The 51,927-nt window shown below is 46.1% G+C and overlaps 3 protein-coding genes across 3 annotated transcripts; 1 reads left to right on the plus strand and 2 right to left on the minus strand.

The window, feature by feature from the left end:
- The first annotated feature begins 15,875 nt into the window (after positions 1-15,875).
- LOC123098234 (cysteine synthase 2) lies at positions 15,876-19,870 on the plus strand. Its single transcript, XM_044520167.1, has 6 exons — positions 15,876-16,186; positions 16,282-16,356; positions 17,107-17,250; positions 17,674-18,102; positions 18,190-18,425; positions 19,323-19,870. The coding sequence occupies exons 1-6, from the start codon at positions 15,965-15,967 to the stop codon at positions 19,540-19,542; spliced, it is 1,326 nt and encodes a 441-aa protein (XP_044376102.1). The 5' UTR covers positions 15,876-15,964; the 3' UTR covers positions 19,543-19,870.
- Positions 19,871-19,977: 107 nt separating this feature from the next.
- On the minus strand, positions 19,978-22,288 carry LOC123098233 (pentatricopeptide repeat-containing protein ATP4 homolog, chloroplastic). Its single transcript, XM_044520166.1, has one exon. The coding sequence runs from the start codon at positions 22,210-22,212 to the stop codon at positions 20,146-20,148; it is 2,067 nt and encodes a 688-aa protein (XP_044376101.1). The 5' UTR covers positions 22,213-22,288; the 3' UTR covers positions 19,978-20,145.
- A 21,436-nt stretch (positions 22,289-43,724) lies between these two features.
- Positions 43,725-45,349, minus strand: LOC123100143 (zinc finger protein 8-like). Its single transcript, XM_044522117.1, has one exon. It carries the CDS (start codon positions 44,871-44,873, stop codon positions 44,025-44,027), a length of 849 nt encoding a protein of 282 aa, XP_044378052.1. The 5' UTR covers positions 44,874-45,349; the 3' UTR covers positions 43,725-44,024.
- Between the last annotated feature and the right edge of the window lie 6,578 nt (positions 45,350-51,927).

Genomic DNA, 51,927 nt, shown 5'->3' on the forward strand with positions numbered 1-51,927 from the left:
GACTTCAGTTAGCAACAGTAGCAAAGGAATCGCTCGATCGGGTTCAGTTAACAGCCATCGATCGATCGCTCGGGTTCCATAACGTGTAGCCTGCAGTGCAATCGCTCGGGTTCAGTTAGAGCCCAACGCCTCGCTCGGGTTCAGTTAGAGCCCAACGCCTCGCACACACGCGCGTACGCACGAGAGAAACGCGCATCGCTCGGCCCCCGACCACCCACCATAACCGGGCACTCCCCGATATTTTCCGCGCCCTCGCTTCTACCACGGTTTTTTCCGTCATGGATGGCCCAAAGAATGTCATGCAGCTGCGTCTCCGGTCCGCCCAGGACAAATAGCCCATTTTCTGTCATGATTTTTTGTCATAGAAGTAGGACCCCACCACATCTATGATGATACCGGGTTTTGTCACAATTATCGTCAAAGAAGTGTCATAAGTATGACAGGAAAAAATTTCGTTCGACCCAAAATGTCACGGATGTGTCTTTTTTTTGTAGTGTAACTTGATCTGAAGTTACATGATCATCATCATTAGCTTCCTCACTAATTGGTGTAGGAATAACAGGAACTGATTTCTGTGATGAACTACTTTCCAATAAGGGAGCAGGTACAGTTACCTCATCAAGTTCTACTTTCCTCCCACTCACTTATTTTGAGAGAAACTCCTTCTCTAGAAAGGATCCATTCTTAGCAACGAATATCTTGCCTTGGGATCTGTGATAGAAGGTGTACCCAACCGTCTCTTTTGGGTATCCTATGAAGACACATTTTTTTGACTATGTACTGTGAAGCAAAAGCTCCACAGTCTTTTATTTAATATTAAAAGAATAGAGGTCCACCTATATACAAACTAGAAAGGCAGAAAAGAAACTTACCTACTTACCTATGCTACAAAATACAACAATCTAAGGAAGATTATTAACCCAAGCTAAGAAAGCAGGTTTAACACTCTCCCTCACTCTATGGTACAACAAGTTGATATTTCTCCGATTTGGGTTCGAGCTTATCAGGTTGAAGCTTTTTCACATAAGCATCGTAGCCCCAAACTTTAAGAAACGACAACTTGGGTTTCTTGCCAAACCACAATTCATAAGGTGTCGTCTCAATGGATTTAGATGGTGCCCTATTTAACGTGAATGCAGCTGTCTCTAAAGCATAACCCCAAAATGATAGCGGTAAATCAGTAAGAGACATCATAGATCGCACCATATCTAATAAAGTGCGGTTACGACGTTCGGACACACCATCACGCTGTGGTGTTCCGGGTGGCGTGAGTTGTGAAACTATTCCACATTGTTTCAAATGAAGAACAAACTCGTAACTCAAATATTCTCCTCCACGATCAAATCGCAGAAACTTTATTTTCTTGTTATGATGATTTTCCACTTCACTCTGAAATTCTTTGAACTTTTCAAATGTTTCAAACTTATGTTTCATCAAGTAGATATACCCATATCTGCTCAAATCATCTGTGAAGGTCAGAAAATAACGATACTCGCCGCGAGCCTCAACAGTCATCGGACCGCATACATCAGTATGTATTATTTCCAATAAATCTATTGCTCGCTCCATTGTTCCGGAGAACGGAGTTTTAGTCATCTTGCCCATGAGGCATATGGTTCGCAAGTACCAAGTGATTCATAATCAAGTGATTCCAAAAGTCCATCAGTATGGAGTTTCTTCATGCGCTTCACACCAATATGACCCAAATGGCAGTGCCACAAATAAGTTGCACTATCATTATCAACTCTGCATCTTTTGGCTTCAATATTATGAATATGTGTATCACTACTATTGAGATTCCACAAAAATAGACCACTCTGCAAGGGTGCATGACCATAAAAGATATTACACATATAAATAGCACAACCATTATTCTCAAATTTAAATGAATAACCGTCTCGCATCAAACAAGATCCAGATATAATGTTCATGCTTAATGTTGGCACCAAATAACAATTATTCAGGTCTAAAACTAATCCCGAAGGTAGATGTAGAGGTAGCGTGCCGACGGCGATCACATCGACTTTGGAACCATTTCCCACGCGCATCGTCACCTCGTCCTTAGCCAATCTTCGCTTAATCCGTAGCCCCTGTTACGAGTTACAAATATGAGCAACAGAACCAGTATCAAATACCCAGGCGCTACTGCGAGCATTAGTTAAGTACACATCAATAACATGTATATCAAATATACCTTTCACTTTTCCATCCTTCTTATCCGCCAAATATTTGGCGCAGTTCCGCTTCCAGTGACTAGCCCCTTTGCAGTAGAAGCACTCAGTCTCAGGTTTAGGTCTAGACTTGGGCTTCTTCACTTGAGCAGCAACTTGTTTGCCGTTCTTCTTGAAGTTCCCCTTCTTCCCTTTACCCTTTTTCTTGAAACTGGTGGTCTTGTTGACCATCAACACTTGATGCCCCTTCCTGATTTCTACCTCTGCAACCTTTAGCATCACGAAGAGCTCGGGAATTGTCTTATCCATCCCTTGCATGTTATAGTTCATCATGAAGCTTTTGTAGCTTGGTGGCAGTGATTGAAGAACTCTGTCAATGACACTATCAACCGGAAGATTAACTCCCAGCTGAGTCAAGTGATTATGATACCCAGACATTTTGAGTATATGTTCACTAACAGAACTATTCTCCTCCATTTTACAGTTGTAGAACTTATTGGAGACTTCATATCTCTCAATCTGGGCATTTGCTTGAAATAACTTCAACTCCTGGAACATCTCATATGCTCCATGATGTTCAAAACGTCATTGAAGTCCCGGTTCTAAGCCGTAAAGCATGGCACACTGAACTATCGAGTAGTCATCAGCTTTTCTCTGCCAGGCGTTCACAACTTCCGGCGTTGCTCCTGCAGCGGGTCTTGCACCTAGCGGTGCTTCCAGGACGTAATTCTTCTGCGCAGCAATGAGGATAATCCTCAAGTTACGGACCCAGTCCGTGTAGTTGCTACCATCATCTTTCAACTTAGCTTTCTCTAGGAACGCATTAAAATTCAAAGGAACAGTAGCACGGGCCATTGATCTACAACAACATAGACATGCAAAATACTATCAGGTACTAAGTTCATGATAAATTAAAGTTCAGTTAATCATATTACTTAAGAACTCCCACTTAGATAGACATCCCTCTAATCATCTAAGTGATCACGTGATCCAAATCAACTAAACCATGTCCGATCATCACGTGAGATGGAGTAGTTTTCAATGGTGAACATCACTATGTTGATCATATCTACTATATGATTCACTCTCGACCTTCAGTGTTCCGAGGCCATATCTGCATATGCTAGGCTCGTCAAGTTTAACCCGAGTATTCTGCGTGTGCAAAACTGGCTTGCACCTATTGTATGTGAACGTAGAGGTTATCACACCCGATCATCATGTGGTGTCTCGGCACGACGAACTGTCACAACAGTGCATACTCAGGGAGAACACTTGTACCTTGAAATTTAGTGAGAGATCATCTTACAATGCTACCGCTGAACTAAGAAAAATAAGATGCATAAAGGATTAACATCACATGCAATCAATATAAGTGATATGATATGGCCATCATCATCTCGTGCCTTTGATCTCCATCTACAAAGCACCGTCATGATCACCATCGTCACCGGCTTGATACCTTGATCTCCATCGAAGCATCGTTGTCGTCTCACCAACTATTGCTATCAAGACTATCGCTACCGCTTAGTGATAAAGTAAAGCAATTACATGGAGATTGCATTGCATACAATAAAGCGACAACCATATGGCTCATGCCAGTTGCCGATAACTCTGTTACAAAACATGATCATCTCATACAACAATTTTATATCATCACGTCTTGACCATATCACATCACAACATGCCCTGCAAAAACAAGTTAGACGTCCTCTACTTTGTTGTTGCAAGTTTTACATGGCTGCTACGGGCTTAGCAAGAACCGTTCTTACCTACGCATCAAACCACAACGATTTTTCGTCAAGTGTGTTGTTTTAACCTTCAACAAGGACCGGGCGTAGTCACACTCGATTCAACTAAAGTTGGAGAAACAGACACCCACTAGCCACCTGTGTGTGAAGCATGTCGGTAGAACCAGTCTCGCGTAAGCGTACGCGTAATGTCGGTCTCAGCCGCTTCATCCAACAATACCGCCGGATCAAAGTATGGCATGCTTGTTGGGGAACGTAGTAATTTCAAAAAAATTCCTACGCACACGCAAGATCATGGTGATGCATAGCAACGAGAGGGGAGAGTGTCGTCCACGTACCCTCGTAGACTGTAAGCGAAAGCGTTATGACAACGCGGTTGATGTAGTCGTACGTCTTCACGATCGACCGATCCTAGTACCGAACGTACGGCACCTCCGCGATTTGCACACGTTCAGCTCGGTGACGTCCCGCGAACTCACAATCCAGTAGAGCTTCGAAGGAGAGTTCCGTCAGCACGATGGCGTGATGACGGTGATGATGATGCTACCGACGCAGGGCTTCGCGTAAGCAACGCTACGATATAACCGAGGTGGATTATGGTGGAGGGGGGCACCGCACACGGCTAAAAGAACAATGATCAACTTGTGTGTCTATGGGGTGCCCCCTACCCCATATATAAAGGAGTGGAGGAGTGGGAGGGGGCCGGCCTCCTAGGCGCGCCCCAAGGGGAGTCCTACTCCCACCGGGAGTAGGATTCCACCCCTTCCAAGAGTAGGAGTAGGAGGGAAGGAAGGAGGAGAGAGGGGAAGGAAAAAGGGGGGCACCCCCCCCCCTTCCTTGTCCAATTTGGACTAGAGGGGGAGGGGGCGCGTGGCCTCCCCTGGCCGCCCCTCCTCTTCTCCACTAAGGCCCATGAGGTCCATTACACTCCCCGGGGGGTTCGGGTAACCCCCCGGTACTCCGGTATTTGTCCGAACTTATCCGGAACCCTTCCGAAGTCCAAACATAGTCATCCAATATATCGATCTTTATGTCTTGACCATTTCGAGACTCCTCGTCATGCCCGTGATCATATCCGGGACTCCGAACTACCTTCAGTACATCAAAACACATAAACTCATAATACTGATCGTCACCGAACGTTAAGCGTGCGGACCCTACGGGTTCGAGAACTATGTAGACATGACTGAGACTCATCTCCGGTCAATAGCCAATAGCAAAACCTGGATGCTCATATTGGTTCCTACATATTCTACGAAGATCTTTATCGGTCAAACCGCATAACAACATACGTTGTTCCCTTTGTCATCGGTATGTTACTTGTCCGAGATTCGATTGTCGGTATCTCAATACCTAGTTCAATCTCATTACCGGCAAGTCTCTTTACTCGTTTCGTAATACATCATCCCGCAACTAACTCATTAGTTACATTGCTTGCAAGGCTTATAGTGATGTGCATTACCGAGAGGGCCCGGAGATACCTCTTCGATACCCGGAGTGACAAATCCTAATCTCGATCTATGCCAACCCAACAAAAACCTTCGGAGACACCTATAGAGCATCTTTATGATCACCTAGTTACGTTGTGACGTTTGATAGCACACAAGGTGTTCCTCCGGTATTCGGGAGTTGCAACTCATAGTCATAGGAACATGTATAAGTCATGAAGAAAGCAATAGCAACATACTAAACGATCAAGTGCTAAGCTAACGGAATGGGTCAAGTCAATCACATCATTCTCTAATGATGTCATCCCATTAATCAAATGACAACTCATGTCTATGGCTAGGAAACTTAACCATCTTTGATTCAACGAGCTAGTCAAGTAGAGGCATGCTAGTGACACTCTGTTTGTCTATGTATTCACACATGTACTAAGTTTCCAGTTAATACAATTCTAGCATGAATAATAAACATTTATCATGACATAAGGAAATATAAATAACAACTTTATTATTGGCTCTAGGGCATATTTCCTTCAGTCTCCCACTTGCACTAGAGTCAATAATCTAGTTCACATCGCCATGTGAGTTAACACCAATAGTTCACATCACCATGTGATTAATATCCATAGTTCACATCGCCATGTGGCTAACACTCAAAGGGTTTACTAGAGTCAGTAATCTATTTCACATCGCCATGTGATTAACACCCAAAGAGTACTAAGGTGTGTTCATGTTTTGTTTGTGAGAGAAGTTTAGTCAAGGGGTCTGCCAAATTCAGATTCGTATGTATTTTGCAAATTTTTATGTCTACAATGCTCTGCACAGAGCTACTTTAGCTAATTGCTCCTACTTTCAATATGTATCCAGATTGAGACTTAGAGTCATCTGGATCAGTGTCAAAACTTGCGTCGACGTAACCCTTTACGACGAACCTTTTCTCACCTCCATAATCAAGAAACATATCCTTATTCCACTAAGGATAATTTTGACCGCTGTTTAGTGATCTACTCCTAGATCACTATTGTACTCCCTTGCCAAATTCAGTGTAGGGTATACAATAGATCTGGTACACAGCATGGCATACTTTATAGAACCTATGGCTGAGGCATAGGGAAAGACTTTCATTCTCTTTCTATCTTCTGCCGTGGTCGGGCTTTGAGTCTTACTCAATTTCACACCTTGTAACACAGGCAAGAACTCTTTCTTTGACTGTTCCATTTTGAACTACTTCAAAAACTTGTCAAGGTATGTACTCATTGAAAAAACTTTATCAAGCGTCTTGATCTATCTCTATAGATTTTGATGCTCAATATGTAAGCAGCTTCACCAAGGTCTTTCTTTGAAAAAATCCTTTAAAATACTCCTTTATGCTTTCCAGAAAATTCTACATTATTTCCGATCAACAATATGTCATTCACATATACTTATCAGAAATGTTGTAGTGCTCCCACTCACTTTCTTGTAAATACAGGCTTCACCGCAAGTCTGTATAAAACTATATGCTTTGATCAACTCATAAAAGCGTATATTCCAACTCCGAGATGCTTGCACCAGTCCATAGATGGATCGCTGGAGCTTGCACATTTTGTTAGCACCTTTAGGATCGACAAAACCTTCTGGTTGCATCATATACAACTCTTCTTTAAGAAATCCATTAAGGAATGTAGTTTTGACATCCATTTGCCAGATTTCATAAAATGTGGCAATTTGCTAACATGATTCGGACAGACTTAAGCATCTCTACGAGTGAGAACATCTCATCGTAGTCAACACCTTGAACTTTGTCAAAAACCTTTTTCGACAAGTCTAGCTTTGTAGATAGTAACACTACTATCAGCGTCCGTCTTCCTCTTGAAGATTCATTTATTTTCTATGGCTTGCCGATCATTGGGCAAGTCAACCAAAGTCCACACTTTGTTCTCATACATGGATCCCATCTCAGATTTCATGGCCTCAAGCCATTTCGCGGAATCTGGGCTTATCATCGCTTCCTCATAGTTCATAGGTTTGTCATGGTCAAGTAACTTGACCTCCAGAACAGCATTACCGTACCACTCTGGTGCGGATCTCACTCTGGTTGACCTACGAGGTACGGTAGTAACTTGATCTGAAGTTACATGATCATCATCATTAGCTTCCTCACTAATTGGTGTAGGAGTCACAGGAACAGATTTCTGTGATGAACTACTTTCCAATAAGGGAGCAGGTATAGTTACCTCATCAAGTTCTACTTTCCTCCCACTCACTTCTTCGAGAGAAACTCCTTCTCTAGAAAGGATCCATTCTTACCAACGAATGTCTTGCCTTTGGATCTGTGATAGAGGGTGTACCCAACTGTCTTCTTTGGATATCCTATGAAGACACATTTATCCGATTTGGGTTTGAGCTTATCAGGATGAAAATTTTTCACATAAGCATCGCAACCCCAAAATTTAAGAAACGAAACTTTGGTTTCTTGCCAAACCACAGTTCATATGGTGTCGTCTCAACGGATTTAGATGGTGCCCTATTTAACGTGAATGCAGCTGTCTCTAATGCATAACCCCAAAACGATAGTGGTAAATCGGTAAGAGACATCATAGATTGCACCATATCTAATAAAGTACTGTTACGATGTTCAGACACACCATTATGCTATGGTGTTCCAGGTGGCGTGAGTTGCGAAACTATTCCACATTGTTCCAAATGAAGACCAAACTCGTAACTCGAATATTCTCCTCCACGATCAGATCGTAGAAACTTTATTTTCTTGTTACGATGTTTTTCCACTTCACTCTGAAATTATTTGAACTTTTCAAATGTTCCAGATTTATGTTTCATCAAGTAGATATACCCATATCTGCTCAAATCATCTGTGAAGGTCAGAAAATAACGATACCTTCCGCGCGCCTCAACACTCATTGGACTGCATACATCAGTATGTATTATTTCCAACAAGTTTGTTGCTCGCTCCATTGTTCCGGAGAACGGAGTCTTAGTCATCTTGCCCATGAGGCATGGTTCGCAAGCATCAACTGATTCATAATCAAGTGATTCCAAAAGCCCATCAGCATGGGTTTTCTTCATGCGCTTTACACCAATATGACCTAAACGGCGGTGCCACAAATAAGTTGCACTATCATTATTAACTTTGCATCTTTTGGATTCAATATTATGAATATGTGTATCACTACGATCGAGATTCAATAAACCATTCACCTTGGGTGTATGACCATTGAAGGTTTTATTCATGTAAACAGAACAACAATTATTCTCTGACTTTAAATGAATAACCGTATTGCAACAAACATGATCAAATCATATTCATGCTTAACGCAAACACCAAATAACATTTATTTAGGTTCAACACTAATCCCGAAAGTATAGGGAGTGTGCGATGATGATCATATCAATCTTGGAACCACTTCCAACACACATCGTCACTTCACCCTTAACTAGTTTCTGTTCATTCTGCAACTCCCATTTCGAGATACTACTCTTAGCAACTGAACCAGTATCAAATGCCGAGGGGTTGCTATAAACATTAGGAAAGTACACATCAATAACATGTATATCCAATATACCTTTGTTCACTTTGCCATCCTTCTTATCCGCCAAGTATCTAAGGCAGTTCCACTTCCAGTGACCATTTCCTTTGCAGTAGAAGCACTCAGTTTCAGGCTTGGGTCTAGCTTTGGGCTTCTTCACAGGAACAGCAACTTGCTTGCCATTCTTTTTGAAGTTCCCTTTCTTCCCTTTGCCCTTTTCTTGAAACTAGTGGTCTTGCCAACCATCAACACTTGATGCTTTTCTTGATTTCTACCTTCGTCGATTTCAGCATCACGAAGAGCATGGGAATCGTTTCCGTTATCCCTTGCATATTATAGTTTATCACGAAGTTCTAGTAACTTGGTGATAGTGACTAGAGAACTCTGTTAATCACTATCTTATCTGGAAGATTAACTCCCACTTGATTCAAGTGATTTTAGTACTCAGACATTCTCAGCACATGCTCACTAGCTGAGCTATTCTCCTCCATCTTGTAGGCAAAGTACTTGTCAAAGGTCTCATACCTTTCGACATGGGCATGAGTCTGAAATACTAATTTCAACTCTTGGAACATCTCATATGCTCCGTGGCGTTTCAAAAACGTCTTTGAAGCCCCGATTCTAAGCCGTAGAGCATGGTGCACTAAACTATCAAGTAGTCATCATATCGAGCTTGCCAAACGTTCATAACGTCTGCATTTGCTCCTGCAATCGGTTTTTCACCTAGCGGTGCATCAAGGACATAATTTTTCTGTGCAGCAATGAGGATAATCCTCAGATTACGGATCCAATCCGCATCATTGCTACTAACATCTTTCAACTTAGTTTTCTCTAGAAACATATCAAAAATAAAACAGGGGAGCTAAACGCGAGCTATTGATCTACAACATGGATATGCTAATACTACCAGAACTAAGTTCATGATAAATTAAAGTTCAATTAATCATATTACTTAAGAACTCCCACTTAGATAGACATCCCTCTAATCATCTAAGTGATCACGTGATCCATATCAACTAAACCATGTCCGATCATCACGTGAGATGGAGTAGTTTTCAATGGTGAACATCACTATGTTGATCATATCTACTATATGATTCACGCTCGACCTTTCGGTCTCAGTGTTCCGAGGCCATATCTACATATGCTAGGCTTGTCAAGTTTAACCCGAGTATTCTGTGTGTGCAAAACTGGCTTGCACCCGTTGTATGTGAACGTAGAGCTTATCACACCCGATCGTCACGTGGTGTCTTGGCGCGACGAACTTTCGCAACGGTGCATACTCAGGGAGAACACTTGTACCTTGAAATTTAGTGAGAGATCATCTTATAATGCTACCGCCGAACTAAGCAAAATAAGATGCATAAAAGATAAACATCACATGCAATCAATATAAGTGATATGATATGGTCATCATCATCTTGTGCCTTTGATCTCCATCTCCAAAGCACCGTCATGATCACCATCGTCACCGGCGCGACACTTTGATCTCCATCATAGCATCGTTGTCGTCTCGCCAACTATTGCTTCTACGACTATCGCAACCGCTTAGTGATAAAGTAAAGCAATTACATGGCGATTGCATTTCATACAATAAAGCGACAACCATATGGCTCCTGCCAGTTGCCGATAACTCTGTTACAAAACATGATCATCTCATACAATAAAATTTAGCATCATGTCTTGACCATATCACGTCACAACATTCCGTGCAAAAACAAGTTAGGCGTCCTCTAATTTGTTGTTGCATGTTTTACGTGGCTACTACGGGCTGAGCAAGAACCATTCTTACCTACGCATCAAAAACCACAACGACATTTCGTCAAGTATGTGATGTTTTAACCTTCACAAGGACCGGGTGTAGCCACACTGGATTCAACTAAAGTTGGAGAAACTGACACCCGCCAGCCACCTGTGTGCGAAGCACGCCGGTAGAACCAGTCTCGCGTAAGCGTACACGTAATGTCGGTCCGGGCCGCTTCATCCAACAATACCGCCGAATCAAAGTATGACATGCTGGTAAGCAGTATGACTAGTATCGCCCACAACTCACTTGTGTTCTACTCGTGCATATAACATCTACGCATAAACCTGGCTCGGATGCCACTGTTGGGGAACGTAGTAATTTCAAAAAAAAGTCCTACGCACACGCAAGATCATGGTGATGCATAGCAACGAGAGGGGTGAGTGTCGTCCACGTACCCTCGTAGACCGTAAGCGGAAGCATTATGACAACGCGGTTGATGTAGTCGTACGTCTTCACGATCGACCGATCCTAGTACCAAATGTACGGCACCTCCGCGATCTGCACACGTTCAGCTCGGTGACGTCCCGCGAACTCACGATCCAGTAGAGCTTCGAAGGAGAGTTCCGTCATCACGACAGCGTGATGATGGTGATGATGATGCTACCGACGCAGGGCTTCGCCTAAGCACCACTACGATATAACCGAGGTGGATTATGGTGGAGGGGGCGCCGCACACAGCTAAAAGAACAATGATCAACTTGTGTGTCTATGGGGTGCCCCCCTCCCCCGTATATAAAGGAGTGGAGGAGGGGGAGGGGGTCGGCCTCCTAGGCGCGCCCCAAGGGGAGTCCTACTCCCACCGGGAGTAGGATTCCACCCCTTCCAAGAGTAGGAGTAGGAGGGAAGGAAGGAGGAGAGAGTGGGAAGGAAAAAGGGGGGGCGCCCCCCCCCCTTCCTTGTCCAATTCGGACTAGAGGGGGAGGGGCACGCGGCCTGCCCTGGCCGCCCCTCCTCTTCTCCACTAAGGCCCATGAGGCCCATTACACTCCCCGGGGGGTTCCGGTAACCCCCCGGTACTCCGGTATTTGTCCGAACTTATCCGGAACCCTTATGAAGTCCAAACATAGTCATCCAATATATCGATCTTTATGTCTCGACAATTTTGAGACTCCTCGTCATGTCCGTGATCATATCCAGGACTCCGAACTACCTTCGGTACATCAAAACGTATAAACTCATAATACCGATTGAGGGAGTCCTGGATTAGGGGGTCCTCGGACAGCCGGACTATATACTTCTGCCGGACTGTTGGACTATGAAGATACAAGACTCAAGACTTCGTCCCGTGTCCGGATGGGACTCTCTTTTGCGTGGAAGGCAAGCTTGGCAATACGGATATGTAGATCTCCTCCCTTGTAACCGACTCTGTGTAACCCTAGCCCCCTCCGGTGTCTATATAAACCGGAGGGTTTAGTCCGTAGGACAACAACAATCATAATCATAGGCTAGCTTCTAGGGTTTAGCCTCTACGATCTCGTGGTAGATCAACTCTTGTAATACTCATATCATCCAGATCAATCAAGAAGGAAGTAGGGTATTACCTCCATCGAGAGGGCCCGAACCTGGATAAACATTGTGTCCCCCGCCTCCTGTTACCATCCGCCTTAGACGCACAGTTCGGGAGCCCCTACCCGAGATCCGCCGGTTTTGACACCGACACCGATCGTCACCAAACGTTAAGCGTACGGACCCTATGGGATGGAGAACTATGTAGACATGACTCAGACTCATCTCCGGTCAATAACCAATAGCGGAACTTGGATGCTCATATTGGTTCCTACATATTCTACGAAGATCTTTATCGATCAAACCGCATAACAACATACGTTGTTCCCTTTGTCATCGGTATGTTACTTGTCCGAGATTCGATCGTCGGTATCTCAATACCTAGTTCAATCTCGTTACTGGCAAGTCTCTTTACTCCTTCTGTAATACATCATCTCGCAACTAACTCATTAGTTACATTGCTTGCAAGGCTTATAGTGATGTGCATTACCGAGAGGGCCCAGAGATACCTCTCCGATACCCGGAGTGACAAATCCTAATCTCGATCTATGCCAACCCAACAAACACCTTCGGAGACACCTGTAGAGCATCTTTATGATCACCCAGTTGCGTTGTGACGTTTGATAGCACACAAGGTGTTCCTCCGGTATTCGGGAGTTGCACAATCTCATAGTCATAGGAACATGTATAAGTCATGAAGAAAGCAATAGCAACATACTAAACGATCAAGTGCTAAGCTAACGGAATGGGTCAAGTCAATCACATCATTCTCTAATGATGTGATCCCTTTCATTGAATGACAACTCATGTCTATGGTTAGGAAACTTAACCATCTTTGATTAACGAGCTAGTCAAGTAGAGGCATACTAGTGCCACTCAGTTTGTCTATGTATTCACACATGTACTAAGTTTCCGGTTAATACAATTCTAGCATGAATAATAAACATTTATCATGATATAAGGAAATATAAATAACAACTTTATTATTGCCTCTAGGGCATATTTCCTTCAATGCTGGTAAGCAGTATGACTATTATCGCCCACAACTCTTTGTGTTCTACTCGTGCATATAACATCTACGCATAGACCTGGCTCTGATACCACTGTTGGGGAATGTGGTATTTCAAAAAATTTACCTACGATCACGCAAGATCTATCCATGTGATGCATAGCAACGAGCGGGAGTGTGTCCACGTACCCTCGTAGACCGAAAGCGGAAGCGTTAAGTAACGCGGTTGATGTAGTCGAACGTCTTCGCGATCCAACCGATCAAGTACCGAACACACGGCACCTCCGCGATCTGCACACGTTCAGGTCAGCGACGTCCCTCAAACTCTTGATCCAGCTGAGTGCCGAGGGAGAGTTTTGTCAGCACGACGGCGTGATGATGGTGATGATGAAGTTACCGACACAGGGCTTTGCCTAAGCACTACAACGATATGACCGAGGTGGAAATCTGTGGAGGGGGGCATCGCACACGGCTAAAACAACTGTTGACTTGTGTGTTCTAGGGTGCCCCCTGCCCCCGTATATAAAGGAGCAAGGGGGAGCCCGGCCGGCCCTCCTGGGGCGCGCCCAAGTAGGATTCCTACTAGGAATCCTATTCCTAGTAGGTTTCCAACAAGGGAAGAGGGGGGGAAGGAAGGAGAGGGAGAAGGAAAGGGGGGGCGCCCCCACTTCCCTTGTCCTATTCAGACTCCAAGGGGGGCGCGGCCTGCCCTGGCGGCCCTCCTCTCTCTCCACTAAGGCCCATGTTGGCCCATTAGTTCCGCGGGGGTTCCGGTAACCCCCCAGCACTCCGATATTTATCCGGTGACCCCAGAACTCATCCGGTGCCCGAATAACATCGTCCAATATATCAATCTTTATGTCTCGACCATTTCGAGACTCCTTGTAATGTCCGCGATCACATCCGGGACTTCGAACAACCTTCGGTACATCAAAACACATAAACTCATAATACCGATCGTCATCGAACGTTAAGCATGTGGACCCTACGGGTTCGAGAACTATGTAGACATGACCGAGACTCATCTCCAGTCAATAACCAATAGCGGAACCTGGATGCTCATATTGGCTCCCACATATTCTACGAAGATCTTTATCGGTCAAACCGCATAACAACATACGTTGTTCCCTTTGTCATCGGTATGTTACTTGCCCGAGATTCGATCGTCGGTATCTCAATACCTAGTTCAATCTCGTTATCGGCAAGTCTCTTTACTCGTTCCGTAATGCATCATCCCGTAACTAACTCATTAGTCACATTGCTTGCAAGGCTTATAGTGATGTGCATTACCGAGAGGGCCCAGAGATACCTCTCCGACAATCGAAGTGACAAATCCTAATCTCGATCTATGCCAACTCAACAAACACCATCGGAGACACCTGTAGAGCATCTTTATAATCACCCAGTTACGTTGTGACGTTTGATAGCACACTAAGTGTTCCTCCGGTATTCGGGAGTTGCACAATCTCATAGTCATAGGAACATGTATAAGTCATGAAGAAAGCAATAGCAACAAACCAAACGATCATCGTGCTAAGCTAACTGATGGGTCTTGTCAATCACATCATTCTCTAATGATGTGTTCTCATTCATCAAATGACAACTCATGTCCATGGTTAGGAAACTTAACCATCTTTGATTAACGAGCTAGTCAAGTAGAGGCATACTAGTGCCACTCAGTTTGTCTATGTATTCACACATGTACTAAGTTTCCGGTTAATACAATTCTAGCATGAATAATAAACATTTATCATGATATAAGGAAATATAAATAACAACTTTATTATTGCCTCTAGGGCATATTTCCTTCAGCAGGGCGCTGGGGCGCATCCGTGCTCCGCGCGCGCCTCGGCTGGAGCGCCAAGGAGCGGCAAACACTCGTCATCCGGAGCCACACGATGGCGGCGGTCACGAGAAGAATCTTCTCTTCAACGCGGCGCGGACGTACCTGTCGTCCTGGCTTGACTCGCGCACCATGCGCCGCTCAAGCTCAGGCTGTGCACGACCAGAGACGATGGCGGCCTCAAAAGCTGGATGAAGCGCCTCTTCATTGAGCCCGGGGACGCCACCGAGGAGACGGGATCCAGCTTCCGGCCACCTGCGCGGAAGACGGGATCCAGCGGGAACCGGCGGGGGAGACGGTCGCCTGCGGGAGAGAGAGGGGTCGGCTGAGAGAGGGAAACGATGGAGGGGTCGGGTGAGACAGGTTCGGCAGTGCGGCGGCGAGGTTCGACAGTGTGGCGATAGAGACCTGCGGTAGAGAGCCAACGAATATATAAAATAAAAAGGAGAGAGGTGGGCGGGTGACAAGTGGGCCAGTCCCAGACACAGACGGATGAGATGGACACAGAAAAAGTCCGCTTTGTGTCCGCCTCCGACCCAAATGTGACCCAAGTTTGAAAAGGAAATGGGTTAGGACGAACACAAAACAGACATAAAATGAGAATGGGTAGCAAACGGACGCAAGCAGATTGCTGCGATTGGAGTTGCTCTTAGGTCTGACTAATACGAGTTAAATATTGTGTGTGCAGACATCTTCCAACAAATTTACACCATGATTCTTTTCGAAAAATTCGAATAAGAAAGTTACTTTTTCTTTCTATTTTTTTCAACTCTTTATTTAAGGACTCCCGGGTCAAAAAAAGGACTCCCGGGTTGAACCAAGTTGGTTCGCCCTCCCTCTCAACCTCCACAGCCCAACTGAACTTCTGAACCCAAGGGTTCGCTACCCGGCCCCCTCCCACCCTCGCGATGGCGGCTGCGACGGCGACGGCGGCAGGAGCAGCCGCTGCGGCCGCCTCCATATCCTTGTTTGCATACTACTTCCTCTTCGGCAGGAGCGGCTCCAAGTTCCCATGGGCCCGCACCACCGGCGCGGACGACCGGAGGACGCGGCGGAAGGGCCTCGTGGAGGCCGTCGGCAACACGCCTCTCATCCGCATCAACAGCCTCTCTGACGCCACCGGGTGTGAGGTATATTCTTTGGGTGTCTCCTTGTGTGCAGCTCCGCTTTCCTGCTTCGGTTTAAGGTACTGAGGTACTGGATTTGTTATTCGAATGTGCTGCAGATTCTGGGGAAGGCCGAATTTCTGAACCCGGGAGGCAGCGTGAAGGACCGTGTGGCGGTTAAGATTATCGAGGAGGTAATTTGTGCAGTTCGGTGTAAATTGTAAGATTAATTCGGTTAGTTTTTAGAAGCCAGAAGGGAGAAGTGTGAAGTACTTCCTCCGTTCCTAAATATAAGTATTTTTAGAGATTCAGTAAGAACTACATACGGATGTATATAGACATATTTTAGAGTGTAAATTCACTCATTTTGCTCCGTATGTAGTCCGCATTGGAATCTCTAAAAAGACTTATATTTAGGAACGGAGATAGTAGATAGGGTTCATGGTGAGAAGTTGTCTGACCGATTCATGCAATGTTGGCAAGGGTTACATGTTTTTTAGTCATTTGGTGAGGTCAAGTTCATGTAGCGAGTTCGTCCTTAATGAAGGATATGCTATTAGTGAATAGTAAGTGTAGTTCTAGCATATGTATTTTTCTTTCATTTGTTATGATTATAAGTATGTAAAATTACGGTTCTAAAGGAACAACCGTAGTTATTCTGGAACAAAGCATTCATGGAAAGCACCATTCAGTTATGGGTTTCGAGTATTAAAGAAAAGGGGTTTTGAATTTTGCTTCTTTTGCATGAAATGCAAAAAAGTAGGTGATAATATCGAATTACTTCCTTGCATACTTGGATCTAGCTAAATTATTTACATTTCAATGGATGAGGCATGAGATACTTCGTCGATATATTCAGTTTTATGCTATAGTATATATTGATCCTACAGAAATTTATTTTCTCTTTTGACTTAACATGACACTGGCATTTTTATTGCAATTAGGCTCTGAAATCTGGGGATCTTGTCTGTGGTGGTGTAGTAACAGAAGGGAGTGCCGGAAGCACGGCTATTAGCTTGGCCACTGTTGCTCCTGCTTATGGCTGTAGGTGCCATGTTGTTATTCCTGATGATGCTGCCGTTGAGAAGGTATGGAGGTTATGCTCTGTTCGAGAATTCTTGGTGTACTAAATCGGACATCTGCTGCTGTAGCATCCAGAATTTGTACTTGAATTGTCTTGTTATGTAATAAGATGAACTAATTTAGATCAGACCAGGTAGACCAGGTCTGAAATCAGGCTCTCATTGGGCCCAAGACCTATCAGAAATAATAAATCAAGATAACACCATAGCATTGTATTTCCAAGTATCAATATTCTGGGGTTCAGGCCTGAGCTTCCGGGACTGGTCTAGACTTGAGCCTGCCCTTTCAAGGGCGTGGGGCTTTTCAGGCCTGGTTGGATATTTTAGATGCTCCGGTGGGAATCTCTCCTAACAATGAATCACAGTACTTCAATCCTGTTTGTTGCTTATATTCCTGCTATGTAGTTTTACTTAAAGATTGCTTTCCAGTCTCAAATAATTGAAGCGCTTGGAGCTACTGTGGAACGAGTGCGTCCTGTTTCAATCACTCACAGAGACCATTTTGTCAATATTGCAAGAAGAAGGGCATTGGAAGCCAATATAGCATCAGCACAAAGGGAACCTAATCACATACAAACTAATGGTTCAGCCTATGTTGATACTAAAACGCTGAACTCCAAACAAACTAACGGTTCAGCACATGCCAGTTCTGAAGTGCCTGACAATGGCAAATGTTACCCTAATTCTGATTCAAAGGGAGGTTTCTTTGCTGACCAGTTTGAGAATATGGCAAACTATCGAGCGCATTACGAATGGACTGGTCCTGAGATATGGAAGCAAACTAAAGGGACTGTTCATGCCTTTGTTGCTGCCGCTGGTACTGGCGGTACAATTGCTGGAGTTTCACGATATCTTAAGGTTTGTATGCTTATTATTGTCTTTCTTCTATATATGTTTTCTTCTTGGGTCAACTAATTTTTTATTGCTATGATATTATTTACTTAGGAAATGAACAGAAATGTCCGATGCTTTTTAATGGATCCACCTGGATCTGGTCTGTTTAATAAGGTAACCAGAGGGGTTATGTATACAAAAGAGGAGGCTGAGGGCAAAAGGCTGAAAAATCCTTTTGACACTATTACTGAAGGAATTGGAATCAACAGGGTCACAGCAAATTTTATGATGGCAGAACTGGATGGTGCTTACCGGGGAACAGATAGAGAAGCTGTTGAGATGTCAAGGTACATACTTCCAGTTTAAGTTTTTATCGACTTTCAGCAGTTATGGAATAGCTATGCATACGATTTTGATGCGCGATTCCTGTACGATGCAGTTCAAGCTACACAATTTCAAAGAATGACTCAATCCATTGGTGTAGGTGTTTTTTTGTACTGAGATCGTATATGAATTGTTGTATGCTTAGCGTTGCTCTAGCAGTTATTATCTGAAAGAGAAAGGATAATTTGTTTAGTTGTATAGTTTACATCATTTTTTTTACTGCAGTCTACCTTTAACCGATCAACCAATTGGCCTGATTTTGTACTATTTCACTGTACAACTTAAATACATGTTGAAGTTATTATGTCTTGGGTTATTGGGTCCCTCGACCCCTCCAAAAATAAAGAAAAATGAGTACACATCCCACCCTTTTCTCAAACTCCAGTAGAAGCTTCAATCGTCATTTGTTAAGCATGTTTTTAGAACCAATAGGAAGACTTATATACTCCCTCCTTTCCTAGATATAGGCTGTATAGTTTTTGGAGAAAAAAATGCGGAATATAGGGTGCATGGCCTTTGTTGTCAATTTTACCCCTCCACCGATCAGCTCACACACATGAAATCCCTAAAAAAAGGAGATGATTTATTTAGAAAACTCAGCCATGATTTCATGCGTGTGAGCTGATTGGTGGAGGGGTAAAATTGACAACAAAGGTTATACATCGTATATTCCGAATTTTTTCCTCAAAAAACTATACACCCTATATCTAGGAACGGAGGGAGTATTTATTTAATCACCTTAGCCGTGATAGTTGATGGAAAGTTCGCCGTTGTTCATTCTTCTATCTTACCAAGTATGTTAGCGAACCGTGAAAATACTTCCATCCATCTGACCTCAGTTACTTGAAACATTAATCTAGGTTCCTGCTGAGAAGAGATGGACTATTTGTTGGGAGTTCTTCAGCCATGAATTGTGTTGGGGCTGTAAGAGTTGCCCGGGATTTAGGTCCAGGACATACAATTGTGACAATTCTCTGCGACAGTGGGATGAGGCATCTAAGTAAGTTCTTCAATGATGAATATTTGGCCAATCATGGGTTGACACCAACTGCTACTGGTCTGGAGTTTCTTGATCAGTAAAAACTTCACAGGGGATGCATGATTTCAGCAGTTTTGTCATTCTTCGTTGTCTGTCCTGAAAACAGTTGACGAGTGAACACTGAGGCGCCGAAACATTCCATCTAACAAGGGAACTGTTGGCTCCAGATAATGGACCTCAAATTTTATGTCATCCTAATTGAAGGTTCCTCTGGAAGAACTTTAGAGTAGTTGTCATAGCCATTTAGTAGGGATTGGGATAGCCAACCATTCAGACTGTTGTACACTGCAAATCTTCTTGTTTTTCTTCAGCCTGTTGTACACTGCTCAAGTCACCAATTCATCTATGTATACGCAGTTATTTATAGAATCATTTATGCTACTACTGTCTTGGTTCTGTGAGATGGCAGCACACATCAACTAGTCTGCGATAAAAACCATTCTAGGTGTTCCAACAGATCATCGCATGCATCATGCTAATGGTAAGAGTACTGAAAAGAACTGGTATTCTTTAGTCATGAAAGTAAACAGAAGCATCTGTCACCAGAAGGGTGGATTATGAAGATTTCAGAACACCCACAGCCACAGGTTATACCAAATAAAAAAACAAATAAATCCTATATACCTCCTCCTAGATTGTGCACCTTACACGGCGACTAGCTCTGACGACTTCTTCGCCTCCAGCCAGTGCTTGGCAGCAACGCTCGTCGTCAGGAACCAGCCGGCCTTGTCGGGAGCGCCATGGAAGGGGGCGTCGAGCTCCTTGAGATGCGACTCGAACACGGAGGCCAGCCCTTTGTCGGAGTACATGTTCCTCCCCTCCCCTGTGTGGATTCCGAGCAGTGGTGGCAGCTCTTCGCCGCTCTGAAGCGTCGTGTACAGGTCGTTCATCCAGACATGGAGTGTGGTCAGGGCGGCGCCGACGGAGAGGCCTCTGAGGTGCAGCGACCACTGCGTCTGCGTCCTCGTCTGCACGTTGCTGTAGATGTCGAGCTGCAGCGCGGCGTCGAGGAGCGCGCAGGCTTTCTCCATCTGCCCCAGGTTGATGCACAGGTCCATCAAGCAGTTGCAGTAGGGCATCTTCACCACGCCACGGGCGCCGCTCAGGATGCCCCTGGCTGCCTCCTTGAAGGATTCAGTGGAGGCTTTCCTGTCCGCCAGGAGCTTCACCACGGTGCCAAGCTCGGCATTGCTTCTGTCGATGCAGTCAACCACCTTGCCGAGCTCCTCCACCGGCGTATCCGCTGCCACGGTAAGGAGGCAGCCGCAGAACCGGTCGTCAGGCGTGATTTTGAGCTCCTTTAGCATGCCGAATGACCTGACAACATCGTCAGTGCATCCCGCTTTACCGTAGCACCGGGTGAGCGACGTGAGGATGAAGATGTTGGGCTTGAAACCTGCCTCTGCCATCTCCTTCAGTATGGCCTCGGCACCAGGGACATTACCAGTGCAGGAATATAGTGTCACCATTGATGAGTAGGTCCAGCTATCAGGCTTGCACTTGGTGTCCATGGACGACTTCATGTCTCTGAAGATCTCCTCAGCCTCGTCAACGTAGCCGATGTCGGCGCACATTGACAGGAGCATGTTGTACAGCACCACGTCGATGTCCATCACCTCGTCCTTCATCTTCCGGTACACGATCATCGCGTCCTCGCCGTAGCGTGCCCTGGTGTACGCCTGCAGGAGACAGCAGTAGGTTGCTCTGTTGGGCTGCACCTTCTGGCTGACCATCTCCCTGTGGATGGTCTTCACTACCCATGGCCGCATGGCACGGCCCATGGCGTCCAGCACGGTGTTGTACACGACCAGGTTTGGCTTGACGCCGACGGCCTTCATTTCCTCAAACACGTTGAGTGCGCCGTCGAAATTGCCGCTGGTGGAGTGCACCTTGATCACCGTGGCGCATATGACAGGGTCGAGCTGGCATCTCTCGGACCGGGCACGGTCGTACAAGCGGAGTGCCATCTCGGCGTCCCCGGCGCGGCCGTACGCGTCGATCACGACCGAGTAGGTGAGCATGTCCGGCGAGCACCCTGACTCCGGCATCTTCTCGAACCACTCCACGGCCTTGCCGGGCGGGCCGCAGGCGCGCGCGCAGCTGATGACGGTCGAGAAGGTGGTGTTGTCCGGCTGCACGCCGTCCCGCAGCATCGCGTCCCAGAGCGCCTCCGTTTCGCTCCAGCGCCGCCGATTGCGCAGCACCTTGAACACGACGTTGTAGAGGATGACCTTGCTGCGGACCTCGGCGTTCTCCAGGAACCAGCGCAGCGCGAGCACGGCGGTGGCCGGGTTGCCGGCGGCCGTGTTGAGCACGATGGCGGCGTCCTGCTCGGAGGGGGCCTCGGGGAAGGCGGCCTCGAGCGCGGCGGCGACGGGCGCCTCGGCGGGCTCGCACGCGGCGAGCGCTGCGGCCGCGGCGGCGAGGCGGGCCCGGCGGCCGGATCCGGCGCGCGCGCGGGCGAGTTCGGCGGCGCGCGGGCTGTTGGGGTTGACCCAGAGGAACTTCGCAGTGCTGGAAATCTTGGGGTTCTGGCCGGGGTCGGAGGGAGGCGCCGGGTCCTGGGGCGGCGAGTCCTGGACGGAGACATGTGCGGCGGCCGGCGAGGCGGAGGAGGAGTGGTTCTTGGGCTGGAAGGAGAGCGAGATTGGGCGGTGCGGCCATGAGAGGAAGGAGGAAGGGGACGATGGGCAGATGGGTAGGGAAGCCATCTCGCTGCTCTGCTCTGCTCTCCTGCGGGTGGATTGTGGGGTGCCCACTGTCCAGAGCTTCGCTTCGGTTGGGGAGTGACGGACGCGACTGTGTCTTGCTGTCAGCAAGTGGGGTCCAGATGCCAGGGACACCGAAGGCGACGCGCTCTTCCCGCCGCTCCTCGTGAGGTGAGACCCCAAACTGCCAAAGTACATACGCCGCGCCGCGCAGCGTCCCTCGCACTCCACCGCGGCGGCGGCGCCACCGCCCCGGGCTCGCCTCCCTCGCCGACCGACCGGCACCTTCTCATCCTCACCGACTACCCGCCGGGCTCCTACCCGCGCCTACCCCGCTCGACGCGTTCCCCGACTCCTCTCGAGCCCACCACCGCCGCGGGGGCGGGATCGGCGTCCGATTCACGCGCGCCTTCCACGCCACCGAGCCGTGCGGTGCAGCCGCTCCCGCGTGTGATCCTGCGCGGCCCTGTCGTGCACTGGATGGATCGCGGCGAAGCTGGGCTGCCATTGCCTGGCCTCGGGCGTGTGATTTACCCAGGCAAAGTCGTCTTCTCTCACGAGGGCGCGGTAGCTGTTCGACGAAATAGACGAGCCCGGAGTTTCTCCCCGGGATCAATCGTGTTTCAGGAGCTTCTAGTGCTCGAGAGTGGCTTACCTGCAGCTTTGTGTTCCATGGTCGCAGGTTCTGTACGGCACGCGACTAAATTTCAGGGCATGATGCATCAGTGACGAATTTCTAGCACAAAGCTGCCCAGTTATACAATCTGCAGTTCTGCCCAGGTACTATGGACTGGAGAGCCAGTTTTGAGCCTTTGCGTTTGTTGTTTAGGATGCTACTTAGTCTTGTAGCAAATATGTTGATGTTTTTACCATTACAAAGTAAGCTTCAGTTAGCTAAATAAACCATTCTGATGGTAATAATACCTTCGAATGATACATTATATGTTATGTGTAAAACTCACAGAAATGATAGGCACATATTAGTAGGGAAGTTACGCAAACCAAATAGTTCCTACACACAGAACTGCCTACATGATGTGAGCCAAGGATGATGTTAGCCGATCTCTATTAAGACAGAAGGGGGAGTTTACAGGTACAATACTTAAATGGTTGGGATTCCACTTGCCTTCATGTTGTTTCCCCAAATCAATGAGCCTGTATGTTCATAGAAACATATGTGCTTATGTAACGAAAGTTTTGATTCTAGGTTGGGGTGAGTACCGTGAATTGACGCCTCGATTCGGGGCTCAAAATTTCAGTCTCCGAGTTCCTCTTTTTTTTTCCTCTTCTTTTTCAGCTCATTTCTAGCTGAGCCTTGTGCCTTTTATGGTACTTGCTGCCCTATAGACATCAAGCATAGTATCAATTGTAACCTTTTATTAAATTGAGCAATTTTTCTGACCAATATTGTTACCCTCTGAGTTTTATTCCCTTGTATTAATTCTTTTTATCCATTTTACAAACGTAGTAACATAGTTGAAGGAAGAAAACTTAATGGAAAACAAACTTCTAGAATGGTAGAGAAGTGACAAGACAGATACTTGCTATTTTTTTGAAGCTCACGATTTTTTTGGAATTAGTGCACAGTAAGAGCATCTTCAGCCGCGTCTTCAGAAAGGCCTCTCCAGGCGATTTTTTCGCGCCGGCGCCGAAAAAATGGCTCAGTCGCACCCCCAGGAGCCCGATTTTCGCCGGCCTGGGCCGAAATCAGCGCCAGCGGACCCAGGCCGAACCCGGCGCGCTGGGGGGGGAGCCCGGGGGCGCCAGGGCGAGTTGTTTTGGCGCGAAGCAGCCGCGGGCCCGCCGAGTCAGCGAGATGGGCGCTTCGTCGCCCTCATCGCCTCGGTTCCCGCGGGAATCAATGCCAAGGCTGCCACGCTGCCGCCGCCGGTCAGCCTTGCCATTGATTCCTCACGGGCAGCGTGCCGACGCCTCCCCTCCCGCGCACGCGTACACACGGGCGTGGCTATATAAGCCGGTGGCCTCCCTCGCCTCTGGCCACACCGCCGAGCTCTACCTCTCCCGCGCGCCGCCGCCGAGCCCTCCCTCTCCCTCCCCCGATGGCCGAACGTTTCCCCGGCGACGAGGCGGCGGCCAACGGCTTCGGCCGCCGCTCGCTCCGCGAACAGGAGTCGTGGCTCCTGTTCGAGGCCAACATCCCGGCCCTGCCGGACATGCGCACCGGGCCGACGGGGTGGAGGCTCAGCAACGGGGGAGTGCCCATTCCCCGTTGCCCGACGCCGTGGCGCGCCCCAACTACTTCGCTGCCGGGGTGGAGATCGTTCGCGCCTCCCTCACCGACGAGCAGCTCGCCCTCCCCCAGTACGCCGCCGACAACCACACGGCGTGGGCGGCGTACTTCGAGCACCGTCAGCAGCAGAGGCTGGCGTCCACCAACGGGGCGCCGGTGGTGGGCGGCACGAAGAACAGCGAGGGGCGCCACCTGTGGTGGGGCGTCCCCGGCCGCACGCTCGAGGGCGTGCTGACGCACCTTGAGGGCGGCAACAACCCGCCGCTGGCATACCCTCCCCCGGCGAGGGCGGCCGCCCCGGCCCACCGCCGACGCGCCGGGCAATGGATGCCCAGGAGGTTCGGCTCCTCCTCGTCGTCCTCCTCGCACTCCTCCTCACGGGCTTCTTCCCACTCCTCCGGCTCTCCGGCGCTGCTCGGCGTCAAGGCCGAGCCCGCGGCGGAGACGTCGCTCGGCCGGCGCACTCGCAGCGCCGGCATCGTCATCAACGAGGGCGGCCGGCGCGCCTCCTCGTTGGCTCCTCCGCGCTTCGTCAAGCCAAAGACGGAGCCGGGGCTCGCGCCGGTGAAAACGGAGCCGGGTCTCCCCGCCGTGAAGACGGAGCACGACGACGACGCGGCCCTGAAATGGGCGCGCAACGACTCCCTGAAGATGGCGAGGGAGCGCCAGCGCGCCGCCCTGCGGCGGTTTGAGCAGCGCCGCCGGGGCCGCGACGAAGGAGGAGTCGTCGTCATGGAAGACAGCGCTGCCGCCACCAGTCCGCGTTGGCGACGCCGGTCAGGGGTCCACCAGGGATGGCCGCGTCAAGGAGGAGAAGGCTGCCGCCGACGACGGCGGCGAGGATGGCGACGACGACGGCGACTACTCGGCGTTCAGCGATTTCTTTTTTTAGTTATATTTGCTATGTACCGCGTCGCGAACATGTCAATATATGCCAAAGTTTGCCGAAATTTAGCCGTGTTTAACCGAACTTCGCCGAATGTTTTTTTCTTTTTGAAAAAATTAGACGCATCTGGGGCGGCCCTGGGACCGGCGACTGGGGACCAACGACCTGGCGACCGGCGCCCCAGGCCCTTTTTTTGCGCCGGCTCGCCCCCAAGCGGCGATTTTTAGGCGCCCCCTGGGGGGCCAACGGCTGGAGATGCTCTAATAGCAAGAACCCATATAACTCTTTTTCTTTTGAGTGGAAGCACTCATGTAACTGCTGCATTATCAGCTGTATGTGCATAAAAACCATTAGAGATCATCGCTGCCGTAGAACCAGAGCATGGATGCAGGAGTCAAGGTAGTAGGATTATTAGAGATCATGAGCACAATTTCGTTCCCAGGTCTAGCAGAGTGTCTCCCTTCCAGGTTCGTTATCTGAAATAAAGCACTAAATGGTATCACTGTAAGTGGAAACCGGTAATATTTCCACTTTCCTAGTACTCACTTAAACTGAAATTACATGATAGAGAATGAAAACTGGAATAAGAAACTGGGTGGGACACTACTGAACATTCAGATTCGGGTATCATACAACGCCCATACTCTTAGGTAGCCAATCAGCCACAGTTCATACCTCGCTTCAACAACAGTTCTGGTAGTAAGAACTGTGAGGGTTCTGGTTCAACTATAACGTTCAATTCCAAGTAGTCAGATTATTTTTCATTGTACCGGAGAATCGGGCTAAGTGGTGTAGTCGATTTGTGTAAGAGATCTTTCTATGATCATGGAAGAATAATTCTGTAATATACATTTGGTAACCTATATGTAACACCCATGATGCGGTTATATCTCCCACGTGTCGAGGAACGACTTAGAGGCATAACCGCATTGTGGTTCTGTCGCAAGAAGGGTCATCTTCACACAATCCCATGTAATGAACAAGAATGGGATAAAGAGTTGGCTTACAATCGTCACTTCACAAATTACATAAATAAATCATACAACAATCAGAGTACACACATAGACCGACTATGGTCAAATCCCAATAAAAAAGAAGACAACCCAACTGCTAGATCCCCGATCGTCCCAACTGGGCTCCACTACTGATCAACAGGAAACCAAACAACACAACGAACAAGATCTTCATCGAGCTCCCACTTGAGCTCGGTTGCGTCACCTGCACTGGTATCCTCGGCACCTGCAACTGTTTTGGAAGTATCTGTGAGTCACGAGGACTCAGCAATCTCACACCCGCGAGATCAAGACTATTTAAGCTTATAGGAAAGGATGGTGTAATGAGGTGGAGCTGCAGCAGGCACTAAGCATATATGGTGGCTAACATACGCAAATGAGAGCGAGAAGAGAAGCAACGCAACGATCGCGAAGCTAGAAATGATCAAGAAGTGATCCTGAAACTACTTACGTTCATGCATAACTCAAACCGTGTTCACTTCCCGGACTCCGCCGAAAAGAGACCATCACGGTTACACACACGGTTGATGCATTTTAATTAAGTCGAGTGTCAAGTTCTCTACAACTGGATATTAACAAATTCCCATCTGCCACATAACCGCGGGCACGGCTCTCAAAAGTTTATACCCTGCAGGGGTGTCCCTACTTCGCCCATTATAAGCTCTCACGGTCAACGAAGGATGTTCCTTCTCCCGGGAAGACCCGATCAGTCTCGGAATCCCGGTTTACAAGACATTTCGACAATGGTAAAACAAGACCAGCAAAGCCGCCCGAATGTGCCGACAAATCCCGATAGGAGCTGCACATATCTCGTTCTCAGGGCACACCGGATGAGCAAGACGTCGGGTTGGCATAGACCCTGGTTGCCCAGGGGGCGCCGGACATCGCTCGGTTTAGACCAGCACTCGAAGGAGCACTGGCCCGGGGGGTAAATAAAGACGACCCTTGAGTCTGCAGAACCCAAGGGAAAAAGGCTTAGGTGGCAAATGTTAAAACCAAGGTTGGGCCTTGCTGGAGGAGTTTTATTCAAAGCGAACTGTCAAGGGGGTCCCATAAATCACCCAACCGCGTTAGGAACGCAAAATCAAGGAACATAACACCGGTATGACGGAAACTAGGGAGGCAAGAATGGAACAAAACACCAGGCATAAGGCCGAGCCTTCCACCCTTTACCAAGTATATAGATGCATTAATTAAATAAGAGATATTGTGATATCCCAACATAATTATGTTCCAACAAGGAGCAATCTTCAACTTCATCTGCAACTAACAACGCTATAAGAGGGGCTGAGCAAAAGCGATAACATAGCCAAACAACGGTTTGCTAGGAAGGGTGACAAAGGTTAGAGGTTCATGACAATTTGGGAGGCTTGATAAGCAAGTGGTAGGTAGCGTGGCATAGCAATAGAGCGAACAACTAGCAAGCAAAGATAGAAGTGATTTCGAGGGTATGGTCATCTTGCCTGAAATCCCGCAAGGAAGAAGAACGAGTCCATGAAGAAGACAAACGGACGAAGTCGAACGAATCCTCACAACTCCGGAACGAAACCGAAGCTAACGAGAGAAGCAACCCGAAAAGAAACAAACAACATAGTAAACAACCATCACATAAGCATGGCATGATGCAAAAACAAGTATGATGCATGTCCGGTTTAAATTTGCATGGCATGGCAAAGTGCACCAAACAACACTACAAATTAAATGGAGCTCAATATGCAACGAGTTGCATATTGAAGAAACACCACATCAATTATTTAGTTCTCTCTCGTTTATGTACCCAACAATATTAAATGTTATTAAACATGGCAAAAGGTGAAGCATAGTAAGACTATCTATCTAGGCAAGTTTAAATGAGGCCGGAACAACAAACAACAATTCCGGAAAATCCTCATATGCATATTTTGGAATTGGTACTGTTCTGCCCTAAACCATATTTTAGATTTGTTAAACATGCAAGATGAGTGCACCATGTTAAACTAGGCATTTTTCTAAGCAAGTTACATATATAGTTTATTTAAATCCGAGTTACGGTTAATTAGTTATGAATTAAATCATTTTAACATGGCATTTATACAAATTTAAACAAACAACAAGTTTAAACATTTTTTAACATGGATGAAAGTAGCATATTATGAAACTAGATGAAATTCTAAGCATTTTACATATTTAAATTATTTTAAACCGATGCATGGTTAATTAGTTATTACATGCATGAACATAAGGGTGCAATCTGTAAAAATGCAGTTCCTGGGAAAATAGCAAAAATCGCAACAGAGGAAAAAAACACGCATCAGGCCGAATCTGGGACGGACTGGGTGCAGGACTGTGGGTGGCTCACCATGGGCCAAGCCCAGATCGACGCAGAGGCAAGAGGAGGCCTGTTCCTGGGCTGCTAGGCGCGCAGCTGGACCAAGCGATGGGGAGGCGCGGTCAAACGAGGCAGGACTAGGCGCGGGTCAACGCAGCAGCGACGGCGCGCTCGTCCTCCTGCTCGAAGCAGAGGATGCAGGGGGCGACGGCCGCGGCCGGACTTGGCGACGGCGGTGGACTTGGCGTGCTCTCCGGCGAGGACGGACGAAGGGGCCGGATGGATCCAGGCGGCGAAGGAGGAACGGCGATGGCTCCACGGCTTGGCGGCATCCAAGCGGCGAACAGAGGGGGCTTGAGCGAGTCGCGGAGGCCATGGCTCGGTTGGGGAACGACGAGGCCGGATGGATCCACCTCGGACCCGGTGAGGCAGCTTGAGCTCGGCGGCTGGACTCGAAGATGGGCTGGGCGCGGGCGTTCGTCCTCCCTGCAACGAGGACGAGACGCGAGGCAGACGAGCTGGTCGCCGAACCAGAGCGACGACGGCGGCCTTCGACGGGAACGGGGCCGGAGGAGGTCGTGGGGGTCGGGAAAAGGCGCGGCGGCGATGACCCCCTCCAGATCCGGCGCGGTTTGGGATTTGGCAAGCCCGCACGAGGTGGAACTTGGGAGCGGCGACTCCTGTCCATGGCGTCGGGGCAGAGCTCCTTTGGTTCCTGCGGAAGCAGGAGAAGGAGAGAGAGAGAGGGAGGGATTAGAGCAGAGGAGGGAGTAGAAGGCAGGGAAGGAGAAGAAGGGGCGGAGGTGAGGGCGACGGTCTGGTCGTGGTCGGCGGCGGGGATGAGGTCTCGGGCGCAAGGAGACCGGCGAGCGGCGCTGGTTGGTTGGTGCAGAAAATGAGGTGGATTGGAGGCTGCGGGTTTTTCCGGGAGGGATCCCGAGAAGGATTTGGTTGAGTGGCGACGGCGAGGGACAATCCTCCTAAAATTTAGGGTTTGCCAAAATGGACTAGGGGTGGACGAATATATACATCACGGATTAGGTTAGGGGCTACCTCGTCCCTCAGATCGCAATCGGACGATCGAGAGAAATAGGTAGGGAGTCCAAATAACAAAACGGAGATATTTTAGGGATGTTGGGGGATGATCCAGACCCATCGGTAACGACAACCCGGGTCGGGTTCGGGACAATTTTCGGACGCGCGCGAGGGGTGGTCTGAGAGGGGTCGACAAAGACAAAGTGTCTGACAAAAGGCCCCGGAGAAAACAAGAGAGAAAACGAGGAGCAACGTTGCAAGTGTGGTTGGTCTCGAAACGGTCAACGAAAGCAAGGGGGGACGCGCCAACTATGAGCGGATGCAAGTTTTATGAAAACATGCGGATGCAATGCGATGATGAATGCAACAAACAAATAATACACACAACGATAACGAAAAAAAACATGGAAACCGTCTGGAGCGTCGGTCTCGGGGCGTTACAACACTCCACCACTACAAAAGGATCTCGTCCCGAGATCTAGGATGGCACCGGAGAGAAACGGAAGAGGAAGAGGTAAATCTAAGTTGCTTCTTTGACAAACGAGTGAAACCACGAACCTTGAGAGATTGAACGAACGAAAAGAGAGAATACAAGGGAGATGAACGAGATTGAAAACACTCTGTTATCAAAGAGGAACAAGGAACACTGCGAGAACCTTTGTAGGTTGAAGAATATGAAACAAGAGCTTAACAGATCAAAAGGAATATGAAAGCACACCGGTAGAAAAGAGAAACAAGGAACACCATGTGAACCTTGGAGTTTGCAAATCTATGAATGACGAGAACAATGGACGAGAAGTACATGCAAGCACTCCGGTTGAAACGAGATGTACAAGGAACGATAAGGATCAATTATGACAACGCTCCGGTTGGAAATGAAAAGAATAGAATTTGAACTTGGCAAAATGAAAGCACTTGGATGAGACTCCGGTTAAAATTAAATAGAGAAGGAATAAGATTGATATAATTTGGGCAGCATTCCGACTGAAAGAAGAAGGAAAACTTGATAAGATGAGAAGAACTTGAAGAGATGACACAACACTCCGGTTAAATGGTAAGCATGAAAAGAACACGATCCTCGCAAATCGAGATGATGAGTGAAGATAGCAACATCACCAAGCCTCCGGAAGAAAATATAAGATAGATCATCGGAATAAGAGAACGGAGAAGGAAATGATAACTTCTACCACAATTGAATTTGGGAAGTATCCTTCCAAGAAGGTTAGAACGGAGTTGTTTAAAAACCAACAACGAAACGAATAAACTTGTAGTGGGCTTATGGAAAACATCTCAAGACTGTGAGGTGACAACCGGCCACTAATGGAAACCATTGATTTGATTGAGAGCACCAAAGAGATGAAAAACTTCTTCACCGAGATGAGAAGGAGAAAATTGGATCATTGATAAACACCACAAATAGCTACATTCCTTAGGGAAGGCTATAGGTGAAGTATAACCCAATACAACTCCAACAAAAAGATTGATTGGTTGAAAAGATCTCTTGAACGAAGATAAAATGATGGATTTAAATATGTCACTCTTGAAAACTTTGTGAATCATGAACCCGAAGGGAAATTATCCAGAATGACATAGCACCACCTCAAAAGATAAGGTAGAAAGAATTGCACTTCGGAATACAAGATGAAGAATGCTTGAACTCCTCAAACAAAACATGTGTAGAACACCATGTTTATCTTTGAGTATAGCTTGGCGGATCATAACTTCGAGAGAATTCTTGAAGAACAATTGAAGAATGAAAGGAATCCTTGACGAACCACCATGTAGAGCCTCCATGAAGAACTTCGGTAAACAAAAGGATGATAGAAAGAAAAGAGAAGTTGAAAGAACAACGTGAAGTCTTGCAATGATTTAGATGGATCTTCAGGACGATATAATGAGAAAACTTTGAACTCCGGAAAGAAAAGATGAAGCATCTCAAACCGAGAATGTGATATGATGAACAAACTCCGGAAAGAAGAGATGAACAACTTAGAATTGAGAAATTGATACCATTACGAACTCCGGAAGAAGGAATTAATCACTTGGATGAAACAAGAACAAGAATTATGTTATGCGTATCCCTCACCAATTTAGATTGATGACAAGCAACGGATTTGGCATACTACTTATTCTCGTAGAAAGGATTAAGAGAGATATGGCGTAAACTTGAGAAGGTCTTCAACGAACCACCGGTAGGATTGAAACAACGAACAAATTAAATATGGGAATATAGGATGAGGAATCTTGAACAAACCGCCGTAAGAATTGAAAATGAACGAAGAAAAGATAAAGAAACACCGGGAAGAATTAGAAAATGAACGAAGATACTTGAGAGAATTTAGATACAAGTGAAACGAAGATATCATGAACTGATTAGAGGATATTTGAACGATGCACCGGTAAGATTTGGAGAACGAGAGCTGAATGTTGAGAACGAATAAATCTTCTGAAATTTTGGCCTTCGGAGAATCAAACTGAAAAGACTCATGAATTTCCCCGGATGGTTGAAAGGAATTCTCACAATCGAAAATAATTATGAGAGGATGGCATAAGCTAGAACTATGAATCTTCAAGAGAACGGACCAAGATTTAGGAGAAATTCTTCTTCGGTCTTCAAAATCCGAGAATGACGACGAGAAACACCACCATGAATTGTTGAGGCACTCCGTAATGAAAATTAGAAAAGTTGAACCAACGATGAAAAGAATTTGAAAGCGATCTTGGAGAAGGAATATGACTGATGATAATTTATTCTTACGTCAAACTTCGAAAAGAATTTGGGAATAGCTCCGGGAAATTAGAAGAGTCAGGTAAGATCCTGGGAAAAGACTTGTGGGTTAGGGCCCACTCAAAAGATACACCGTTAAAAAGGTCGCTTGGAAGAGAGATTGCGCCAGTTGAATTACATGGCTTGAATGTGATAACAACCTCGAAATAGCTTGAACGGATTGATAATGGAGACACAAATCTTCTGAGTTATCTTCGGCACTCCAGAACAAATGAATGGCGAGAAGAATGATTAAGAGTTGCACCAGCATGAGAAAACATTTGAAACGAGGAAAGGTATGATCGACAAAGCTTGAATTGAATCCACCGGAGAAGAAAAAAGAGCGAAGAATGATAAATTTGAAGCTTCCTGAGCATCTTCCTGAGAATCAGCGGATTAGAACATTGATGGAAAAGAATGGAGAAACTTCACATCCATAAGATGGATACATGATTAAGAAATCTAAGTCCTTGAAGAAAAGGGTGGGAGGGCGGGAAAACAAAGGCAACTTGGGTCGGATGAAACGAACACCGTTGAGAAAAAGCTTAGAATTGATCTTGCAAATGTTGGAATGATCGGATTTACTTGGAGAGAAGCACGCCGGGTGGAAAAGAATTGACATGACAATCTCGATGATCAAGAAGGATTAATATTCACATACAAATATGAGAACACCGTTTAGGAAAGGTATGGATTCAACATTTGACTTCGAAGCAACTCAAATACCACAAAACAAAACAAAAACAAAGGATTTGGCTTGCAGAATAAGCCGGAACAAATACATATGATAGAGATTTACCCAATCCCATATCCTGCATCTGTCGGAAAGATATTCTAAGAGCTACTTGAATTCCCACCTATAAACTCCCGAAACTTTCTGGTTATGCAATCAGGTGTTCGGGATACAGGGGACACAATATATCTCACCCAAACTAACAATACCTAGATCCAGCTGTATCCATCCTTCAACAAATAACCAAGAAAACTTCGGAAACAGTGTACCTCAACCTTCGAAAAGCATCCGTTATACGAGTTATGGCAATACTCCCTAAGTCCCGCCCTAGTACTGGGTGGCGTCGAGGTGATCTCACCAACAACTGCATAAAAGAGATTTTCGATGTCGGCGAAACTCAGGTATTTCAGAACTGCAACGATAAAATTGTGACGACAACACCTCGGAGCTCAACTCCCCGGGACACTGCCACAACCCCTAAATGTCAGGAGGCACCAAGAACAATGTTCTCGTCACAAAACCATCGGAACGATTCCAAGATACCCGCGTGATCCTAAAAAAAAATTTAGTGAAATTTGAGGAGAGAAGAGTCAAAACTTCTACGTCAGGAGGCCTCACCAGAGCGACGAAGGGACTGAGGAGTAAAAAGAATCCTACTCTCCGATATATATAATCCTAAGACTCAAAACATTTTTGTTCTAGACTTAACAACGCCAGCGATTCGATCAAGCAGGGGGCTCCTAAGTCGGGGATGGCTCTGATACCAACTTGTAACACCCATGATGCGGTTATATCTCCCACGTGTCGAGGAACGACTTAGAGGCATAACCGCATTGTGGTTCTGTCGCAAGAAGGGTCATCTTCACACAATCCCATGTAATGAACAAGAATGGGATAAAGAGTTGGCTTACAATCGTCACTTCACAAATTACATAAATAAATCATACAACAATCAGAGTACACACATAGACCGACTATGGTCAAATCCCAATAAAAAAGAAGACAACCCAACTGCTAGATCCCCGATCGTCCCAACTGGGCTCCACTACTGATCAACAGGAAACCAAACAACACAACGAACAAGATCTTCATCGAGCTCCCACTTGAGCTCGGTTGCGTCACCTGCACTGGTATCCTCGGCACCTGCAACTGTTTTGGAAGTATCTGTGAGTCACGAGGACTCAGCAATCTCACACCCGCGAGATCAAGACTATTTAAGCTTATAGGAAAGGATGGTGTAATGAGGTGGAGCTGCAGCAGGCACTAAGCATATATGGTGGCTAACATACGCAAATGAGAGCGAGAAGAGAAGCAACGCAACGATCGCGAAGCTAGAAATGATCAAGAAGTGATCCTGAAACTACTTACGTTCATGCATAACTCAAACCGTGTTCACTTCCCGGACTCCGCCGAAAAGAGACCATCACGGTTACACACACGGTTGATGCATTTTAATTAAGTCGAGTGTCAAGTTCTCTACAACTGGATATTAACAAATTCCCATCTGCCACATAACCGCGGGCACGGCTCTCAAAAGTTTATACCCTGCAGGGGTGTCCCTACTTCGCCCATTATAAGCTCTCACGGTCAACGAAGGATGTTCCTTCTCCCGGGAAGACCCGATCAGTCTCGGAATCCCGGTTTACAAGACATTTCGACAATGGTAAAACAAGACCAGCAAAGCCGCCCGAATGTGCCGACAAATCCCGATAGGAGCTGCACATATCTCGTTCTCAGGGCACACCGGATGAGCAAGACGTCGGGTTGGCATAGACCCTGGTTGCCCAGGGGGCGCCGGACATCGCTCGGTTTAGACCAGCACTCGAAGGAGCACTGGCCCGGGGGGTAAATAAAGACGACCCTTGAGTCTGCAGAACCCAAGGGAAAAAGGCTTAGGTGGCAAATGTTAAAACCAAGGTTGGGCCTTGCTGGAGGAGTTTTATTCAAAGCGAACTGTCAAGGGGGTCCCATAAATCACCCAACCGCGTTAGGAACGCAAAATCAAGGAACATAACACCGGTATGACGGAAACTAGGGAGGCAAGAGTGGAACAAAACACCAGGCATAAGGCCGAGCCTTCCACCCTTTACCAAGTATATAGATGCATTAATTAAATAAGAGATATTGTGATATCCCAACATAATTATGTTCCAACAAGGAGCAATCTTCAACTTCACCTGCAACTAACAACGCTATAAGAGGGGCTGAGCAAAAGCGGTAACATAGCCAAACAACGGTTTGCTAGGAAGGGTGACAAAGGTTAGATGTTCATGGCAATTTGGGAGGCTTGATAAGCAAGTGGTAGGTAGCGCGGCATAGCAATAGAGCGAACAACCAGCAAGCAAAGATAGAAGTGATTTCGAGGGTATGGTCATCTTGCCTGAAATCCCGCAAGGAAGAAGAACGAGTCCATGAAGAAGACAAACGGACGAAGTCGAACGAATCCTCACAACTCCGGAACGAAACCGAAGCTAACGAGAGAAGCAACCCGGAAAGAAACAAACAACATAGTAAACAACCATCACATAAGCATGGCATGATGCAAAAACAAGTATGATGCATGTCCGGTTTAAATATGCATGGCATGGCAAAGTGCACCAAACAACACTACAAATTAAATGGAGCTCAATATGCAACGAGTTGCATATTGAAGAAACACCACATCAATTATTTAGTTCTCTCTCGTTTATGTACCCAACAATATTAAATATTATTAAACGTGGCAAAAGGTGAAGCATAGTAAGACTATCTATCTAGGCAAGTTTAAATGAGGCCGGAACAACAAACAACAATTCCGGAAAATCCTCATATGCATATTTTGGAATTGGTACTGTTCTGCCCTAAACCATATTTTAGAGTTGTTAAACATGCAAGATGAGTGCACCGTGTTAAACTAGGCATTTTTCCAAGCAAGTTACATATATAGTTTATTTAAATCCGAGTTACGGTTAATTAGTTATGAATTAAATCATTTTAACATGGCATTTATACAAATTTAAACAAACAACAAGTTTAAACATTTTTTAACATGGATGAAAGTAGCATATTATGAAACTAGATGAAATTCTAAGCATTTTACATATTTAAATTATTTTAAACCGATGCATGGTTAATTAGTTATTACATGCATGAACATGAGGGTGCAATCTGTAAAAATGCAGTTCCTGGGAAAATAGCTAAAATCGTAACAGAGGAAAAAAACACGCATCGGGCCGAATCTGGGACGGACTGGGTGCAGGACTGTGGGTGGCTCACCATGGGCCAAGCCCAGATCGACGCAGAGGCTGGAGGAGGCCGGTTCCTGGGCTGCTAGGCGCGCAGCTGGACCGAGCGATGGGGAGGCGCGGTCAAACGAGGCAGGACCAGGCGCGGGTCAACGCAGCAGCGGCGGCGCGCTCGTCCTCCTGCTCGAAGCAGAGGATGCAGGGGGCGACGGCCGCGGCCGGACTTGGCGACGGCGGTGGACTTGGCGTGCTCTCCGGCGAGGACGGACGAAGGGGCCGGATGGATCCAGGCGGCGAAGGAGGAACGGCGATGGATCCACGGCGTCCAAGCGGCGAACAGAGGGGGCTTGAGCGAGTCGCGGAGGCCATGGCTCGGCTGGGGAACGACGAGGCCGGATGGATCCACCTCGGACCCGGCGAGGCAGCTTGAGCTCGGCGGCTGGACTCGAAGACGGGCTGGGCGCGGGCGTTCGTCCTCCCTGCAACGAGGACGAGACGTGAGGCAGACGAGCTGGTCGCCGAACCAGAGCGACGACGGCGGCCTTCGACGGGAACGGGGCCGGAGGAGGTCGTGGGGGTCGGGAAAAGGCGCGGCGGCGGTGACCCCCTCCAGATCCGGCGCGGTTTGGGATTTGGCAAGCCCGCACGAGGTGGAACTTGGGAGCGGCGACTCCTGTCCATGGCGTCAGGGCAGAGCTCCTTTGGTTCCTGCGGAAGCAGGAGAAGGAGAGAGAGAGGGATTAGAGCAGAGGAGGGAGTAGAAGGCAGGGAAGGAGAAGAAGGGGCGCAGGTGAGGGCGACGGTCTGGTCGTGGTCGTCGGCGGGGATGAGGTCTCGGGCGCAAGGAGACCGGCGAGCGGCGCTGGTTGGTTGGGTGCAGAAAATGAGGTGGATTGGAGGCTGCGGGTTTGTCCGGGAGGGATCCCGAGAAGGATTTGGTTGAGTGGTGGCGGCGAGGGACAATCCTCCTAAAATTTAGGGTTTGCCAAAATGGACTAGGGGTGGACGAATATATACATCACGGATTAGGTTAGGGGCTACCTCGTCCCTCCGATCACAATCGGACGATCGAGAAAAATAGGTAGGGAGTCCAAATAACAAAACGAAGATATTTTAGGGATGTTGGGGGATGATCCGGACCCATCGGTAACGACAACCCGGGTCGGGTTCGGGACAATTTTCGGACGCGCGCGAGGGGTGGTCTGAGAGGGGTCGACAAAGACAAAGTGTCTGACAAAAGGCCCCGGAGAAAACAAGAGAGAAAACGAGGAGCAACATTGCAAGTGTGGTTGGTCTCGAAACGGTCAACGAAAGCAAGGGGGGACGCGGCAACTATGAGCGGATGCAAGTTTTATGAAAACATGCGGATACAATGCGATGGTGAATGCAACAAACAAATAATACACACAACGATAACGAAAAAAACATGGAAACCGTCTGGAGCGTCGGTCTCGGGGCGTTACACTATACTTGGCAATATGATGCATTCCTAATCTCTTTAAGCGTAGTCCTGTGCTTTGTGTGGGCTGTCCAGTGTTAATAACTTTTAAACTTAAAGCTAGAAGCATTATCGCTATGCAATCTTTCATCTAATTATTTCAGCCAGTGAAGCATGAACTCATGTTTGTCATGAATATTGCAGGCTGCAAACACTGGGGATCACAAGGTCTGTACGTCTTTAAGTGCCCTTTGGGAACAACATGTCAACTCATTCAGTCTGTGAAGTTCCCTTTTCTGTTTGGTACACTCATGGTTAAATATTTCTATAGTAGCACAATACAATGAATGCATGGAATGGTGTTTGGTGTTCCCAAATGGATGTGTGTTGTTCATGATGCTGTCCACCACTGGCGGTTCTCATGATGGTGCTCATTAAAAGGACAATCTTAAATGGCCAATCCTTTTGTGGAAAAATTGTTTACCAAGTTCACCTAACAACTAATGTTGAAGTTGGTAAAATTATTTTTCTATTCCGTTACATACTATTAAATTTGAATACATTTGTGCGGAAACTATTTGACTATTTGTAGTTGTACCGGTGTGTGCTTCCGCTATCTTACCTATATAGTGTTTCTTGGGAATTAACATATGTGTCCATTCTCTCACCTCATGTAACTTTTACTACATTATATTCCAGTTCTATTTTTCATCTTTGAGTCATTGTCATCCTTCATGTTTGGGTCTATGAACTAAGGACTAAGTAATGTTTGTGCTACTTTATTTCATTGCTATTGTACATTTGTCCAAACTCTAGTATTGGAGACACGGAACATTTTCTCATCTAGAAATATTTGCCAAAAAAGGAAAATGAAAGGAGAGTAGCAGCAAATAGATGTGTGATTTGCACATTGGATTCCGTGAGTTGAGGCAGTAAGGAGCATGGGTCCAAGTATTTTTTGGTGTCTTGTGAGCATACATGGTACTTTCTGTACCAATGGTGTATTTCCACATACGATATATATATATGCTTGGTTTGCCTGACTGTGGGAGAATGAATATTCAGTGGCTACTTATGCATGCATGTGAAGTCACATTCGTCGATTTCAGATAATTTGCATTATTTCTGCCACTTTGAAATGTGTTGTTCTGAATAATGCAAAGCAAATCATTCATTGGCTTTAACATCCCATCTGAAAAGCATAATATTAATCTGTGTGCTATGGTACCTAGAGTCCTAGACTGGCCCATCTAGGCCCAACAGGTTCAAAGTTGCTGATTTTCGTATCTTACGAATCTGACTTAAAGTGATAATATCGGGTCACACAAGTTTTAGGGCTTGAAGCTTTATAAGTTTGATATTACTGAGGAATTATAATTTTTAATAGAAGAGACATTATTTAAGTCTAGCAGAGCATGCCATCTGAACTTTAATCTACACTTTATTCCAGGAAGTTATGAGTTTCCTTAATCAGAGTAGTTCTTGTCACTGTGCTCATATTTACCTGATATCTTCTCTTCTTCTGTTTTCGAACTGACGCTGGGGGATTATCGGATTAGTTGGTTTCCCCTATATGCCTGCAGAGCAGAATACCATTTACTGTGGACGGGCACACTCGCATCACATCGGTCACTCTACTCAGTTTTAACTGACATGTTTATTCTGTTTTTTAACTGATGTTGGGGGCTGCGTTTAATCGACCAATTATTTGGTTTTCTTGTAGGGATGCTGGATGGAACACCAGTTGCTGTAGACGGGCTGCACACGCATCACATCGGTCGTCCAACTCCAGTGTACGGCACAAGGCACATGGGCGCCTGTCCTCGCGGAGCACGGCATTACAGGCTCATGCTGAAACTAAGGTTAGCAGTTGCATACTCTGACCTGGAAAACTGCACGGGTGATCTGTTTTTTGGCGAGCTGGAGCTAGAACAATACATAGACTTCGGTGTCAGGAGGCCTGCCGCGTGTGTTCCTTGCATGGTGATGCCTGTTTAAGTGCCCAGCTTTTTTCGTGACCAGATGAACCAGAATTTAACTGGTGCAGTCTGCGCCAAAGCCTGCCATTGCATCAATAATACGAGCATTGTACGTACAGACTGTAGCATCGATCATCTTCCCAGGCCTAATTGAATCTGTGAAGGCCGTAGTCTGGGGCTCACAGGTTGGCTCCTGCATGCCCTCAAGTTTTCAGAGTTCAGAGCTTCAGACCTCCGGCCCAGTCCTTACTCATCTTCACGTCAAATTAAAGAAATGTACCCTGTAACTGAGACATTAGAATTCGTTTCCTGGCCCCGTGCAATTTAGAATCGACACGGTGTTCCTGTAGGCTGCGGCGGCTGGTGACCAGCCTATTTAGCCTTTTTTTCTTTTTCAGACGGATATCTAGCCTGCTTACCCATAGCTAGGGTTAGTACTGATAGGTTGATTGGCTATGTATACGCAGTATATAGTACACTAGTTAAAATAGCTGGGCAAGATATAAAGGCTTGCTGCCCGGCGAAGGACTTATGTACGGGAGTCGGGAGGGAGGGACCTATGTACAGGATGTATAGCCTATGTTTAGTATACCATGGGTGTGGGGCTAGTACGTACGGTTGCAAACACAGCAGCAAGAGATATACTGGGATAACTAGGGCTGCCATGCATCTAGATCTAGTCTTGGGAACTGTTGGAGATGAACGGGAGGTATAGTGGTATACGTAGGATTGATGCTGATGTTATATCTGTTGGAAATATGCGCAACATGTATTCTCATGGACTCATAGGCCCATATGTACACACGTATATGTGAGGAAAATGCACAGAAAACCCCTTATACAATTGAAAAAAATACAAAGGATGTTCACGGCTATATAACAACACCCCCCTTCCCATCCTTAGTTTGGAGAGATAGAACCTATCGTGTGCTTTAGTCTGGGCATTGTGAAGAAATCTGGAAGGGAGGCCTACAATCTAGATGAGAGCGCCGTACGTGGATGATCTCGGGCAAGAAAAGTGCAAGAGACAAAAAACAAATACAATCAAGGACAAGTTGCGGCGTTCGGAAGAAAACCTAGGGTTCTGATATCATGTTAGAAATATGCAACTTGTATTCCCATATGGCCATAAGCTAGCAAGTATACACATGCATATGTGATAAATATGCAGAAAGCCCCTTATATAACAGAGAAAAATATAGTATACTCCGCTATAAATATAACTCTAATAACCTCTAGTTATTTATTCCTTTTTCGGAAGACGATTTGTGGCTCTCGAGTGCCACATACCCCCATATGAATATAACATTAAAAAACATATTAGGATATTTTAAAAAAATCTGAAAATTTTGGGATATGAAAGAGTGAAGTGCATCCTAGGTCCTAAAACTATTTCAAAGGTGTCATGTAGGTCGTCAAACTATGAAAAATGGCATCTAGGTCCTTAAAAATCCTTGAAGTGTAATAAATGTGTATATACGTGACACCTTTAAAATAGTTCAAGGACCTACGTGACACCTTTTAAATAGTTTGAGGATGAGGATGACACACATATTGCGCTTTGAGGACATGGATGACGATTTTCATAGTTCGGGGACCTACGTGATACCTCTGAAATAGTTTGAGGACCTATGATGCACTTCACTCGATAGAAAATGGGTGTCCGTTGTACACCCGTGTTCAGTTTCAGTAAGAAGGACAAAAACAATCATATATATAGAAAAAAAATTGGATGTATCGTAGGTCGGATCATAATTCTTGCGCCGCGGATGCCACGGGCACCCGTTTCCCATGAATATGAACACATATGTAGAATGGGCACCCAAGTTTGATATCCCAAAATTTCAGATTTTCTTTACATTTCCTGATATTTTTAAAAATGCTATTTTCATATAGGGTGCGTGGCACCTGGGTGATCCAATGCATTTCCCTTTCTTTTCCCTTCTTTGTTCTCCTTAGCAACTAGCGAGTAGCTGTACCTGCTTTGATTTTTGTTCTCACGGCTAGTGTGACTCGAGTTGCCAACAAAGACGGCGACTACTTGGCAATGCAGTGAGAATAATCGAGGTGTTAGCTGGCCATTGCATTGGCTATTTTTACTCACCAGGTACTGTGGTATACTGGTATGTCTAAAAGAATACGCACAATGATATATTTCGTGCATGCAAGAAAAAAAGGTGGTGCTGCTAGCGGTTTTGAATTTTTGTGGACAGTTCCTGTTTGCACGCAGAAGGGAGAAAACGACACTTCCTGAAGTCGCATTGGATCTATCACCAATAATAGTGACAGGAACAGCACTGCTGCAGCAGCAACATCAAAAACGATACCATTGGACATTAAAAGCTTCAATGCAGGGCACACTCACTCATACCGATGATAATTAACCTGCCTTAGACCACTTACTTAAAAGAAGCGGCGTATGCGTCAGGCTGCTAGCAAATCTGCTGCATGGTTTGTAAACATCCCTATTTTCTGGAAGCCATGTTTAATCGTACTTGCATCTACTGATGTAGCTTTAAATAATGTTTCATTTTCCTGAAGCTATTCCCCACCGTACAAGTTCTTCTCACTTTCATGAGACTGGCGTGCAGGCTAAGATGATCCAATACCGCCCGGCTAGCAAAACACTTCGAACTAATCTGCACCTTGAGGTAAATACTACATCCTAACTACTCTCCTGTCAAAGAAGAGGAACATCATATAATCTCTATACAGCCGGCTAATGACCTTCTTTTCTCTCTCAAAAAAAAAATCTAATGACCTTCTTTCAGTTTGGACAATCTCACAAGAGTAGCACTCACTGCCTAGTCTGATCAGTAGACATTTACATAAGATATGAGCCTGACATGTCATACCTTAATAAGGGCGAAGCCCTAGGACAAGATCCATGTATCGTTGCTTTCATATTGCTAGCAGTACTAACATCTTATATGGGTGTTGGGAAATAATTATGGGTGGCTAGCTTTCTGACCCAGGGAATATATTCATCATTTTGAGCTGTGATTTCTCATGTGCCTGGTCTGTCTGAACTCTGAACTCCTTATCCTTTCTGCTCCCCCTACTCGGCTCATACCTGTACTTTCCCTCGCCTATCTTTCTCTTGCATATATCTCTGCATGCACTTTACTGGTCTTTTTTAAATATAATATAGTTCACACAAAAGTAGGCACATATTAAAAGACCACACGTCCTTTTTTTAGGAATAGAACATTGTTTAAACCTGTATGTATAGCTCAGCTTTCTAGATAGAGAGATAGGGTCAGCACTGTACATACCTAGTCAACTTTAAGAAGTCAACTGTAATGGAATCATATAAAACATATTTTTGGTACGTGCAAACTATCTTGAATGAACACCAGAAAGCTGAATCTACCGCTATAAAGCTACAGCCTTTATATTGGGCATCCAAGTTGCAGCGGCAGTTTCTCACATATATATGAACGTATGTACTGGTTAAACCCCTGGTGGGGCTCAAAATTTGCATTTGCGTGTGTATTCTTTCAGAATTTTATATGCGTTCACTTGTATTTGCTTAATTAAGCTGCAGGTTCATACTGACCTGTGGCAGCTAATTGATGACTGGTCATTATCTCAATATATATTAAAAATGAAAAAGTAAACTCCCACCGAAATGAAGATAACCTTTCTATAAATGGATGGTAGACTACAATCTGTTTTATTCACCAGTCTCTTCAAATTTATACTGTTACTCAGAAACACAAAAAAGTTGTTCATCACTTCTTTATGCCTAATTATTTGTACTGTTTGTTATCTAAATGGCGAGAAATAAAAATGTGCATCTGAATCCTAAAAGTATATATATATATATATATATATATATATCTCCTAGAGTTTTAGTGTGTAACTCAGCTTAACTGAACTGAAAGTATTTCAAAGAATTTTAATTGAGTATAAAGTTGTCTTGCTGCATGAAAGTTATAAATCTAAAAGGTAAACCCTAATCATACAACCCATAATGTTCTTAATGTGCATGCAAATAGCAGGATCGAAGCTTTGATTGATGGACATATTTCTCACGTGTCACGAGCCGCGAGTGGAAAAAGGTAATATCAGCCAGGTACGATCCGAATGCAGTAAAAGGGTAGTTTCAACCAAAGAAAAAGATTGGGAAATCAGTTCTCGGAGTAATAATAATCTACTAAAAACAACGGAGAAGCCACTTATAGATGCAAATCTAAGCTCACACCCTCGGGTGCTGCGGTGGTGGCTGGCTGCTCGCAAGCAGACTGACCTTGCGGGGAGAGCAGTAAAGAGGAAGAGGAGGGGGAGGCCGCCCCATGAGAAGGGGAAGCTCTCTGCTCTTCTCCGAACATGTGCAGCGTGACCGGCCGCCGCTCTCCAGCCAACGGCATGCCCATGTTGCCATGCGCAGCCAGCGGCCTCCTCCACTGCGCCTCAGGCAGAGGGTTCCCGTTGATCGGCTGACCGACCGCCCCGATCCCCCTGTAGAACTGCTGGCCATAGGAGAGACCGCCACTCACCGTGGTCCACGACGGGTACAATGTCGCACTGAAGCGGTGCTGCGGGTAGCCAAGGAGGTGGTGGTGGTGGTGCGCGCTGCCAGCAGCCGCTGCCGCCGCAGCCATCGCTGACTGCATCTGCACCCGCTTCGCATGCTGCCGCTCGCGCTTGTGCGCGTTCTGGTGGCCGCCGAGCGCCTGTGATGTCGGGAAATGCCTGCAGCAGTAGTGGCACTCGAACTTGCGGTTGCTGTCCGGGGCGGCGCTTGCAGCGGTGATGGCAGCTCCACTGCTGCTCTGCGTGGTGGCAGAAGGGGTCGCGCTGCTGGCAGCGGTGGCTTCTTTAATTCTTTCCTCAGGTGATGCATGCGGGACGTCAATGCCGAAGAGACGAATGCCAGAGTTGGGGCTTTCTCGCGGAGGAGCGCTGGAGCGCAGGAATGGCAACTCGGAGAAGGACGCAACGTTGCCAAAGCCATGAGGCTCCCGCACGCTCTCTGCGCCACCACCGACACCACCTTCACCGCCTCCGCCTCCACCGCCGCCCATGCAACCAGAACCAGGTGGATCGAGAAAGGCACAGAATTTCCTAGGCTATCTAGCAGCTCTTTGTGAAGTACAAAACAATGTCTCAGGCTCAGCTGCTAGTCTAGCGGCAGCAGCAGTGAGTAGCTGTTGGGAGGAAGAGGAACCCCGCCCTGAATATCATGGAGTTAAGGAGGGGGCCGGCCGGGGCATGAGAAGAGAGCCAAGGAGAGAGAAGGTAGTAGGAATAGAAAGGGCAAGAAGAAGGTCTGGCGCTCATGTCGCTCAAAGGAGGAGTGCCAAATGTATAGAACCAATAGGTTTCGCATCGCATGCTTGGTGAGGCGAGTGGGGTACCGACGGATGGGGCAGGGTAATTGTCACCTTACTATCGTGCGTGGTTAGTTAGGAGGAGGTGGGGGCGTCCTGCTGCTGCTAGATGGGAGGGAGGAGATGTGGATACATGCACCGTCCATGCATCCATGGTGATGTCGTAGTAAATTCTTGGGGAAGGGCTGGGGCCTTGTGGTTGGGGGAGCCCATAGTACACAATAAGCTCTGGCAAGTACTACTGCACTGCACTAGGAGGCTTTTGGGCTCTCCCACATAACAAACAAGTACCTGTCACTGAGTCTGAGGAAAACCATCTCTCTCTCCCCCTCACTCTCACGAGCGCTCTCTCTCTCTCTTTGTCTCTCCTCCCTCTTTTCTTTGCTTTCTTCATTTCTCTGGCTTTCATGCATGTGTAGGCATCAGTGAGTACGTGACAAGCTCTGAGCGTGGGCCTGTTGCTCTATATAGCAGCTATGTGGGGGTGGTACTGGCTGTTTTATGGGGGCTCTTTATAGCTGTTGGCTTCTTTACATCTGGAGCTGCAGGCTTGTGTTTGGAAGTGGTCCTGTCGTGCAGATCTAGTGGTAGCACCCTCCTTGTGGCTACGCTAGCACAGCTGCAGCTGCGTGACTGATCGATTTCTCTCGACCACCTCCAAAAAAAGACTATACTCTGCTGCTGTCTTAGTTTCTTATCTTGTTTCCTTTCTCTATTCTTAAGCTATACCTTATATGGGAGCGTCCTAAAATATCTGCCTACTCCTGTTTACCGCCTATTCATCTCAAAAGCTAACCAACTGTATCCATCAATTATCCTAGCTAGCTTGCTTCTTGTTATTGTTAAGCGGCTAACCACACAGGAATCTTGTTGCCATGTTCACCTACCAAGCTATGTAGTACTACTAGTTACCTCGGAATATATCGATCTACATGCAACTAGACGGTGCATGTGTAGCTAGGTTCATCATGCTAGGCTCTGCTTTGTTCTTTTGCTATAATGAAGCTACTCAGCACTCGCTTTGTTTTTTAGTCCCTACGATTAAAGCGAGGCCACCTGAGATAGCGGACACAGGTATGATTTGCGGGTGCCTCTCGTTGGCTGATCAAAGAATAAAAATGTTACAATAGCTTTTTCTCTTAGGTCACTCCCAATGATGTCACGTCAGAGGTATTTACAGGTGGTATCATAGGACTAAAGATGACATGGAGGGGAAATAAAGAGAAAATAATAGTAGTACAAGAAACTAGACCGCATCATCACAGATGGTTTAGCATTGCCACTGACTAATTACTGGGTCCATCTATATATGCAACCATTGTAAGATTGGTATCATTTGCATGTTCTAGGTGGCATGCGTATATAGATACAGCAAAAACAAAGGTCATTTGCAGCGCCTTTGTGAAGTTTTCATGCCTTCTAGAGACAAAACCTCGCAATTTTTTTTTCTCTACCATCATTCCCCTGGCATGTTTTCCGTTTTTTCATAACTTCCCTGACCCCTCACTTGCTATTCCACGTTGGTTCATGCCTCCCGGGGCCCTTCTTGATCACTGTACTTCATGCAACATGCTTAAACTATAGCCGCACCTGCATGGAAATATTTGCATTATAAAACCAAGCACGTATGTGTTCCACAGGGTGGAAGAAAAGGCAGATGGCTGTTTTCCGGCCGGCCGGGCAGCCACGTTCCAGGGCGATGGGGATTCTGCTGCACCAATGTGCGTGCTGTTTACTTGGAAAGGTGTGCTCCTCTCGTCAACAGACAACAACCTTTGTTTTTATGAAGCATAACATCCTCCGTTAAAAGATCACCCAGGTGCTTTTCTCTCATGCATAGATCCTGTGTCCATATCAAGATATCATGCATGCCACTGCTGGAGATTGTTAGTATCTTTCCAAGACTAGGGAAGAATAGTACTCCTTCCGTTCACAAATATAAGATGTTTTTGGATATTCCAAGATGTACTACATATATGGACTGAAATGAGGTGAACCATTACACTAAAACGTGTCTATATACATCCGATTCGGGAAAAAGTTAGAACATCTTATATTTGTGAACGGACGGAGTAGTTGGCATCAGCTGTAAACGAAGCCACACAATGCTTGGTCGTTAGTTATAAGCTGTGTGACCAGCACCTGCAGCCCGAATCACAATATATAGTTTGACTTGTTGCGTGTATAGTATCGTACAAAGGCCGTGGGAGATCACTCTTCTACTGTCTCTAAAAAAGATGGTTTAATTTGATGTGCTATTTGTCATCAGATCAGAATTTGCCATAGTCCAATAATTATCACGAGCACCATGAATGTGTGGCTGTTGGTTCGGACATGCAAGTTGGTACGTCTCGTGTTTATATGTGTACGTACCTTTTTTTTAAGATTATATGTGTACGTACCTAGGACCGAGTACGCGCGCCTTGTTTGTGTGGAATTTTTAAAGCTGTTCACAGTATAGCGTGACTGGTCTGTGGAACCAGTTGTTGCGTGTATAGATTCAAGATCTAGCAGCAGGGCAGGGTCACTAGGTCCAGAATTTCGCGAACCAAATTATGCTGTGCGTCGTACTGGTGGCTAGCTAGTCGCCGGGCGTACTGAATGATTCAGACAGACAGAATGCATGGTCGCTAATTATATTGATTGATTAGGACTCTCTTGACCAGAACCAAATACGTACAAATCCTGGTGGTTGGTTACAGGTCTAGATCTCACCAGCAGCTAGCATTTCCAGCACTTGATAACCTACTTGTGCTAATCAGAGGGGGACCTAATTCCTTTCGTCTTCAGACAAGACGCCACCATCCCTGCCCACCTCTACTAACAAGCCTTGCTGTTTTGAAACTGTGGTAGGTCCACATGGCGTAGGAGAAAAATTGGATCTTGTCAGTTTTGTTAGCGAGATCAAAGGCTGCTGCCTGTGCGCAATTCGCTCATTACTCCCCGCTCGCTTTCTTTCGGAAAATGTTGCTCATTATTCCTCTTTAACGACGGCTCTCGTGCATGCATGTGCCCAGTACATGTGGGTGTACTGACTTTTAACTGCGGCGTTACATGTGTTCCTACCAAAACAGCAACTTGATCATTAAGACGCGGGGCCTCCTATATAATGATAAATTCAACAAAGTGGGGACTAAATCTTCTGTGTGTGCATGTTTATATATACGGTGTGCTGCCACTACGCTCTGAAGAAATATGCGACAAAACAAGGAATTTACGAGTGGCGTTCTCCAAACTTTACGCCCATTTCCGCATGAACATCATATGAACCTGAAAAGTTTCTCAAGGAAGTTTCTATACAATCTTTTCTGTGCATGTTATGCAACAAGAAATTTGCAGGTGATGCTTCCTAAAATTGGACCATATGTATGGCATATATCCTGACCATTTTCGCATGAGCATCATATCGACCTGAAAAGTTTCCAAACAAACTTAGAGTAGCACAGTTTTTTACTTAGGGTATGTGAATCATTTTCCTTAACCAAATAGGTAGCACCTTTTTTGAATGGTACATATGACCTTTTGATCAACTAAATATGGAGTCTGATTGTGATAGATGTCCATGATGAACCTATATGTTACTGACCGGTAGCCAGTGCATGCGGCAGTGGAAATACCTCGACTTTTTCAGAACAGGTCCGAGTCAAATAGCAATGATTCGAAGCACTTCTTTTTCCGAATGAATTTATGCTTCACTAATTGAATGATAAATGACTACAAGCGAAGAAAACTTCATTCTCGATTCTACGAGAATTTTTATGAAAGCGTTTCATTTGCTCGAATTACTTCGGATCTTTCTAGAGGCATTTGGGGCTTGTTTCGAGAAAGATATCGTCCAATTCTCCTCCATCCTTTGAGTACGAAGCTGATGATCATGCAAACTGAGTATGGTGGTCGCTTTACTGATGCTGTGATGCAGTGCCTGACTCGTAGGCAATTATTCTTCCTCTCATAACTGTGCACGGCTTCCCTCTTTATTCTGCTCCCTGCAGTTCCCATCCATCACCTTGGGCTTGTGAAACGTACGTACATCATCTTGGTTCAGTCCACAGCTGCAGCTGCACTGCAACTCTCCTGTTAGATGGCCGAGCAAGGTACGTACTTGTCTGCTGCCCTCACATCAGCCCCACCTCGGCCAATCGTGAGCCCACCTTTTTTTCCTTTCTGTTTTCTTGGATCTGTTATCTTCAGAAAACCTTATGAGATGGGGTTTGGGTGTGTTTCCCTCGGAAACATGCTGCTTATCGTATATACAATTTTCTCTCTTTCGGTATGGTGAAAAGGTAGTCCTTTTGCCCGTTGCTGGAAAAAGGAAGAAAGACGGCTCCCAGTCGACGCATGCAAACAAAGAAATACCCCCTCCGTCCCATAATATAAAAGCATTTTTTACACAACACTCTTATATTATGAGACGGAAAGCGCTCTTATATTATGAAAAAACGCTTTTATATTATGAGACAGAAAACACTCTTATATTATAGGACGGAAAACACTTTTATATTATGGTCCGGAGGGGGTAATAAGTAGCATAAAAGCAAAAGTCAATTTTTTAGGGGTAAAAGCAAAAGTCAAATATGGAGTCAAGAGGCAACCCTATATCCAAAGGCCCAAGAAAAGATGAAGTCCATCAAGCCAACCAATGTCATCCCTCATGGACCAAAGCCCCCCAAACCCTCCATGAATCAAGTGCATGGACCCAAGAAGAATAGAATTGTACCGGTGGTTCGCGAAGCATCTGGCTTACCGCCCATCTCCTATTCCGGTCTCTGAGAGACTAAAAGAACTATAGCATGCCAGAAAGTCTTGCTTTCCTTCATGATTAGGGGCATTTTATACTTTCTTAGTATATACCTCCTTGCCCTTACTGTTCCCTCCCACCAAGGCTAGTGGTAGTCATATGTACAAGGCCTTGAGTCTATAAAAGGCATCCCACGGGTCATTTGTAACTATCCCTCATTTGGAATAAGAGAGCTTCCACAACAGTGGCGGCCTTCACTTCCTTTTGAGACGATCTATTGGGGCAGTTGAACCAAGCGAATTTCCTTCCGAGCCCAGAAAGGAAACATTCCGAAGAAAGCTTACCTCCTGTCAAGGAATCGGTTGAGGACATGGGGCTAGGTATCATAACAATACTTGTTGGGAAAGATAATAGAAAACAATAAATTTCGCCCTACGATCAAGGTCCCGGATAACTATGAAGATGCATACAAGGTTAGATCGGATCGTTACCAATTTCGAGTTGCAGCGGAAGAAGAGTTGGTGTAGATCGAACTTGAAGTCACTCGAACCGTCCACGACGATCCCTCGAACAAAAGATCGAAAGCATGGCCTCTCTATGGATTGCATGCATACGGGCTTCATGATACGACAGCGCGTCGCAGTCCAGAGCTTAACGTCGTCGAAGAACTAGAGGAGGGAGAAGAAAAGCGCACGAGGCTTCTCAATTATGTGGACTAGACAAAGCTAGAACTCGATCTAGCCTAGAACCACTAGTAGAAAAAGGGTCAAATGTGAAGCACATTAGTCCCGGTTTGTAACAGAACCGGCACTAATGGTTGCACTAATGTGACCATTAGTGCCGGTTCAAACGGCTAGGCGGGCGGAGATCTATAGTACCGGTTCGTGGTGAACCTACAGTACCGGTTCATCCCACAAACCGGTACTAAAGAGGCCGTGGCCCCACCTTCCCCCTTTAGTGCCGGTTCGTGCTACGAACCGGTACTGAAGAGGTTGTGGCAGGCTGTTTTTAGTCCCACCTCGCTCCCCTAACAAGGTTTTTACCACCTTAAATATGTTACTTCTCAAACTATCACAAGCACTTGGTCTTCATTGAACTCTATGTGTAGAATTTGTGGCCGCAATATGATAAAAGTATTTTTGATGTATTTCTCTGTAAAGAAATATAAGATCATGATCTTATATATAGTTTCTTTACAGAGGGGTATATTTTTACATGTTTACATATATAGCATTTAGATCAATGTATTTTTGATGTATATTTTTACATGTTTACACAATCTGTTTCGAAGTATTAGGGTTTCGAACGAAAACGCATTTGTTACAAACAAAGGCATGGTATCATCATTTCACCCACATAGCATGTGCAAAAAAGTAGAGAGGGTTACGACAAAAACTGGATGCACTTCGTGTACAAACTGGACAATCTCTTTCGGAGTATCAGGGTTTCGGACGAGAACTCATCTGTTACACGGGCACTTCATTTTTCTAAACTTATTTGAACTCCAGACTTTTTTTGCGTTCCGTATGCACCATTCAAAGCGACGTCATCAATGTTCAACACTTTCTGACGTCATTTGCTATTTTTCAGTCATTTACCGATTTGTTTATAGAGCTAAATGGCCGTGAAATTGAAAATCGCTACAAAATGAACTCTGAAAATGTTGAAATTTGGCATGGTATCATCATTTCACCCACATAGCATGTGCAAAAAAGTAAAGAGGGTTAGGGCAAAAACTGGATGCACTTCGCGTACAAACTGGACAATCTCTTTCGGAGTATCAGGGTTTCAGACGAGAACTCATCTGTTACACGGGCATTTCATTTTTCTAAACTTATTTGAACTCCAGAATTTTTTTGCGTTCCGTATGCACCATTCAAAGCGACATCAATTTTCAACACTTTCTGACGACATTTGCTATTTTTCAGTCATTTACCGATTTGTTTAGAGAGCTAAATGACCGTAAAATTGAAAATCACTACAAAATGAACTCTGAAAATGTTGAAATTT

This window comes from Triticum aestivum, chromosome 4D (assembly GCF_018294505.1).
Source record: "Triticum aestivum cultivar Chinese Spring chromosome 4D, IWGSC CS RefSeq v2.1, whole genome shotgun sequence".
NCBI lineage: Eukaryota > Viridiplantae > Streptophyta > Magnoliopsida > Poales > Poaceae > Triticum > Triticum aestivum.

Excerpts from the sequence above, each read along its gene's own strand:
- LOC123098234 (XM_044520167.1), top strand. The coding sequence starts at position 15,965 with ATGGCGGCTGCGACGGCGACGGCGGCAGGAGCAGCCGCTGCGGCCGCC. Across the intron at positions 18,103-18,189 it reads GAGTTTCACGATATCTTAAG|GAAATGAACAGAAATGTCCG; the intron begins GTTTGTATGCTT and ends TTATTTACTTAG. Across the intron at positions 18,426-19,322 it reads GAAGCTGTTGAGATGTCAAG|GTTCCTGCTGAGAAGAGATG; the intron begins GTACATACTTCC and ends ACATTAATCTAG.
- LOC123098233 (XM_044520166.1), bottom strand. The coding sequence starts at position 22,212 with ATGGCTTCCCTACCCATCTGCCCATCGTCCCCTTCCTCCTTCCTCTCA.
- LOC123100143 (XM_044522117.1), bottom strand. The coding sequence starts at position 44,873 with ATGGGCGGCGGTGGAGGCGGAGGCGGTGAAGGTGGTGTCGGTGGTGGC.